The sequence below is a fragment of the Thalia democratica genome, chromosome 6 (genome assembly GCF_965202585.1).
Source record: "Thalia democratica chromosome 6, ktThaDemo2.hap1.1, whole genome shotgun sequence".
In the NCBI taxonomy this organism is placed as follows: domain Eukaryota; kingdom Metazoa; phylum Chordata; class Thaliacea; order Salpida; family Salpidae; genus Thalia; species Thalia democratica.
This window is the reverse complement of record NC_139170.1, coordinates 32182510-32254598: the sequence shown is the minus strand read 5'-3', so window position 1 is coordinate 32254598 and position 72089 is coordinate 32182510. Positions and strand designations below refer to the sequence as shown.

The 72089-nt window shown below is 25.6% G+C and overlaps 1 protein-coding gene across 1 annotated transcript; it reads left to right on the top strand.

Annotated features, from left to right (window-relative positions):
• The first annotated feature begins 37720 nt into the window (after positions 1–37720).
• Positions 37721–56312, top strand: LOC145838149 (uncharacterized). Its single transcript, XM_082945696.1, has 14 exons — positions 37721–37783; positions 38926–38999; positions 40869–40906; positions 41209–41306; positions 43849–46382; positions 46674–46773; positions 47156–47303; positions 49424–49522; positions 50960–51092; positions 53581–53729; positions 54373–54488; positions 54948–55078; positions 55542–55649; positions 55813–56312. Exons 1-14 carry the CDS (start codon positions 37730–37732, stop codon positions 55922–55924), a joined length of 3894 nt encoding a protein of 1297 aa, XP_082801822.1. The 5' UTR covers positions 37721–37729; the 3' UTR covers positions 55925–56312.
• Positions 56313–72089: the final 15777 nt, after the last annotated feature.

Below are 72089 nucleotides of genomic sequence, written 5' to 3'. Positions count from 1 at the left end.
CATCTATATAAAACTAATTTAAAAAAAAATTTATAGGAACTATTTTTAACAACAAGTTTTAAAAAGAGTTTAAGTTTTTTCAATAATAAAAACAAAAGTCCTTGCAAATGTTAGAAACTATTTAAAATAAATTCTCAAATGTTTGAACAAGTTATTCATTGAAGATCTCTTAAAAATTGCTATAATATATTAGATGGTCAAATATTTGTGAGTTTATTTTAAATTAAAAGTTTAAATTATTTTATAGAGCAAAATCATATAGTTATATGTTGTAGACAATTTTATCAAGTTTGTAGCTGTGTATCAAAGGATGTTGCCTACTTGTCAAAAAGCCAATGAAGTAAAGATGAATATTGGTTATATATTCTACAAACATTAAAAACAAATAAAAAAATTTGACCAAATTAAACAAAAATCATCAAAAACACAAACTATTAAAGACTTCTACTAAAAAAAACTGACCTGATTTAACTGACCAAACAGAAACCATGTTTTAATTATTATGTAACAATCATAGAATAAAATCCTCACCTTTTTACTTTAAAATATTTAAGTACTTACTGGAGGTTGGTTCAAACTCTCAGTTTCATTGTTTCTACTAGGTTCGGCAGTTTCATTTAGTTTTATAGTTTTAGCTGCAGGGCCGTTGTTATCTTGAGCTGAAATTTAAACTAGTCATATTGAAGTAGTTCTAAAAGTAAATTATAAACAATAAAAAAATAATAGTTTTGATTTTTTAAAAGGTTTTTTAAAATTCTTAGTTTGGTTCATATAAACTTTAAATGTATTGTTTTAAACACCTAAAAATGTTATATATCTTTAATAATTATTAAATGAAAATTCACTTCCTTTTTTAGAATAGAAAAAAACAGTAAAAATGTTATTTACAATTAACTACTAAAAGTTTCATAAAAATTTTTCTTTTATGTCTATCTTAAAGAAAACAATATAAAATTAATTTTACTAACTTAAGTTAAAACGTTATCTTTATTGTTTCGAAATAAAACTAGTCTATTTATATGAAGCTATAACAAAAACAAAAAATTATTTTAGTTAATAACTAAGAATATCTTTAACCAACCTAAAACATTTTCTGAGCAATTTCTCAGCATAAATTCTCTGAATAAAAATAAGGTAGTTATTAATTTTGTTTGTGAAAGAATTTATAAAACTTAGTCAGTTCAAAGAACAAACTAAGTAAATTAAATAAAGTGAATTGTAAAATTGAATAAGATGAGGCTTGCAAATGCTATATAGCTTCAAATAAATAAGTTTTTCATAATTTTATTCAGGGTTGCCACTCGTTTTTTCAAAATTTTTTCCAGGTTTTCTAAATTTCTTCCAGGTTTTTAAAAGTACACATTTTTGGGTCTATTTTTAGTTTTAAGTTGAGTTTAATGTAAGAAACTGTGTTAAATAGTATAAAAACATTGAAAAGATACTGAAAGTTACTTTAAATGTGTTTTTTAATAGAAAAATTTTTGATAATGACAAAAAAATCTTATTAATATGATAGATTTTTTGTATCAAACTGAAATTTTACTACTGAAATTGTTAAAATTGTTAAAAATTCCAGGTTTTTCCAGGTTTTTTGTTCAAAATTCCAGGTTTTTTTCAAAATTTCTCAAATTCCAGGTATTTCTAGGTTATTTTAGCCTAAATTGTCAAATTCCAGGTTTCCAGGTAAAGTGGCAACCCTGTTTATTTTAAAAATCACTAACAAATTTTATCAGCCATAAAATAAAATTTAAAAACCTGTACTTTTGAAAAAATTAACAGCTAGTAGTTTGAACTTTATATAATACTATAATTTAATATAAGGGCCATTGGGAGTCCAAAATTTCTTAAAATTAAAATAAACATTTACTATTAAATGAAACCTCAAGTGTGAACTGTCAGTCAGTAGATAAAATTAGATAAAATTTTAATTTATGTAAATATACATATATATAATTATTTACTTATTTAATTTAATTTATTGAAATTTATTGGCGATTTTAAAAATTCTGGTACATATGTTTCATAAAGCTTTAATTTTTCATAAAGCTTTAATCATCAGCCAGTTAAATTCAAAATAAAAAGCACTGTACTAAACAAAGATACAAAAGTTATGCAAAAAAACAAAAAACAGTATGACGTAATATTGTACATGACAAATATTCAGTACAAAAATCGATCTACCATCTAACTAATCAAACAACTAAAATTAACGAAAACAACAGTTAATTGACTATAAAATACGATTTTTAAAATTGCCATTTCAATAAATTATTTAAAAGCCCTTCAAGTGGGCTCAGTAAGGTGTTTAAGTTTGAACAATAACCTTATTTTATATATATTTATTTATATATAGGCTGTTTGTAGGCTGTGCTTAAAAGAATCAACAGCCGTTATGTATTTGTTAAAAAAGGAAGGTTGCTTAAATAAAAGGAGTGAATTCATATTGTCTTGTCGGCATATGAAAAAGCTCCTCTTAAAATACAACAAATTTCAAAGTATTTTATAGTCACTTAACTGTTGTTTTTGTTAGTTTTAGTTGTTTAATTAGTTAGATGGTAGATCAATTTTTGTGCTGAATATTTGTAATGTACAATGTTCAATTCTTACGTCATACTGTTTTTGTTTTTTTGTAAACTTTTGCATCTTTGTTTACCAAAGTGCTTTTTATTTTAAACTTAAACTGGCTGAAGATTAAAGACAATCTTTTTTGTCTTACTGAAACATATGTTCCAGTATTTTTAAAATCGTACATTTCAATAAATTATTTAAAAGCCCTTCAAGTGGGCTCAGTAGAAGATGTTCAAGTTTGAACAATAAACTTCAGGGTTCGTGCGCGAATTTTTTTTCATTTAGCCTGACTGAGACCAATTTAGCCTGACATTTTTTCAAAGTAAGGAAAATCCCCTTTGGTAGTTATTTTAGATATTGGGGGGTCTTGATTAGTACTATTGTAGTTTCCGACTTCAACTAGCTTTATTTCAAAAATATTTTGAGCTTTAAAAATAAGCAAAAAGCGACTCATAGCTTAGTTACAACTCAAGAAAATAAGACTAAGTGGTGAAAAAGGTGATTGACCCCTCTCCCCTATGCCCAAAACATAACAAATTCAGTGATAAGTGTTAAAACAAGTGTTATATCTAATCTATTACTAGTGTAAAAATTTAATATATATTAGTAAACACAATTGCTCAATTTAACTAAGCACTAAATAAAAACATTATAATCAGAATTTTTATAATAAAACGACGTGCATTGTTGTGTTTTATTAAAATTTAAAATGAAACGCCTTAAACGCGTATTAAAATAAGTAAAAAAAAAATTATTATAGTACTTTGACTAACACTTAAGATTGATACATAATTTTAAATCCTAAACTCTAAATATATACAGTGATTGTTGATTTCATATCAGATTTAAAAAGCTTACACTTAAATTGAAAAAAATAAAATAAATAGTTCTTGTAAGGAAAAATTAATTGTACCTAAAATTTGTAATTCCACAAAACTTAGTACTTATATCTTAAAGCTAAATTTTAGTGTTGTGAAATATCTCTAATAACTTTAAACAAACAGCAAAATATATGAAAAACTGGTAAGAGTTTTAATTTAAAAACTATTTGGTATAAAGCCTTTACATTAGAATTTAAAACAGTTCAACCAACTAAGCTCTGAAAAACATAGCTGATGTAAACAAACTCAAACAAACAGCTAAGTTGTTGAACCAAATAGTAATGTTTAAACTGTTTTAATGAGTTTTCATAATTATGACGCATAAAATCTACTGAAAACAAAATAATGAAGATTCTTAAACATTTTTTAGAGATTCAACAAAAGGATTCACGCATTTATTTTTACAAACGCTGACTGATTTTGTCATTGATCACTAAATCTTTATTTTAAAATAAATTCACATCTCAATTTGATCTTAAAGAGCTTTGTCAATTTTTTTTTAATTAAAATTTTCAAGCATTTGAACTGAGATAAACTAAGATTCTCAAATTTTTAAACAAAAAACTGATTTAGCCTGACGCGCACGAACCCTGAAACTTATTATATATTTATATATAGGTTTTCCACATTTTATAAAAACTCTTATGAGAAAGTTTGACAATAATTGCTTCAAAAATGTAGGAGATAAATGTTTAGTAAAACGGTCTTTTTTTTTGTATCTTTTATAAGGAGCAATTGAAACTATCAAAATTTGATTGCTTATATTGAAAAAGAAACATTAAAATTTAAAAAACTGTAAAATTCAACTGGTAGCATATATATATATAACTATATGAAAAAAAAAAACTAAACAATTGTTCACCTCCTATGGTCTTAAAAATAATCTTTATACTTGTTTTTTTTTAATGTATAAGAAGACTAATGTTTGCAACTTTTTAAAATCTAAAAAACTGAAAATTGGCTTAAGTTTTATAGACTACAATGTACACTGTACAAGGATGTAACACTTGTTGTCAAAAAAAGTTGCTAATAAGTCTTAAAAGATGAAAAAATACTAACTGAATTATAGTCTTTGGATTATTTATTGACTTAAATAACTTAGTGGCAACTTGACAAAAGTTTTTTCTTGATGATAAGGACTTTCAATAGAAAAAAATATTGAACTTATTACAAAAAATATATAAATCTTTAATCAATAAAAAAATTGTAATCTATTAAGGGCATAGGGACGTGGTTCTTTTTTTACATTTTGATCGTATTTCAAAGACCTTCATTTTAGCTAATAGTTGCTTTTACGTTTCATATGATGAAAATAAGTTTTTGAGATATGAGGGAGAAGGTCAGATCAATAGGATCCTTATGAAAGTGTGAATTTAATAAGCCAAAAAAGACTATTTCGTTGAAATCTATTCTCCTACAGTGTTTTAGCAAACTTTTTCAAACTTGTTAAGTTTGATTTAAACTTAATAATAAACAATTAAACTGTTGTAATATTCAAAATCTTGAATGTAAACTTTTTTTTATTTGTTATATAAATAAATAAAAAATATTAATTTTTATCTTCTTTATGTCATAAAATTTATATATATTTTTATAATTAGTATTTTAGGGTTTTTCTCATAGTGCAAGTAACATTTTTTTAAAACTTTAGGTCAGTATCTTTAAAAATGAAGATGGAAATAAATTTTTAGAGAATAAATAAAAATTTTGAAAAATTATCTTTGAATTATTTTTGATTCTATAAGGTTACATAATTTTTTTACAAAACTGGGTATAAATCATAAAAGGTAATTGATATTTCAGGGTAGTCACTTGTTTTTAAGGAATTTCTTCAAGGATTTTGAAAACACACATTGTTTGTCTAATTTTAGTTTAATGTTTTAAGTTTAAGGTAATTAAATTTAATAGTAAAGTAACCTCTCGGATCTTTACGCACTCGTGACGTTACGCACTCTCGTTTAGTTACGCATTTCAGAATTCTATAAAATTCAGAAAATATTTTTTTTTTTTAATATTGCACAAATACGTTTAATGTATATTTTTAAATTAAAATACGTTTTTGAATGCTAACGCACCTCTCTTTATCTTTAGACTTTGTAAATTTATGTTCCTTGACTAATTGATAAACATTTAGTTAAACCTCAGTATATCAGAAATTTTGTTAACAATAAGAGATTAAATCAAAATTCTGAAATAAACATGACAGTGTTTAATAATGAAAGTATAATGAAATAATTAGAGTTTAAAACACAAAGAAATAATACAGCAGTCTTGCCCTATGTATTAATAAACACCATTTTATAATTGTAAAGAAATGCTTAATTATAAATTTAATTTGCTAAGTAGAATAGAATATAAATGTTACATATAAATAAAGATTAAGATAATTTCCACTTATTATTAAAATAGTAAAATTATTTCTACTCGTATTATTATTTTTTTAGAGAAATTCAAACTCTTTTTTTAATATATGTATAGTTCGATCTGTTGTTTTCATATTTGTAAATGAAAATGCCCAGTCTACTTTTAACTAGAAGCAATATTAAAAACACCCATTATAGTTAGTATATTTGGTACCTCTCGTTTCTTTACGATCTCTCATATCTTTACGCACTTTTTCTGTGGACACAATGTGCGTAAATAAGCGAGAGGTTATTGTATAACAATATTGGTAAGAAAATTGTAAAGCTACTTAAAATGTGGTTATAAATAAATAAAAAATTGATGCTGACAAAAAAATTCTTATCAGTACAATAGATTTTTTGTATCAAATCAAAGTTTAACAACTTAACATGTAATTAATTGTTTTAATTCTAAGTTTTTAGTAATTTTTGTTCAAAATTCAAGGTTTTTACAGTTTTTTTCGAACTTTTTCAAATTCCAGATTTTCTAAAGCTAAATTTTCGAATTCCAGGTTTATCTAGGATTTTAGGTTTAGTGACCAATTTGTTTTTTTTTTTATTTCATTAAAAGTATCTTATAGTATACACTCTAACCTTTCAAGTAAGAAACAGAGTTAATTTTTGTATAAAAAAATAACCCCCTTCCCCCCAATGCCCTCATTTATAAGCTGCAACTATAGTTTTTAGTTACATTGTTACTACTTATAAATGAAGAAGGTTTCAGAAATCTAACATTATAAGTAGTATTTTTATTTTATAGAAATACAACTTCCTTACTTGACTTCATTTATGTTGTCTTCAGGAACCAAGCTCATTTGCTCTCTATAAAATTCTTTACTTGTATCATCCACCTAATTAGGTATAATATTTTTAATTAACTAAAAATTTTAACCTATAAGACATATACTTAGTTTTGTCTAATTCAACTCAATTCTCTTAAAGGTAAGGTATACAGTAAACTATCAAAGAATGTAAATTTATTTTATTTCCATATAGATTTATTTCCACAACAAAAATAACTTTAAATTTTTGTAAAAATATTAAAACAACTTAAAAAGTGAATAAAAACTTAGTATCATTTAGTATACTTTTGGCTACATAGGGAAACTTGATACATGAGATTTTTTTTTTGTTATTAATTACTAAGCATTAAAACTTCAGTTTTAAATTTAACAAAACTTTATTGTTAATGTTAGGGAGAAATTTAGGGTAATGATTTTTTTTTGATATAATAGTTTTAAAAATAGCTATTTTTAATAACCTTAAAAAATGACAATAACTTATAACAATAAAATATTTTGTTATGACCAATAACAACTATCAACAGAATCACTTTTAGAAAATTTTTACCGTGATATAATGTGACTTTAATTTAAAATATGCATAAAAACTTTATAGTACTAATCTTTAAAACAATTAGATTGAATTTTTTGGAGCTGGTAGTGTCATAGCATTTAGAGATTAAGATTATATGTTATGTATATCAATGTAATGCTATTTATGAGCAACTTTACAGATAGATTAATGAAAAAAAACTCTGTTTCAGTCTATAGTTATTTTTATATAACCAATATAATGAACTCCAAAATTTGGTTCGTACTTAAAAATTATTGTTTTAGTTAAAAACATTTTTGCAAAAATTAAGTAAAAGCTTTTAAATAAATCTCTTAAAACTGAATTTCAATGGATAACTAGCTACTTTATACTTAGTATATATACTATTATTACAAACCAATAATCGTCTTCTTTTTCTTTTAGCTCCTTTTCCAGTTCCAGTAGAACTCATTATTTAATTTGTACTATTTATATTTGTACTAGTTTTTTTATAAAATGAATTAAGTGTATAATGTTCAATATGCATTAGATTTAAATCTTGAATGTGATAGTAGAAAACAAGTCTACATTTTTATAACAATTGCATTAGAAATACATACATTCTCTGTTATTAAATATTGAAATGATAACCTGTAATAAAAAGTAATTTGAGGGCATAGGGGAGTGTTTATTTTTTTTTATATGTTTTTCTTATATACTTGTAACTTATCTAAAAGTTGCTTTTTACTGATTCTGATAATAAAAGTCAGTTTTTGAGATAATAATAGACAAGTTCAGGAGTTATAGAATCCTTATAGTCAGGGTAACTTAAAAATTTAAAAAAATAGTTTTTTATTGAATATCTACATTCTTCCACATTTTTTAGGTAATCTTTGTACAACTTTTCTAGTTTAATCTTATTAGTTCTTTAATTATAAACAATCCTATAGTAGGATTGTAATAATTTTCAGTACTTTTCTTCAGAAAAAAAATATAAAATAGTTAGTTTATTCTTCTTTTGATCTAAAGTTTTTGTTTTTTAGTTTTTAAATTTGTGTTGGTTTTTGTCAAAAGCAAAGAAAAGTTACAATAAATTTTAAATCAAAAACTTAGAAATAAAGAAAAAGATAAAACTTTTGTGAATTTTTAAATTTCAAAGTAAATTGACATTAAAAAAATGCAATCCATACAGTTGTATCCGAATTATAAAATCAAATTCCTCATAAATTAATAAAAATTTTATTTTTTTATAAAAACTGACTCTAAAATTCTATAAAAACAGTTTTGTTTTAAAACTGAAGGTTTTATTTTAAGTTTTTATATGAAATCCAATATTGTTTTTAAAGCCTTTACCCATCCTTGACCTTGTATTAAACTATAAAAGCTAAGTAAATCACAATACATAGCATCTATGGGTCAGTAGTATGAATTGTTAGATTTAGATTTGTTTTGAAAACAACAAACATTTAATACATCTGATAATAATTACTTTTAACTAAATTTTGATTGTGCTTTTTTTTTATCATTGGCTTTTAAGTTAACCCTTAATTATAAATAATAAGTAATTTTTTAAACAACATAAAACCTTAGATTTTAAGATGAAGCTAAATTTGAAAAAGTTACACATATTACTTCTCTGGACTTTAAAAAATTATCAGAAATGCTTTTATAGTTTTTTGAGCTAGAGATCTCATATTTAAAAGAAAAATTACTTAATATAGTTTTAAAAAAATAAAAGTGACATTTAGATTAATTTAGTCATAGAATATATAAGAAAAAAAATGTTAAGAAAAGTTGTTTATTATTTTTAATAAAAACTTATTAGAAATGAACTTAAAACTCATTTAATGGACTATCTACATTCACAGGTTGGCCACTGGTTTTTGAGAAATCTCTTCAAGATTTCTTAATTTTTAGGTCTATTTTTAGTTTCAAGTTAAGTTAAAGGTTAAAAAGTGAATTAAGTAGTATAATAACATTGAAAAGATACTGTAAAGCTACCTAAATTGTTTTTTTATAAATAAAATGTTTAATGATGACAAAAAAAATATATGTATGATATAAATTTTTGTGTTAAATCAAAACTTTACTACAAGTAAAAACTGTTTCAAAATCCAGTTTTTTTTTTCAAATTCTAGGTTTTTTAGCATAAATTGTCAAACTCAAGGTTTAGTGGTCACTCGGTCTCTATAAAAATCTACTTATTGGTTATTAAACTAAGAATGGTAGTATACGAAATCGTATAAATTTACCTTTATTAGTTTGCACCTTCCATAAGGAATCTACTGAACTCAACAACCTTGATTTTTTTTAAATTTAAACCAGGGTTTCCCAGAGTAGGCGATATCGCCCCCTGGAGGCGATTTTAGTAAGTCGGGGGACGAATTTTGTATAGGGACGAAAGAGGGGGCGATTACTAGTAAGTAGGCGAATGGGGGCGATTTTATAATTTTGGGCAGTCATAAAATCTTTAGTTTCTATCTTGTTATTTTACTAATTTTAGCTTACAATTAAAAGTTTGACATTGAGGTAAAACTTTAACAAAAAAAGTCCATTTTGTTAACGTAAAGTATAGATTTTATTCCGAACATGTAGATAAGAATGTAGAGTTTTTCTAAAAACGTCGAGATGAGAAAACAATACAGTGTAAAATCACAAAAATGTTCAAGAAATCTTCACAAAGTATTAAATGTGGTCAATTAGCTTCTTGTTATCTATCTCTCATAGTTGCTAAACAAGAACTGCCTCACACCATTGGAAAAAAATGTTTATTCCTGTCTTAAAAACAGTTCTGGAAAAAGTCATTTATTATAAAAACACCAGTAATGTTTTACGTTCTTTTCCTTTAAGCAACAATACTGTGAAAAGACGTATAAATGAAATGTTAGAATGTGTTTAACAAAAGTTAGTTCGAATGATGTGTAATAATTTTTTTTTCGATGCAGGTTGACGAGTCCTTTTTGCCAGAAAATAAATGTCTTTTTCTTATTTGCGTGCGTTTAACAGTTAATGATACAACATACGAAGAACTAGCGTTCTCCCAACTAATTGAAACGCATAGCACATGAAGGTTTGTGCTTGAAAAAAAAAAAAAAATTTGAAGTAAATAAAATACCTTCAAAACATCTTATAGGAATAGCAACAGATGGTACTCCGTTTATGATAAAAAAGTATCCTAAAATTATCACATATTAGAAAAAATTAAATCCTGATATATTTACTGTTCATTGCGATATACATCGCCAACATTTAGTTGCAAAAAAGTTTGAACGTCTGTTTAAATGACTCATTAAACTTTATGATAAAAGCTGTCAACAAAATAAAAAGGCATGGTTTACAAAGTCGTGTGTTTAAACAGCTGTGTAATGACAATGATGAGGTTTTTTAATAAGTTGATAATGTATACAGAAGTGAAATGGTTATCAAAAGAAAATTTTTTAGAAAGTTTTTGGCTGTTTTTAATTTAGTTGTTGATTTTTTTTCTGAAAAGGATAAGGTATTAGCAGACAATCTTGTTAAAAGAAAAATAGATATGCTTACATTTCAGACTTATATGGCAAAATCAACAATCTGAACAAAATTTCAGAAGGTTTAAACTTGAGTCTTGTAAAAGTCAAAAGTAAGATAACCAGTTTTAGAAACCAATTTGAACTGTTGAAAAAAAATATATATAAATATTCAGTTTTCGTAGTTTGCAATTTTTGAAAACTTAAAGTTTCAAATAAGTGAAGGTGAAGTAGAAGTATTTTCATCTCATTTGGAACAGCTTAAATGTGATATTAATAAACGGTTTACTGACGTTTTTAAATTAAACGTCCCGAAGTGGTTAATGGATCCCTTTGAAATAGGTTTTTTTGAAGTAAACGTTGACTTACAGCAAGCTTTCTCAGACTTACAAACTGAATTTGAACTTAAAGTAAATTTTTCCAAAGAACGATATGAAAGCTTTTGGAGTTATCAAAAACTAAGGCAAAAGTATCCAATCATTTGGGATAAAGTTAGATTGTTGTTTGTAGAATTGCCTTCTAGCTATGTTGTTGAGAAAGCTTTCAGTTCAGTTATCAACATCTTGAGCAAAAGATATAATCTAGACATTTGTAAAGGAGATGACTTGAGGCTTTATTTGACTGATTTAGAACCAGATATAAAAAAACTTGCAAGCAGTCATGAAGCTCATCTTTCTTAGATTAGACTTCAGTTGCAGACATTCTTTCTGTAAGGTCTTCAATTTTAGTTGATTTTTTTTTTAAGATTTCCTTTTTAAGCTGGTTTATATTGTATTTAAGTAGTCTTTTTATAAAGACAATTTTATTAAGTTATGTATTCTACAACAGGTTTGCTTAAATCCTAAAAATACTAATTACGGTAGACTTCATCTTGAGTTCGCACTTTTTACCCAAAAAAAAGTGCAAATTTATAGTTTCTTAAATTTAACTTAAAATCTTAAATAAAGTATATAACTAATTATTAATAAATTAAAAAAATTATTATACTTTATAGCTTATATAGATCAATTTTTTTCAATACACTGTTATTTTATGTTTTAGTGGATTTTACGTTTATTCATAAAATTATTGCATTATAACATATTAAAATTTTCCATTTTGTAAAAAAATGATAATGCATTTTTGAGTTCGCACTTTCTGATTTTGTTCAAAGTGCAAATTTCAGCGGAAGTATACTGTATTTATTGAGTAGTTTATGTTTTAAAGTTACTAATAGTTATATTTTGACTTGGTTAATTCTGAAGTTTATATTTGTCGTTTTACATTACACTAAAAGTTTTTATAACATAGTGAATAAAGTATTTGTTTAAAAGATATTTGTTTGACAGATTTTTTTTATTACTTGTTTAATCTGTATAAGTAAAAAAATCTTTTAAACCATTGAATTTTTTATTTCAAAAAAGATTTAATGACTTTAAAAGAGTAAAGATTTGAGGTCTATATTAAAAGCTAGGACTTAAACTAATTCACTAAAATGATTCTTAAAGTCAGTTTCTTTTTGTACTTGATTTATGATTGTTAAAAAATCTGTAATTTAAAGAACTTTAATATATCAGTATAACTGGTTTTTGTTTTATCTTAAGTCAAAATATTATGACTTTTAAAATGTGTTGTTTACTTTAATATTTTAACCCCAGCTTTTAATTTTCCACTATTTTTCTCTGTTAAATAATTATAGGTTAATAGCTAGTAAACAAATTCATTTTTGAACGGAATCAAATAAGCCAGCGAAAAGACTGCTACAGTTACAAAACTTTAATCTAATATTTTATCTTTAAATTGATTGCTTTCTGTTCACAAAATTAAGTGTAAAACCTTTAATTTTTATTTTTGAAATTTAAATAAAGAAAATAAAGTATTGTTAGGATTAAGGTTTAGTTTTTAAAAGGTTAATCCAAGTCAATTACTGTTTTATGGTATTCTACTACGAAACATAGAGTTTAAAAAGTTATAAATTATTTTTTTTAGTTTACAACTAACACCTTATACTATCTTTTTGTATTTAAATTAATAATTTTTCTGCATTAACAGAAGCTATTGATAAAACCACTTTTCATGTGAGATAGTCAACCAGTCGGCCTAAGTTCCTAAAACTAGATCAGCAATGATGTTTTGATATTTATTTCATTTTGTGTACAATAAGCTGTTAATTATTTTGTAGTTTTATTATATGGTAAATTAATTTTAGAATATGCCTACTTATAAAACATTTTAAGTATATTGTGCGACTTAAATGAATTGCTTAGCAATTAGCATTCACTTTTTAATATCCGAAATTCGTTATACAAGAATTTATTATAATGTCAGATTTCAGTTAAGATTTCAGATGGATAACGTACGGTCCACATCCAGTCAAACTTCGGCCCGCTAAGTAACTTGAAAACTAATTTTGAAAAACTAATAAAATTTAGCTTTTTGATACTTAATACTTTAAAATACGCTTTCAATTTGGTTTTCAGTTCACAATAGTACTTCCTAGATCACAATAAAAGAAAATAAATATATTACAATTTTACTTGAGTTTTTTTAATTTTCTTATATGTTAGCTTTTTAAGTGGTGCAGCCCGCAAGTACATTTTCTTAACAAGTCGACACCAGAAAGAATTTTTAATAAAAATGACTTGCTGACTACAAAAGTTGTCCACAACTAACCTAAAGGTTTCATTAATTTCAAAACAATTCATATTTAAACGGAAATGATTACAGATTACAAAAGGCCTTTTAATATCTAAGTATTTTAATACACTTTACTGGGCTTATAAGAAAATAACTGTAAGTTATTTTTTCAAGCCCTGTAAATTACTTTGAACACAGCCCAAAAGTGCGTGCATAAAAAGTTCCAGACTAATTTACATTTCGAATACAACTTTTTGGTCTCAAAAGTGCGTACTCAAGAAGAAAAAAACTTTATAAAATCATGGTTGAGATTTTTTTTAAATTTCTGAAAAGAGGGCGATTTAGTAAATGAGGTTGGGAAACCTTGATTTAAACAGTGGTAAAACATTTTTCATAGCAAAGATAAAACTTTACAAAATAAGATCAACTTATAAAAAATAAGGCTAACCACAATGACTAATGCATACAACTTATGTAAGTGTGTTCTTTTTATAAATATTTGTAAAACTGATTATGCTTAAGTTTGATATACTACTTATAGTTTGTAAACTTCCAATTTTCCCATTTTTATTAAGTTGTTTTTCAAACTTTACTATTGTTCCAGTGCAAGGTTTCCAAAATTATTTTTTGAATCGTCCCTTTGGCAGTAATCTTAAAAAAATGACCTTTACTTAAATATCGCATTGTTAGTTAGTTTTCTATTTATTTCATCTCAACCTTACTTTTTACATACTCCTGATAGCTAAAAATGTTCTAAAAGTGTATTACTGCCCAAATTTAGAACTTCTACTATAGTGACATAAAAATAAAACTTTCGGGTGTGATCAAAAAAATCGAAAAGTTTTTAAAAATTCCCTTAATGCTAAGTTATGCTGACTAAGAAATACTTAAAAACTAATGTTCACCTTGAATATTGTATATGTTTTAGAACAGAATTTAAAAAATCTTTAAAACCTCTACAAAACAGATAATAAATCCTCTTTTAAATCTTGTATATTAGTGTATATACATGTTTCGAGTAAAATATAGTCTTATTTTCTATTGTTCTATATAAAGACAGCAATTTATTTCTTTTTGTTAGTAAAAATATCTTTAATGTTAAATTTAGAATAAGTTAATTTGTTGTTAAAAATGAATGAAACTCAAGCCTTCTTACATTTCTGTTCACCTTTAAAAGAGAAATCAGAAAAGATATCTCACCAAAAAATTTTGAGGTTGAATTAACTAAAAACAACAAAAGTTTAATTTATATAAAAATATTGTTTTCAATATAAACTGTAATAACTATTATTTTCAAAATCATAACTCAACAGAAAGTGGTTTGACACAAACCCCCATTGCTACTATGATCTTGTCTACCTAGGTGCCTTGGTAGCCTATCCACAAGTCTAAGTGTTTTTTCTTCTTATGATTGTATTCCTATAAGTAGTTTGAACCTATCTTCTGTTAAATTTTTTGTATTTGGGTATACTAGTAAATTTTCTAAGGCCTTTTCTAGTAGTGTCTTTTTACCATCTACTGCAATTTTTGCTAAAGGCCTTGGTAGCTCATCTTCTACTATTATTTTAGATAAAATAAAAATTAAACTTTTTAAGTGTTACTTATGTTGGTCAAGACTTAAATAAAAACTGTAGTGGGTTTAATGAGGAAGTTATGATGTCATCTATGAATAAAAAAGGAGAGAAGGATGCATTTTCATTACAGAGGTAAAAAAACGTTTTGGTTTTCTTTGAAACTACACTAAATTTTGATGAAAATTGCATGCTTTAGAATTTAGATACACATGTTTTGCTATTAGATATTACCACCTGTAGTTTGTTTTACAAACGTTATGCTTCGTCTGACTAGACTTTACTTTTTATTTTTAACATTAACATTGAAAAAAAGTTATAAGCTGTTTTATATAAAAAATGTTCGCTTTTAGATATTAATAACTTTGTTACAGTTTTCTAAGTTACTTTCAATAGAATATTTTTTAAATATAAAAGTTGTTGTTTTTACTATCTCTTTAAATATAAGTTTGTTTTTTGTTTTTTTATTCTTGTTCTTGTTATGTTTATCTTTGTTGTCATTAAGTCTTGCGTTAAAAAACTTGCTAGTCAATTATTTTCTATTATGTCTTGTGTTTTAAATTTGTCATTTAATTTGATACTTTTTTGACGACTTTTGATTTGTATGTAATTAGTATTCAAAAATATGCAATAAGTTTAACTTTATCATGCTCTAACTCTCATATATTTAATTTGTTTTTTTAACATTAATTCCTCCTAATTTTCATTATATATGAAAGTATTATATATACTTTTACTCAAAAATAATTTTGGGTATATATATAATATGCATTGAGGTGCTGTTGTCATTATTTTATTGTATTTTGAAAAGATTGATATTTTGTCGTCGAAACAATTATCGTTAACAAAGCAGATATTTTTTTTTTATATTTGTTGTTATATATATATCATTTATTGTAATTAAAAAAAAAAAGAAAAAATTTTAAAATTTATATTTTTACAAGTACATAAAATTCTAATGATTTTTATGTTCCTAAAAAGTAAGAATAAATGTTAAAAAATGGTTAGGTTTTAAAATAATTAAGTATTTTTTAGATCAGCAACTTCATAATTATTTTATATAATAAAATAAATTCAATTGAATTACTTAGAAAAAGATCTTTTAATTGCTTATTACAAAAGTTTTCAGACAGAAAATTAAAAAAAAAATTTGAGCATTCCATAAAAAAAAATACCACGCTACGCCCCTGGTCAATACATAGAATGTTAGAAAACTACAACTTTAGTAAATGTTTACAAATTTTTTAATGAGACTAAAATAAGTTTCTGTTAAAAAGTTTTTTTTATTTAAGTTAGAACTTGTTTTTTTTTAAGTTATACGCTATTAACATTAAGTTATTTTTGGTAAGTAAATAAGGCTTTTTTTAAGTTTTTGGACAATCGTCAGTCCAATACTTTTATTTTACTCTATGTTATAAAAAATAGTTTAAATAACCCCGACAATTCAAGAATGATTTTAATAGATTTAGTTGTATACATACCTAAAATTTTTTATACTTTTACGAATTTCAATTTATAATGTTGAAAAATTCTAGCCCTTTATTAAATTTTAAATTCATGTACTTTATTTATAAATTATTTATAACATAAGCAAAATATGAAAACAAAAACTTTAAGTATATTTTGATAGTTTTAACGTTATTATTCAAAAACTTTAATTTTGTTTTTAGGTGTTTTAAATGACTTTATTATAGTGGTGGGCAACATACGGCACATGGGCCGGATATAACTCTCACAGTAAAAATGACCGGCCTGGCATGCGTTCAAAATTTAAGTGGAACCCAACCCGCTAAAGGTAAAAATGCGGTGTGTAAATTAAGCCCGCATAATCAAAATTTCAGACTTACACTAGGTTTAACGGGATTATAAATAAAAGTATTAAAAAGAGTTTTAGGTACAACTTACTTAACGTTTAAAGCTTATGCTAGATTGTGTAAAAAAAGTGATGCAGAAGTGTTATTTTTTCAAAATTAATTGAATAGTTGGGTAATTTGCGTGAGTTTAAAGTAATTTTAATGCACCGGCCTGCTAGTGACTAAAAATATATATCTGGCCCGCCGACTAAAAACGTTGCCCAACTACTCCTTCCTACCTTATAACAGAAATGCGCGGGTAATAGTCTTTTTTCATCGATTAGCCTTGGATGGAATTTTATTTATATAATATTTACTGAAATCAAAACTAAATATAAGAACTATAAATTATTAAAGTTTTTGTTTCCTTTTGAATAAAAAAAATTATGTTAATTTTTGCTTAATTATTTAAAGTTTTTCTGTTCTTCGTATATTTTACAAATATTCTCTGATTTACAAACTAAGTACAAAATAGCCATATTTTTTTTAAACAATGTTTTGGTTCTTCCCTCTACAACTTAAATGCTAAATTAAAAATGTTTGTTTTTGTTTATCAAGTTATATATTTATTTTATTAACTTTAAAACTAATCAATTTACTTTGAAGTAAAGTGCTCGTTTAATTCTAAAAGTAAATAAAATTTATGTGGCCTGATGCTGAAGAAGTCTTAATGTCAGCTCTGAAAATTCCTCAATTGAATTGCAACATTAAAAGCCATGGTAGACACATATACATCAATAAATCATAAAATAAACCAAATTCAAAAGTATTTTGTCTAGTTTTATGATTTTTAAAGATTAATTAATAATTTTTGTTACAACTTCATAGTTTGTAGTTTTTAATTTCATTAACTTGTTTATTATGTCTTGCTTAAAGTTCAAACAAAAATTAAGTACAGTTGTCAAGCAAACTGATAAATATCAAAAATATATACCTTGACAAAGTCCCTAGTATTTATTTATTTCGGATCTGCCACTTTCTCAGCCTAGTTTAAAATTTTAGTAGAACTCAAACCAACACAGCTAGCATTAGCGTCTTTTTGGATCACATTTTTGTTGAAAACAATTTTCTAGACAACATTTTTTAAGTGTTCCGTGATTGGCTTACTAAAAGGTTACTAAAGGTTAAAGTTAAATTTATTTTATACTTACAAACAAATATATGATATGTAAGCAAGTTAAAATAAACATTACGATTTTAACGTTAATAGAAAAGTAAACAAAACAAAATTTAGATAATCAGCAAAATATATTTTATTAAATAAAAATTACAAAAAAAAAATTAAAAATGAGAATAATAAATAAAAAAAACAAATAAATAAATTAAAATACACCTTCAGAAAAGAAAAAAAAATCAATAGAAAATATTGAAACATAAGTTTTATAAAAACCTGAAAAATATTTTAATAAAATAGTAACAAGTTTAAGAATAGTTATTAAAACCAAAATACTAAATAATAAAAAATTATGTTAACGATATAAAAGTTTAAAACCATTCTTTTATAAGTTTAGGTAATAAACCAATTTATATCAATCTAAAAATTTATTAACAAATAAAAAGAAAATATAATCATATTAAAATTTTATGCCATTTAATAAAAAAACTATATATATCTACATAAAAAAAAATTATTCGTGTAATGTATAGAAGTTATGTTTAAAACGTAACGTGTATCATTTACTAATCGACCGTTTGAAACTTATCATCGAAAACATTCATTTGGTTGTAATAAACAGTCTAGTGCCAGTACAAATCTGACTGACTCATTTCTCAATATAAATAACTGAAACTTTGCAAATATGTAATTTAGGGGTATTTCTTGGTACCGCTATATTTTTATGCATCTAGCTTAAATATTTTTGAAGCAGTGACCGCCTGAAATTTACCTTAAATAAACACAGTCGGTTGACTTTTAAAAAGACAACTTAGTACTGCTGGACCTCTAACTCCTTTATTTGTCAATAAAAACATATTAAACCTTGCCAATATGTTCTCTTATGTTTTCACTTGGTTGAAATTAATTATCTCATTTCTAACATGTTCGGTTTTGAAAATATGATTTGACCAAATAAATCAGCAAAATTGTTGTAAATTCCGTATAAAAACACGTTCATTTTATTAAAAACAAAACAACGTTGTACCAGTACAAATCTGACTGACTCATTTCTCAATATAAATAACTGAAACTTTGCAAATATGTAATTTAGGGGTATCTCTTGGTACCGCTATAATTTTATGCATCTAGCTTAAATATTTTTGAAGCTGTGACCGCCTAAAATTTACCTTAAATAAACACAGTCGGTTGACTTTTAAAAAAACAACTTAGTACTGCTGGACCTCTAACTCCTTTATTTGTCAATAAAAACATATTAAACTTTGCTAATATGTTCTCTTATGTTTTCACTTGGTTGAAATTAATTATCTCATTTCTAACATGTTCGGTTTTGAAAATATGATTTGACCAAATAAATCAGCAAAATTGTTGTAAATTCCGTATAAAAACACGTTCATTTTATTAAAAACAAAACAACGTTGTACCAGTACAAATCTGACTGACTCATTTCTCAATATAAATAACTGAAACTTTGCAAATATGTAATTTAGGGGTATTTCTTGGTACCGCTATAATTTTATGCATCTAGCTTAAATATTTTTGAAGCTGTGACCGCCTAAAATTTACCTTAAATAAACACAGTCGGTTGACTTTTAAAAAGACAACTTAGTACTGCTGGACCTCTAACTCCTTTATTTGTCAATAAAAACATATTAAACCTTGCCAATATGTTCTCTTATGTTTTCACTTGGTTGAAATTAATTATCTCATTTCTAACATGTTCGGTTTTGAAAATATGATTTGACCAAATAAATCAGCAAAATCGTTGTAAATTCCGTATAAAAACACGTTCATTTTATTAAAAACAAAACAACGTAGTACCAGTACAAATCTGACTGACTCATTTCTCAATATAAATAACTGAAACTTTGCAAATATGTAATTTAGGGGTATCTCTTGGTACCGCTATATTTTTATGCATCTAGCTTAAATATTTTTGAAGCAGTGATCGCCTAAAATTTACCTTAAATAAACACAGTCGGTTGACTTTAAAAAAGACAACTTAGTACTGCTGGACCTCTAACTCCTTTATTTGTCAATAAAAACATATTAAACCTCGCCAATATGTTCTCTTATGTTTTCACTTGGTTGAAATTAATTATCTCATTTCTAACATGTTCGGTTTTGAAAATATGATTTGACCAAATAAATCAGCAAAATTGTTGTAAATTCCGTATAAAAACACGTTCATTTTATTAAAAACAAAACAACGTTGTACCAGTACAAATCTGACTGACTCATTTCTCAATATAAATAACTGAAACTTTGCAAATATGTAATTTAGGGGTATCTCTTGGTACCGCTATATTTTTATGCATCTAGCTTAAATATTTTTGAAGCAGTGATCGCCTAAAATTTACCTTAAATAAACACAGTCGGTTGACTTTAAAAAAGACAACTTAGTACTGCTGGACCTCTAACTCCTTTATTTGTCAATAAAAACATATTAAACCTTGCCAATATGTTCTCTTATGTTTTCACTTGGTTGAAATTAATTATCTCATTTCTAACATGTTCGGTTTTGAAAATATGATTTGACCAAATAAATCAGCAAAATCGTTGTAAATTCCGTATAAAAACACGTTCATTTTATTAAAAACAAAACAACGTAGTACCAGTACAAATCTGACTGACTCATTTCTCAATATAAATAACTGAAACTTTGCAAATATGTAATTTAGGGGTATCTCTTGGTACCGCTATAATTTTATGCATCTAGCTTAAATATTTTTGAAGCTGTGACCGCCTGAAATTTACCTAAAATAAACACAGTCGGTTGACTTTTAAAAAGACAACTTAGTACTGCTGGACCTCTAACTCCTTTATTTGTCAATAAAAACATATTAAACCTTGCCAATATGTTCTCTTATGTTTTCACTTGGTTAAAATCAATTATCTCATTTCTAACATGTTCTAATCAGTTCAAATAAAAGATAAAATATTGTTTTAGAGACAGCAACAATTTTTATTGACGAAAAAAGTCTAGACGATCTTGATTTTGAAACAGTTATTACAGACGAGGAGTTAACCAGTTTAAAACATTTAAAAAAAGTTTTTTTTGTTTTTAAAGGAAAAGTTACAAAGTTTTTGGTAAGCAAATAAATAGTATTTTTTTGTAAATTTTTGATTGTTAAAAAATAAATCAGTAATTTATTTGTAGCTTGTTTGACATACAATATAAAGCTAACTTATTTGTTTTAGTTTATAAACATGGACGAAAAAACATGGACAAAAATTGAAATTCAACTATCTGAAAATGAAAACCAACGTCTTGAGAATTACCTTTGTCAATTAATGAAAGAAACGTTAAACTACATTCAGACTACGCATGATTCCCTTGAAACGATAGAGACCATAAATTCAAAAGTTGTTATGCTACAGGTTAGTTACGCATACAGATAATTAATAGTTATTTATTATACTTATTTATTAAAGAAATATGCATATTAATAGTTAGCAACACATTTATTGGCAAATGAAGCGGTGAGACATATTAAGGTTAAGCCATCTGATGTTATTCGCAAGGATATAGCAAACAAGCTTCTAGAAGTAGGAGGTTTGTTCGTAAAGATCTTAAAGATTATATAAAAATTTATACAATATAACAAGCAAATATAACAATTAAGGGCCTCCTAGTGAATGTTGTTACATATGCGGAAAAAAACTGGTCGAAGAAACTGGACATTGTAGGAGAAAAAACGATGTATGGGTATGTTTAGCTTAAACACTATGTAAAAATAATAAATTATTTCTTATTTTATATTCTTTAACTTTTCTGCTTTTACAGACGGGATGCGAAGAAGAAAAATGTGGAAGATGGTTCCATGATAGGTGTCTAAAAATATCCAGAAGGCTTAAGAAAACTGAATCATTCTTTTGTTCTATGTGTGTAGGGAAATTAAATCATTAATTAAGCATATGTTATATAATCAATCATTTATATAACTTTCATTAAAGTATTGCAATTTTTTATATTGTTCTTAAAATTTTGTCCTTTTATCGTTCTAAAGGTTATTTTTAAGTAGCTCAAAAAGTTCAAAAGAGTTTGATTCAATTAATCGTGTTTTTCAACGGTTTGTACAGCTTTTTTACTCATTTTTTAAGTAAAAAAAAAAACATAAAAATTACTCTAAAATAAGCATTGTTTGATAATTTACTTTGACATAATGCAACTTTTTAAATTGTTCTTAAAATACTGTTCTTTTGATATGTTTTAAAGGTAGTTGTAACAAAGCTCAGAAAAAAATCAAAGAGTTAAAAGTCAATTAAACGTGTTTTAAAATGGTTTTTAAACCTTTTTTACTCATTTATTAAGTGAAAAATCATAATAACTTCTTTTAAATAAGCCATTTTTAGTTATATTCTTTGAAAAATTGCAATATTTAATATAAATTTTTTGAAATACTGTTCTTTTGTTGTTCTAAATTCAATTTTAATGTAGCTCGAAAATGTCAAGAAGTTATAGATCAACTAAGCAAGTTTTTGAATGGTCTTTAAACTTTTTTTTACTGATTTAATAAGTAAACAAGTTGTAATAATCCATTTTTAATTAAGCTATTTGAAAAATTGCAATATTTTGTATTTTTCTTTGAAATACTGTTCTTTTATTGTTCTAAAGGCAATTGTAATATAACTCGAAAATTTCAGGAGTTATAAATCAACTAAGCGTGTTGTTAAAAAGCTTTTAAACTTTATGTTTTGTTCGTTTTTTAAATAAAAATCATAATAAATACTTAAAAATAAACAATTTTTAGTAATATTCTTTGACAAATAGCAACTTTTTATAATGGTCCTAAAAATATTTTTCTTATTATAAAGATAAATTATATACCATTAACTAAATTTAAAAAAAAAGTTGTTATCAACTTGTATTAACATGATTTTTCGTATGGTAATATATTATATGATAATATTTTCAAAACCGAACATGTTAGAAATGAGATAATTAATTTTAACCAAGTGAAAACATAAGAGAACATATTGGCAAGGTTTAATATGTTTTTATTGACAAATAAAGGAGTTAGAGGTCCAGCAGTACTAAGTTGTCTTTTTAAAAGTCAACCGACTGTGTTTATTTTAGGTAAATTTTAGGCGGTCACAGCTTCAAAAATATTTAAGCTAGATGCATAAAATTATAGCGGTACCAAGAGATACCCCTAAATTACATATTTGCAAAGTTTCAGTTATTTATATTGAGAAATGAGTCAGTCAGATTTGTACTGGTACTACGTTGTTTTGTTTTTAATAAAATGAACGTGTTTTTATACGGAATTTACAACGATTTTGCTGATTTATTTGGTCAAATCATATTTTCAAAACCGAACATGTTAGAAATGAGATAATTAATTTCAACCAAGTGAAAACATAAGAGAACATATTGGCAAGGTTTAATATGTTTTTATTGACAAATAAAGGAGTTAGAGGTCCAGCAGTACTAAGTTGTCTTTTTTAAAGTCAACCGACTGTGTTTATTTAAGGTAAATTTTAGGCGATCACTGCTTCAAAAATATTTAAGCTAGATGCATAAAATTATAGCGGTACCAAGAGATACCCCTAAATTACATATTTGCAAAGTTTCAGTTATTTATATTGAGAAATGAGTCAGTCAGATTTGTACTGGTACAACGTTGTTTTGTTTTTAATAAAATGAACGTGTTTTTATACGGAATTTACAACATTTTTGCTGATTTATTTGGTCAAATCATATTTTCAAAACCGAACATGTTAGAAATGAGATAATTAATTTCAACCAAGTGAAAACATAAGAGAACATATTGGCAAGGTTTAATATGTTTTTATTGACAAATAAAGGAGTTAGAGGTCCAGCAGTACTAAGTTGTCTTTTTTAAAGTCAACCGACTGTGTTTATTTAAGGTAAATTTCAGGCGGTCACAGCTTCAAAAATATTTAAGCTAGATGCATAAAATTATAGCGGTACCAAGAGATACCCCTAAATTACATATTTGCAAAGTTTCAGTTATTTATATTGAGAAATGAGTCAGTCAGATTTGTACTGGTACAACGTTGTTTTGTTTTTAATAAAATGAACGTGTTTTTATACGGAATTTACAACAATTTTGCTGATTTATTTGGTCAAATCATATTTTCAAAACCGAACATGTTAGAAATGAGATAATTAATTTCAACCAAGTGAAAACATAAGAGAACATATTGGCAAGGTTTAATATGTTTTTATTGACAAATAAAGGAGTTAGAGGTCCAGCAGTACTAAGTTGTCTTTTTTAAAGTCAACCGACTGTGTTTATTTAAGGTAAATTTCAGGCGGTCACTGCTTCAAAAATATTTAAGCTAGATGCATAAAAATATAGCGGTACCAAGAAATACCCCTAAATTACATATTTGCAAAGTTTCAGTTATTTATATTGAGAAATGAGTCAGTCAGATTTGTACTGGTACTAGACTGTTTATTACAACCAAATGAATGTTTTTGATGATAAGTTTCAAACGGTCGATTAGTAAATGATACACGTTACGTTTTAAACATAACTTCTATACATTACACGAATAATTTTTTTTTATGTAGATATATATAGTTTTTTAATTAAATGGCATAAAATTTTAATATGATTATATTTTCTTTTTATTTGTTAATAAATTTTTAGATTGATATAAATTGGTTTTTACCTAAACTTATAAAAGAATGGTTTTAAACTTTTATATCATTAACATAATTTTTTATTATTTAGTATTTTGGTTTTAATAACTATTCTTAAACTTGTTACTATTTTATTAAAATATTTTTCAGGTTTTTATAAAACTTATGTTTCAATATTTTCTATTGATTTTTTTTCTTTTCTGAAGGTGTATTTTAATTTATTTATTTGTTTTTTTTTATTTATTATTCTCATTTTTAATTTTTTTTTTGTAATTTTTATTTAATAAAATATCTTTTGCTGATTATCTAAATTTTGTTTTGTTTACTTTTCTATTAACGTTAAAATCGTAATGTTTATTTTAACTTGCTTACATATCATATACACAGTTGCCAGAATTTTTCTGCTATTTTTGCCCTCATTCAACTTCTACAGGAAAACTGACATATATAAATTTTTAACCGTTAAGCATCGCCAAAGAGCTAAGTTTGGCTTTCTTTGAATTTCAGCAAATAAATTAGTCTACAAATAAAACACTATACTATAGTGCTATTCTCATAACTTTCAGTTTACTGAAATTAACTTCTTTATACTAAAATACTAAAAGAATAATTCTTGCAAACTGAAAGTACAAATTCCGGTATCATTTTTAGCTGATTTAAAAGTTGCTTGCAGTTTTTTATTCATACTTAAAATTTTCAAATGCAGAAGTGTATCAGTTAGGTTCGCGTTTTTTGAGTTCGCAACGTCGGTTAAATTTGCAAATATTGAGTTCGCACTGCTGTTTAAGTTTGGATTTAAAATTAAAAAAAATTGCTTAGTATGTAACTTTTTCAATTTTAAGTTAAGTGAATTTAGTTTTAATATTTGCTTCAAAATATTATTATCAAATGAGTAATTTTTTTCTAATTTATATAAATAAATATATAAAAACATTAGAAAATTAAAGAAAAACTTTTAAATGTATTAAATGTTCTAATCAAAGAAATCATTTCTTAATTGAGAACTTTAATTTTATATTTCTGTAAATTCAGTCTCAAAATAGCAGTAATAAACACTTTTTTTTGAAAAAAAGTAAATTATAAGATTGTTTTTCAACTTTTATTAAAAGAAGATTCTTTTAAAAATCTGTAAATGAAATTGTACTTAATGTTTAGACTATGATTTTTTTTTATAATTTACAGTAACTTCAAAGTATGTAACCTTTTTGTAATAAATGTTGGTTTAAATTTTAAGGATAATATTGGATAAAAGCTTTTTTTTATTATAAATAGAGTAATGTAAAAAATACATTAATTTAGTATTGAACTGTAATATTTATATAGTTTTAGACTTTTATTTCGAATACAAAGTGAAGTTTAGTAAGTGTATTTAATGAAAAGATTATTTATCAGTTTTATAATAAACTTTATAAACAAAAAACTCTTTAGTTTATTTAGTTTGTACATATTCCTACAGCGAACAGAATTTTTGGATAAACTTAATAAAAAAAGATATCTTTTCTAATAATTGCACGTATACAAATTCAGTACATTTACCTTTAGGATACAGAAAACTTTTAAATGTAAAAAATTTATTAGCTTAAAGTTTAATTTTTGTAGCTAATTTAAGTACTTTTTCCTATACTTAAAATATATTAAGTAACTTGTTGAAAAATTTGCGATAAACTAGCTAAAAAGAATATATTAAAAACTAAAGTTTTATCATAATTTACATATAAAAAATACAAATAATAAAAACAAATCAAAGTAATTGCAGAAATTGTAATAGTTCACTGTCTAAAATTCTGCAAAACTATTTACATAACTAAAAAACACATATTATAAACAGTAAAACTTATTTCACAATATAAAACACCTAGAAGAATTTATTTTAAATTTTAAGCTGGTCTTTTAATCTTTTTTGTTCATCATAATAATGAAAAACAAATGGATTAAAGCTATTAGAATTAAATTGCTTCTAGTGGTACTTCTTAAAACTAAACCATAAAAATAATAATTAATACTATTTAAGCTTCATAACTAAATGTTTTATGTCATTATTTTAGGTATTAATTTGAAAAATTAATAAGAAAAAGGTCAAAAAACATCAAATAATCTACTGTGTAAATAAAAAGACTAATCAAATAAATTTTAAAAAATTTCTACACTATTTTTTTCTAAAAGGTAGTTATCACATAAAAAGTAGAGCTTACATTTGTAGTTTCAAAATTTCATTTCTATAAAAGCTTTTGTGATAAAAAAATTATGAATAATTTTAAATTAAGTATGAAGAAAATTGAAAGAAAGATACAGCTTAAAGTGCATTTTAAGATAAAAAATAATAAATATCAAAATGTTCTATTAAAAACAAAACTTCCAAGGTACGAGGTAAAAATTTAACTTAGTTTTAAGCATTCAATTATTTTTAAACATCTGAACGAAAATAGAGGTTTATTAAAAATACAATATATATTTAAAAATATTTTAAAATGTTACATAAGCTTGGGTTACACAACTGATTTGTTTAAGCATTTCTAAAAAACTAGTAAATCAGAAATCAACAAGACAAATAAGTTTTAACAAAACCAACAATTCATAAGTTGAAACACTGAATAAAAAACTGTTTACTATTTTAAATTTTTTTTTAAAAGTTTGTATACTAAGTTAGTAAAATTTTACATTTAATGTAAAAAATAGTTTAGATAGACTAAAACTAAATAAACTCTTAACTAATAAAAATAAGTAGAAAAAACATCAGTAATAACATTGTAGATTGTAAAGTTGGCTTAAAACATAAAGAAACTCCAAAGCAATTAAAACAAATTGTTTTAAACAGTAACTGTTTTTTATTTTTAAGCCACTTAAGTAATTTTTCTGTCTAAAAAATAACACCAAAATGTAAAAGAACCATACAAGGAGGAATTTTTTATTGAAACTATTAATCTTTTAACATACATCATTTTAAAAAGTTAACTTCTACAGTATATAATTTTTAAAATGTTTGATCTTTTAATAAACATGACTATAAATAATAACCAGAAATTTATTTTTTTGTTCAAAACTAAATAAATTTGAAAGATCTAATAAAACAAAAAAAGATTTTTTTGAACACACTTTAATTAAAAAAGAAGTAGTTTATATAATTACTTAAGTTGTTTTACAAAACAGTTAGTAATAAAACTATTAGTTCTATAAGTTCAAACAGCACAAGAACAACATTTTGAACACAACTAAATTTACTTAAGTGCAAAATTTGTTACATAAAACTGTTAGTAATAAAATAATAAATATGTACTGAACTAATTAAAAATTAAAAAGGTTAAAAAAAATTATTTTTTTAAAGTTTATCTGAAAAACATTTAGAACAAATTACTTCAAGTTACCCTAGCAGTGAAGTATTTTATTTTTAATGTATTATAATAAAAATTGCAAACAATTAGGAAACTAAATACTTAATATATAACTAAGATTCATTTATTTTTAATTACAAAACATAAATAAAACCAAATTTTTTTTTCTTCTTGTTCAAATAATTATCTAAATCATTTTATTGTCTATCATCTTAAATTTAAAATTAGTTAAATATTTTAAAAATTAAATGTGCTTTCAACTTTAAACAGCTATATTTCATAATTTGTTAAATAATATAAATAAACAACATATAATTTAGTTTAAAATCTACAAAGTAAGATCAAGCTATACATTTTTTCAAAATTCATTAGCATCTTTTAAACTTAAATTCAACCAATACAGTATTCGTGAAGTAATACTAAAGTTAACTAAAAATAAAAATTACAGTTCTTTTGATCAGAAAGTTGTATTACATGCCACAAAGCAAGAGCAAATTATAACAGAAAATAGAGTATTTTGAGTATTTTCAATCTCTAATGTTTACTTAAACTTGGATTAGCATTCTAATAAAAATAAAAATCTTTATACAAAAATTTTAAAATTTGTTGATTTTTTTTTGCATTTTAGTAAAAATATATCTAAATTTAATTGATATATATTATGTTTTTTTTTAATTCAAGGTTCTTTGCTTAAGAACATAAGAAAAGTTGTGTAAATTAGTTAAAACTTTTAAAATATTACTACAAAAGCTTTGTTTTACATATTTTTGTCATTGAAACTTTTACAGAAAGCGTTGAATTTTAAAAACCTGTTTATCACTCAAAAATAATTTTTATAATATTTGAAAATCCATTGTGGTTAAATATAATATTATTAAACATTTTAAAACGAAGAGTTAGAAAAACAATATAAATATTATAAAGTGGAAAAATTGGAATACTACTTTTATTTAAGTTGTAAAATAAATAAAAAGTCTTGAAAGGTAAAATATTTTTTTTAACTAACTTAAAAACCAAAGTATCTATTTATTTAGGAAAGATGGTCTAAAAATAAATAAATAGATAACTTACAAACATTGCTGAGTTACTTAGAATAACTGAAATATTAAAACAAAAACTAACTAGAAGAGATGAGTGCTCCTGGGACAATAAAATCCTATTTATTTTGCAACTTTGAAAGGCACTATCAAACTGGAACATTTTCTTGAAATCTTAACTTACTTTTTGCGGTTGGCTTAACTGAAATCAGCGCTTTAAGTGATTTGAATTCCTGTTAATTCAAAAAGGTTTTTAAGATAGATTAAGTTGAACTAGAACATATACATTTAATACTAAACATAAAATATCATTAAAAGTAGAAAGCTATAAAATTTATTCAAGTATAAAACATTAAAAATTGATCATTTTGTACAAATACTTCAATTAAGAAGTTAAACAAAAAACAAATAAAAAACAACTTTGATACAAATACAAAATACATTTTAGCAAACTTAAAAGTTTACTAGAAATAATTGTGTATTCACTGATAATACTATTTTTAGAATTATAAAGAAATTCAGCACATGGGCTGGCAAATGGCTATTGAACATTTTAGTAACTTTAAAATCAAACCCAGAGATTTAGTTAGTTATTTATAGCTAGGCTTCCTTTTTTTAAATTTGCATTAATTCTATTCTGCTTGAAGTTTAATAAAAGTTTTGTAAGCTTAAATAAAGCAAATTTTTAATTTTTTAAAATAGAAAAATAAGTTGAAAAAACCTCAAATTTTTGTCAAAATTAAGGCCAACAGCAACTACTAAAAATACTTTAAAAGCTTTTATATAGAATTTTTTTTTAGATTTTTTGTTTTCTTTGGTTTAGTGTTAAAAAATGTCTGAATTCTTTGAAAATTTGAAAAAAAAGGTATATTTTCTCAGCAAAAAAATTGATTTTCTTTTGAAAATTTCATTGATGTATCTATGGTAATATACTACAAAGTATTTCTAAAAGAGAATATTTCAACTGCTTGGTGCTGAAATATCTTCATTTTTTTATGTTTTAGCATATATGATAAGAATTCTATATACAATTTTACAAAATAAAACAATCATTAGGATTTAACTAATTTCAGTTTTTTTTTTTTTAATATCAAATAAAAAATTAAGTTAAAAATTTTAAGTTTTTAGATAATTTATTGTATCCAACACCATTTCAACAAAGTTTAAGAAAAATGCTAAAAAAGTTTCTCTAAATCAGTCTTACAGAAACTTTTCTCTAACATTCTGCAAGAAAATTTTGTCAAAACTATGAAGAATTTGGAGTAGTTTTCAAACTGTATAGGCAAAAACTAGTTGAATTTAAACTTACATAATTTCTTAAATACTAAAAGCAGAAAAACAACAAGACAAATTTTAAAACAAAGAAATCAAACTTTGTTAAACTATGTTTAACTTATTGTACAATTTTTTTTCAGCAAGATTATTTTATCATACTTAATGGACGCTTTAACCGGTTTTCAGCTTACTGTGTTCAGGTAAGGTTTACACAAAATGATAAGATTTTTGAAAACAAGCATGCTTAATTAGGCCCATTTATGAAAAAAATTAATGAATTAAACTGTTACTGAAGTTTTAATCATGAATATCTATAAAAACTACATGCAAATAGTAGAGCAGTATGAAAATTAACTTTGTTATTTTTAAAATCAAGAAATGCTAACAAATTTTAATAAAAGTATCAAGGGCATAGGGGGGTTAAACACTTTTTTCACATTTTGATCTTATTTTATTGAGTTTTTAAGCTACAAGATGGTTTTTACCGATTTTAACAATAAAAAACAATTTTTAAGATATATCAGGTCAAAGTGGGAGGCAACAATAGGTTCCTTTTGGGAGGGGTAAACTAAAATAGCAAAAAAAGACTACTTCACTAAAAATCTGTCTTCTCCTACATTTTTTGAGATAAATACCTCAAACTTTCAGGATATGTTGTTTAAAGTACTTTTAAAACTTTGTCAGAAACAATGTTTTAAAATTAAAAAATAAAGTTATAAAAAAATAAACAAAAAACAAACAGTTTTTTTTTTTGTTTTTTTGTCACAAATTATTTATTTTTACTTGTTTAAATTCTGTTCTGACACCTTTTTTTTAAAATTGTAAGGAGCATATTCTGAAAGTTTGTGGCATTTATCTCGAAAAACGTAGAAGAAAATAGATTTTTAGTGAAGTAGTCTTTTTTTGCTGTTTTAGTTTGCCCCTTCCAAAAGGAACCTATTGTTGCCGTCCAATTTGACCTGCTCTATCTCAAAAAGTAATTTGATTTTTTTTAATTTGTAAAAAGCAACTTGTAGCTTAGTTAAAATTCAATATTATAAGACTAAATTGTAAAACAGTGATCTACATCACTATGCCCTTAACATGTTTTTAATTGTTATTCAAAATTTTTGGTAGGATGATTAGTTAAAACTAACTTTTTTCAAATGTTGGCTAGTATTAGCATGGTATTTAAGACTTAAGCATTTTGCTTGTAATCTCTTCTTACAATATCTACACCTTACGTGGTATGAACTAGAAACATCAGGCATAGTCTAGTCTATTAGTAAAATCATATTCTGTATTTAATAGATAAATCTTATTTATGTAAAGCAATAATCAACTAATTTACCTTTAAACTCAGGAACAGATTTCCATTTAGAGTATATTTTTGTTTATTCTTCCTAGTAGGTGCTTCAATTTCCACAGTTATCATTTTTAACCAGCTGTGACAAATAAATGTTTTAGTTCCTATATTAAATAGGCTGTTATAAAGATAACTATCATAAAATAACAAATAATATTTTTTTAGTATTTTGGATTAAATAAATCTTGGGAATCATAATTGTACATACTTTTTACTAATATTGTTACTTTTTTTAAATTAATCAATTTAAAGTTCTTGACTTAAATGCCTATTTCAATATTTTGTTTTTAATTTTATTTTACTTCCATTTATTTATTCAAATTTTTTTTTCAGATTTGTTAACAACAACTGAGGATCTCCTATATGCAAATATAGCAGTAAAACATTGTTTTGTTAGTAATAAGCTATTAAAATAAATATTAAATATTTTTTTTTACTTAATACTTGATAAAAATTCATTACTTAGTTAGTTAGATGTTTTCCCTACTTTTTAAACAACTTACAAATGTGTACTTTGCTTTTAACTATTCTTAACTACTAAGTTGAAGTAATTATAATTTAGCTGAGTTAATAATAATCAGAATTGCCACTCTTTGAGGCAAAATAGTCAGCCTGTGTTACCTGAGACTAGTTAGAGTTTATAATAAAATAGAAACAAAACGTTTTTGTTAGCAAATTTTTGAATAAAAATAGTATTAATTAATCTTAAATACAAAAAGATACCTAAATAAATACAGAAGAAATTTAAAAATAAATATTTGTAAGAAATAAGAAATAATTAAGGCATAAAAACTGGTATGAGATACTTTAAAATCAACACTAGCATGAGATTTCAAAAAAAGTTCATACTAGCCTAAGAGTGCCACACACAGTATGTATCTGAAACTTTTTTTAACTGAATATATCTTAAAAGTTAATTTAAACTGTTTTTGGTTGTATAAAAAATCTTACTATAGACTTTATGGATGATACTATAAAAAAAATTATCTACTGATGTGAAATTTCTACATGATACAAACAAATTTTAAAACTGAAACATTAATTTTTAGCACAATCATTTTATCTAAAGTCCACCACAAAAATTAATGTACATTTTCATTGACTATTTGAATGCTTTAAAAGACATAATTTTATTTTTTGCTCATATATTGTAGGATATGGGAAATGTGAGCTGAAAACTTTTTAATGAAGCAAATCCATCAAATTTTTATGGGAAATTTTTTTAATGAATATTTTATTAAACTGTTCTTAATGATTCCTTTTTATAACAATTAGATGATTAAGATCAACTATTTAACTACCAATTTAATATACTTATTACACAAAACTTATTTTTTAAATTTTTTAGGATTATTTTACTTAATACTTTGTTAATTTTTTAGTGAATCAAAGACATTGTTTAGATTTTGATTTAAACACAGCTGTTTTTTGTAAAAATTTGTACACTTTTAAACTTAAGCTATAAAATCATAACTTCTAGAATTCTTGAAAAACATGATTTATCAAAACCAAAATTGAAACAAAAATATTTATCAAATAACAGAAGAACTTATTTAAGAAATCAAAGAAGAGCTAAACAGAGTAAATAAAGTGTTAAATACTAAAAAGAAAACATTATATAACTGTTAAGTTCTAAAATAATACATAAAATGTTTTTACTAGTCTAAAGTCATTTAGCTAATTCTTGAATAATTAATAAGTATACAGTTAAAATATTTAGTTGTTACAAAAGGAGAGTCTTTAAAGATATTTTCAACAAGAGTTACCTTATAAAACTGGACTAACTTAATAACACAGGTAAATCAATTTTATTATTTTAATGGTTAACACAATTATGCACATTTGTAGGCTACTTTGTATATGGCTACTATAGAAAGAGTCCTAGACTTTAAAAATGCGTGGCATTATTAAATTAAATTTTGCAGATAGGTTCTTTCAAGAAATCTTATTTACCCATTTCATTAAGACTCAATCTGTTGTTTTTTTTTTTTTTTTGAGTAAATAGTGACCAGCAAAAATGTGCAAAAGTTAAGTCAAAGAGACATTTCTAAAAACTAAAAAAAATTTAAACCTTATTTTTGTTTTTGAAAAAAAGATAAACTTATGTTTGAATAAATAGTAATTTGAAATTTAATCAAGTCATTTAAAAATTCATTATAACATTCAAATATATAAAATAGAATACAAAAATTGAACTAAAAAGAAAACTTTTTGATAAAAATCTTTGAGTATTTTAAGACTTTAATCACAATTTATTATTTTATTTCTAGGATATTTTAATTTTTATGGTAGACAATCATCAGATTTACTTCACCCTCTATTTTGCTTCTTAACATTAAATTGAACACTTTGTAAATTAAAAAAATTGTATTTTCAGTGTAATTAAGGATTTGGCAATGTTTCATAAACAACTTACTAAGCTTAATATTTTGCTGAAAGTATTTCGTCTTATTTTCGTTAAACAAAATAAAAAAGTTTAAGTAAGTTTAAATTAACATTTAAATACATTATTTAATTTTCTATCTGAAAAAATGAAAAATATATATAACTAATTGAAATTTTAAAACATACTAAAAATTGGATTTTTAATACTGATGATTTTTTTTATAAAAGTTATGAGCATTTTTTAAATATTTCCAAATTTAATTTATTTGAAGAGCAGTGTTCCTTTAGAACTTTTTATAATGTTTTAACTTGTCACAGTTTAAACTTATTATTTTAAACCTTACAACTTGTAGTTACAAGCATTGTTACTACAGTTTATAAACTTTGATAAATTATTTTTCAAAATGTTTTGTACAACGGGATTCCCCTTACTGTTTACGTGACGCACCTTAAGGCCGTTCTGCTATAAAAATCAAAATTTAGGTTAAAAGAGGTTTATGCTAAGCTAAAAGCTATTGTGGAAAATAGCTCATTTTTTAACAAATTTTCTGCGTTTCAGCTACATTTGGCTTCTTTGATCATATATTTGTTTGTAAGTATAAAATAAATTTAACTTTAACCTTTAGTAACCTTTTAGTAAGCCAATCACGGAACACTTGAAAAATGTTGTCTAGAAAATTGTTTTCAACAAAAATGTGATCTCGAAAAATGTGATCCAAAAAGAAGCTAATCACAGCTAGCTCTAGGGGTAGGTAGTACTTGGGTAATGTTTGCTGGACTTATGAGTCCATATTATGTGTTTTTGCTTCATGAAGAACAATCTTTAAATAAAATAAAAAAATTTAAAAAAAGGCATGTAGCCAAAAAAATTAATTTCAACCCAAAAAATCACATGTTTTCTGATTTTTTGACTTAAACAGTAATAAAATCATATATACATGTCCTAGGCTTATAATTTATATTTTAAATGAAAGCTTATGCTTATTGACATAGATTTAAAGACATATAAACTGCTTTTGATGTATTATGACATCATAATCACCCTAAATATGCAAATTTTGTCTGAAAAATTGTACTTTTGGGAAAGTTGAAAAGCATAGCTTGTTAGTGTTTTTTATAAAAAACTTATTGGAAAACAAAACTTTTTAGGTATACTTATTTTTAAAATTTACGTTATATGGTTTGTACATTAGCAGGATATTTGATGTCATAGTTCATTTAGATTTAAGTGTTTAAAAAACCCTTAATTAATTATTCAATCAGCATTACAACAAGTTAACAAAATATTAAAAAGTAGTGATTTATTATAGGCAAGATGTTGTATGGTATTAAACATAAAGTTAATGATTGTAAAAAAAGACTTCTACAAAGAAATAAAGAACATTTCAAAATAAAACTAACATTATACTGTATAATTAAGTATTAACACTTAACATTACTCAGGGTTGCCACACACTCACGGAATTCAGGGAAACTTAGGGAGTTTTGATTCTTTTTAAAAGCTCAGGGAATCTCAGGGCAGTTTTGGTTTTTTCTAAAAATTTCAGGGAAATTTTAAGATTTAAAAAAAAATATCATGAAAATGGTTTTTTTTAGATCTAGAATGAGATTTAGTTGAACCAGTTTCAATATGTTGTTCAAAAAAAATAATTTATTTATTTTTAAGTGCTTATTTAGAAATTTTTAGCCTTGCGGCTAGTTCTTCAACATTCTTAGAATTTACATTGTAATTTTTTTTTAAATAATAAAATTTTCAAGGATTTGAAAAAAAAACTCAGGGAAGTTTAAGGTTTCTCAGGGGATTTTCTGGTCACTCAGGGAAGATTTTTTGACTCAAAAAGTGGGAACCCTGATTACTGCAAAATGACTATTACTTTAAAGAAAATTTAGTATAAAAAAACTGTCACATGATTGATAAAATCAAATGGACTATCAGTTTGAAATAATTAGGTAAACATAATACTCTTAAAGATTTAAGAAACTATCATTCAACTTTCTGTAAAAGACATCTGTTCTACTAAAAAATCTATTTGGATATGTTTTCTTAGTAAAAAAGATCTTTTATTAGAAACATTCCATTCCCCTTCAATTTTAAAATCAAAAATAGAATCTATATGAAAGTTCAGCAAATCATGTTTAGGTGGGTGGTTACAATTCAAATTATTTCCATCTCGAACTCTCATGATCTGGTCCATCTGGTAAGTCCCATCATCATTTTTACCTTCACAAGTAGCAATATACCATGTGTCTGATAATCCTTCACTAATTAATATGGCATAATAATGCTCTACCAAGTATCTTTATTTTTTTCTTTCTGTATATTGAGGGAAGAAGCCCTTACAGTTAATGCTGCATCAGCGTTTGTTGGTAATAAACACTGAGACTGAGAGCACTCATCATCTTCTGCAACAAGAGCACATAAGTTTAAGAGTCTTTCCTTATGGGTATTACCATTTACTTGATCTAAATTTTACATCAAATTTTCAGAAAAAAATCATTAAATAGTTTAAAAGAAGATACATGTTAAATATAAGATATTAATTAAAAAAATTAAAGTTAAAACTTTAACACTTATATTAAGGCCATAGGGGGGAGTAAGCCATGTTTTTTACAAGTTGATCTTATTTTATAGAGTTTTTACTAATCTTCAACTTGATTTTTACTTTTTAAAAAATTTAAATTATTTTTTGAGATATGACACGCCAAAGTTGGGCCGTATAATAGGTTCCCTATGGGAAGGGTAAACTAAACAGCAAAAAATGACTATTTAATTTAAAATCTATGTTCTCCTACACCTTTTTAAGCAATCTTCTTCAAACTTTCACAGTCTAATCTTTATACAATAACAAATAACGGTACCTTTAACTTTATAAATTTAATGTAAAATAATTTTTTTTTGAAATAAAAGACTTTTTTTTTAATTTTGGCATTCAATTTATATTTTTATCATAAGTAACGTTTTTTTCTTATTATATAAGGAACATTTCCTGAAAATTTGAAGAAGGTTGCTTGAAAAACGAAGGAGGAGATATATTTTTAGTGACTTATAAAATTTCTGAGAAAATTGACCTAAAAAAAATTGCATTCCATACATTTGTATTGGAAACTTTTTACATAAATTAAAATATCTCAAAAGTTAAATGTATTTTTAAATTCTATAAAAACTGGCTTGTAGTTTGTACTTAAAGCTTTCATACAAAAGCCTAAGTTAATTTTTGTAAAAAAAAAAGTGTTGGACCCCCCTATGGCCTTAAACGAATTGTTTGATTACTGGTGGTGGACTAGCTGAAAAAAATGTTCAAAAATGAAGGAAAAGATATAATTTTAGTGAAAAAGTATTTTGTTTGCTGTTTTGATTTAGAAGAGTTATAGAAAATTTGTTTGCTGTACAAATTTTAATAAAACATTGATACATAATCTTAAATCGCATAATGAAACTTGTTTGATAATATTTTTAGTTTTACTGGTTATTTTTCAAGTTAATTTTACTGGTTACATGAATGTTTAAAAATTATATGTACTAGGTATTGTTTTTATAACCAACTTAAATTTTCTGTTTCAAAAGTTTTTAGTTAAACAATTTTTCTAAATTTATTTCTTTGGAAAAAAGTCTAGTTTGACCAAGCAAAATTTATAACATATTTTCTTTTGAGTTTAGTATCTGCTATAAATTTATATATTATGATTATTTTCTTAGATAAATAAGGTAAGCTGTTTATTAAAATTACCAGGATTCATTATCAATTAATTTTTTATGCTTATTAATTAACTATAAAATAACAGTAATTGTGTATACCTTTAGTATGGAAAAGTATGCAACTTATAGTTTATTATCACGGTCAAAGTATAAACTAATGATTGTTAGACAGTATGTTAGTCTAGTTAAACTTAGTTTTTTAAACAGCACATATAATATAATGAGTTCTACTGGAGCTGGAAAAAGTGTTAAAAGAAAAAGAAGATCATCATTGGTTAGTAATTATAGTGTCAAATATTAGTTGTTATGTAGTTTATTAATTCTTGAAAAATAACTAGTTAACATAAACTCTTGTAACAGTATTAAGGATTAGGTACTTGAAAAGTATTTAAAACTGGTATAACTGTTCAAAATATAGGTTTAATTGTTTGCTAACAAAAGATCCTAGTGAAATAACTTCACTGGAATATAAATAAAAACAAATTCTACAGTAATCTTCCTTTATTGTACCAACATATGTTTCTGTGTGTTAACAAATCAATACACTTCAACTGAGTTCTGTAAAAAAATAATTACTGTAATGAAAGAATAGAAGCATAAAATAAAGTTATAAATATAGAAGCATAGAAATAAATAAAATAGAAGCATAGAATAAATAATAGTTAATAATACGTAAAATACTTAATATTAAATCCGACTGTTTTAAAAACTATATAATAACAGTCGGATTTAATATTAAGTATTTTACCTATTATTAACTATTATCTGTAGTAATTTTTTTATTTTAATAAAAAACATGTATACACCCACTTTATTCTATGCTTTTAAACTGGTATATATATATTTTTTTAAATTGTATATACTTGAAATAATTTTACAAAAACTCTGAAAAAAAAAATATTAAAACTGTTAAACTTTCTCTTCAAATAAGATTTTTTTTCCAGTATATTAACAAACAATTTAAACATTATCATAATTATATGCCCTTTTGTTGTTTTAATTTTCATGTAAACATTAAGATTTTTAAAATTCTAAAGTCACATAACTTAAATGACTAAAATACTGATGTATCAGTTTTTATCTATCTACCCGAAAGTACACTATTAAAGCTACTGTTTCAAAGTTTAATTCATATTCTTACTCATAAAAATATGTTTTTGTTGCACCTACCATATTTTAAACTCATGCAAATAAGGTAAAATTTAGTAAATTAAAGATATTCTAAGATATATCTGAAATATTTTTTAAAATTTAACAAAGTCTAAGAATCACATTTATGTTTTAAAATTTTAACTTTTCTTTTTAAAGTACTTTTAATGGCTTACTATCAAGAGAACTAGATGGAATTTTACAAAATTAAGTAATTTTCTTATTGGAGATAAATTCTTTTAAAAAAATAATAAAACTTAATTTTAGGTGCTCGATAAAAATAAAGGATTTTCCAGAAAGCGGGTTAGCTGGGCACCAGAAGACAACATAAACCAAGTCAAGTGAGCAAATTGCATTTTTTTTTTGTAAACTGGTAAACTATCTACTTAGTTACGTTTGACAAAACTCTCTTGTATAAATAAAATAAAAATGGAACTAAAAATTATAATTTCACCTTATTATTATCATTCAGTAGTTTTTTTTTTGTAAATTACAAGCTTAAGAAATAACAAAATTTATATACATCACAGACCATAAAATAAAATGATAAAGCATTAATTTTTGTTAAAGTCCTTAAAATTAAGGAAATTACTTTTTATACAATTTGGTTTTATTTTTTCAAAGCTTTTATAATCTGAAAGTTGCTTTTTCATTTATGTTGTTTAGTTGCTCAAGTTAATTGTTAATGATTATAATTTTAGAAAGTTGTAAGCATCTAAAAAATTAATGTGTGACTGCATGACTTTGTGTAATTTTGCACATGGTGCTGTATAGTTTGGTATAGCAACTAAATTGCTTTCAAAAGTTCTTAAAACATTAATATATTTGATCTATTGTACCTCTCAAAGCAGAAATAAGTTAAGATTTTTAAAACTTTTTTTTTTATTCAGATTTTATGATGGTGTTTCTTATATAAAAAAGACAAAACTTCACTAAGATAGTAATATCCAAACGGTCACTACTAGTTTTATTATTAAACAAGACCTGTTTTACAATTTTCAAAATAATATGCTTAGAATTTTCTGTTATGTTTTAAGTATGAGTGCTAATGGGCCAGAAAATTGTTTAAATTTCAGCATTTTTTACTCACAAGAAAATATAAAACACTTTAAAATAGTTTCGTAATGAAAGTAGGTAGTTTTTATATATAACTTTTAGATAAACCTTTTTGTTTTGTTCCAAAAAAAACTTTGTTTGCATTTGGTAACACAACTTAAAAGCATTTGGTAACACAACTTAAAACTAGTAGTAATTTGTTGTTAACATTTATTGATATAACACGGCTTAAGTATCAAAGCACATAATTAACTGTCGACTGCAAACTATTAGTAGTAATTTTTTTTATTATAAAATTTATCTAATATTGTAACCCTAGACTTTATCAAGAATAAGCTTCAACTGAATAAAAAATCCTTCTAGAACTAAAGCTATCAGACTTTTTTTTACTTTTTTTGTTCAAAGACAAAAAACTGTGAAGGGTTGTTTTGACTAATTTTTACTACTTAAATTTGTTACGTTGACAGCTTTAACTTAAATCTCCTATGAATTAAAAACAAGTGTTGTGTAAATAGCTTTATGTTGTAGCTTTATGTTTTAGTTTGTTAAAATACTTTAATTAAAAAGCATAAACACCCATAAGCAGAACTGTATCTATTGTTTGGTTTCGTGATGCGTTATATTTACTAAGCATTTGCAGTAATTCAGAACACTAAATATATTAAAAACTCAATTTGCTTCTACTAGAACAAAATTTAATTTGAAATTTAAAAAATGTCTTCTTTTGTGAATGTAGCAAAAGCATGTTTAATTGCTATTTTTATTTATTTGAAGTCTGATAACTAAAGTTCTAGAAAGAATTTTTATTCAGTTAAAGCATTTCTCTAATAGAATCTGGATCAAATTAAAAAAAAACAATTTTGAAAGGGTTTTAGAGTATATACTTTGTACTGTTCATAAACTAGGATTTTAGTTGTTAATGCAATGTCTGATAAAGTTACTTTTTTAAGGATTTTGTTTTGTTAGAATTTACATCCATCACAAAATAAGAGCTTTAAAGTTTAAAATTTATTTTAAAATATCACAGCTTATATCTAGTTTAATTGTAAAATTTATTTTTATTGTTTAGATTAATCTATTTTGAAAAAACTATATTACAAACTAAAAAAATAATCTCTAAATTTAAATTTTTTAATTAAATTTTTAATTTTCAGAGTATTTACTCTCAGCAATTCCTCAGAAAATCTTTCAGGTAAATTAGTAGTTATTTTCAATTTTAAACTAAGATTCTTTGGATTTATTTCACATTTAAAAGTTTTGGTAGTTTAAAAATTTCTTATTTTAAAGAATGTTTAGTAGATTTGAATAAAACTTTAAGTTGATTTGAATAGTGTTTCGAATTTTTCTAATGAAATTTTTTTTTGTATGACGAACCAAAAGTAATATATCTTGATTACGTGAAATTGAAATTGTTATAAATTTTTTACAAATTTCAAAAAACATTTATTAGCTGATTTCGAACTAGTTTCAATATAAACACTTTTACACTTTTAGCTCAAGATAACAACGGCCCTGCAGCTAAAACAATAAAACTAAATGAAACTGCCGAACCTACTAGAAACAATGAAACTGTGATTTTCAATAAAAATCCAGTAAGCTTTAATTTGATGATACTTTTCAACAAAAAATTTAATAAACTAATAATAAACCAAGAACTAATAATATAATTTTTTTTTAGCTTGTAAAATGGTTGTTGTTGTTTAGTAAAATCAATATTTTTCATCATTAGAATAGAAATTTTGAAATATTTATATTTTCAATAGAAATGTTAGTGTTTTTTCACTTGTGTTTTTGTGTTTGTTATTTGTAGGAAATAACAGGGTTGCCACACACTCAGGGAATCTCAGGGAATTTTCAAACTGTAGAAAATCTCAGGGAAACTCAGGAAATTTCAGGGAAATTCAGGGAATTTTGGCATTTCTTTTAACTCAGGGAAACTCAGGGAAGTTTTGATTTTTTCTCTAAATTTCAGGGAAGTTTTTGAAAATCTCAGGGAAATTTTTTTCTAGATCTAGAATGAGGTTTAGTTATTCCAGTTTCAATATTTTGTTCAAAAGTAGTAATTTTTATTATTTAAGTGGTTATTTAGAATTTTTTTTAGCCTTGCGGCTAGTTCTTCAATATTCTTAGTATTAACATTGTAGTTTTTTTAAGTTTAAAATTTATATTTACTTAAGTAAAATCAAACAGTTTAGAGAAATGAAAGTTTTTGTTAACTATTCATTGAAAAGTTCTAATAAATTTTTTATTTTTAGTTACTTATGTAGTTTAAAAAACACTTTATTGTACTATTAGTTCTTATTTTTTAAATAATAAAGTTATTTGTTATTTGTTTACAACTACTTGTTTTCAGTAAAAAAAATTAAAATGAATACAGATTAGTGTTGTATTACTTTTGTTAAAAAAATAGAGGTTAAATTTTTGTTTATAAATAATAATTTCAAAAGTAGTAGCAGTAATGGTAATTAATTTTTTAGTGTGAATGTTTTAATATACTTCACAACTTTTTTGCAGATTTAATTAAAAAGCTTTTTTAAGTATTATGAGTAAAGTACAGTTTAAAACCTTGTTTAATTTTTTTTTAAGATTTGAAAAATACTCAGGGAAACTCAGGGAAATTTAAGGTAACTCAGGGAAATTTTTGGTCACTCAGGGAAGATTTTTTGGCTCAAAGAGTGGCAACCCTGAAATAAGTTATATTTTTTTTGAAGTTATTTGACAAGTAAGCAACAACCTTTGATACATAGCGACAAATTAAGTTGTATAAATTTATTTGCGACATATGTTATATATATAAAATACTTTTGTTCGGTTTTTTAATAAAATAAATGTCTTTTTATACCTTTTTAAATCTTGCTTGACATACAAAATTATGTATATATAGTTTTATAGTTCATTTTAATAATTATAAAAGACTATTATCGTTGGTTATTGTTTTTAAGCACTAAGAAAATTATTTCTACAATAAAAAAATCTTGTTTTATTTCATTTTTGATAATGACTCTTCTAAAAAGCACATAAGTATTAATAAAAATTTCGTAGACGACTTTTTGTAGTTTTCCATAAATTGTTAACAAATTAATTTACCTAAAGTATTAGAAATTAAAAACAATTAAAAAGCTTATGAACTGTTTTAATTTAATTTTTATAATTTTTTAACAGCAACCATCTTATATAAATTTTGAATAAAACTTATGTTTTGAATTTTACGAAAAGCTTAACAAAATGTTAGATAAATTCATTTTCATGCTGTAGATATCAAACTTGAAAATTTACTATTTCAATGTTTTACAAAATACCTGCTAACTTACCTAAAAAATTAAAATCTGTAAAACAATGTGACTAAAATTTACATTAAAAAATGCTATAAATAATGTTTATTAGTCAAGTAGATTGTATTTGTTTAAAAATGTTGGTGTCTGTATTTTTTTAACCTATAATCTTTTGAGAAAAAGTTATGAAAAATAGTTGGAAAATACTTAAAGAGTTATTTTTGTAAATTTTATAATGAAAAAAAAGCTTAATATTTCTATATAATAAATTCTTTAAAGTAGTTCAATATTTAGTTTTAAAATAAGTGTTCCTTAAGTTGAAATTTACTTATGAATTTATTCTAAATACAATTATGATTAAATAATTACATTGTGTTAAAATATGTTTGGTTATCAATCGGTTTTTATCGTTATTTAACTTTAATGCCAATACTATAGTTCCATACCTAAAAATAATAACCACTAAGTTTTACTTATTTTAAAGCAATTAATTAGTTTAAATACATCTAACTGATTCTTTTATTATGACAGCCAACCGATTATTAAATTTTGATTTTTTGTTAAAATTATTTTGACTCCATATTTATTTAACTGATAAAGAAAATACTTTTATCGTTATACTCTTTTTGTAATGATGTTGAACGTATAATCTTGTACGAGCGTTTTCATTTGGTATGATAGCACTGACTGCTACGTTGAAGTAGAAAACAAATATCTATTAAATAAACTCTTTGTGAATAAATGTAACATTTTATTTTAAACTTTAATTTTAAACTTTAACACATATTACTGTTTTAATGTTTAGAAGTGTGCAAATATAAAAGTTATGTTGATAACTAGACAGATGCAACATTTTTAACAGAACGCTGAAATGACTCACCAACTTCAAGACGAATCGATGGACATCACCTACGTGAACGAGATCACACTAACTTCAAACTTCAAATCCGGCATTGACTACAACGATGACAAAAACAAGTCGTCAGACGGAATGGACATGACGTGCAACTTGACATCCAACTTGAACTTTCTCGACGAAACCGGCACTTCGGTCGAATCCGCCCAGCTTCAAAACTGCGGTGTGAAACATCAGGAAAAGCTGGACCTCACAGCAAATTTGAACGACACTGAGTTTTTCAACATGTTCACGACGACAGAGCCGCTGGTGAAAAACGCGAAAAGTGGTGTGCAATCAACCGTAACTAAAAACAAGGCGCTGATGAAGAAGAAGCATGATGATATGGATGCAAGTTTGACTCTTAAAGCTTGCCATGATATAAACAATACTGTTGATAATGACAAAACAAGGTCGTTAAATCTTGATGCCAGTCAAAGAGTGAAAGTGAGTAAAAAGCAGCAAGACACGAACAAAAGCCTCTCAGAGCTGGCAGAGAAAGTATCACCTGCAAAGTGTATTGATCAGCCAAATAATATCAGTAAAAGCTTTGCCGCAACCAAAAAAACAAAAAGTAATGATGAGCTCACGCCCAAAGGTGGTTTTAATCAAGATGATCTTGATAAGACTGATGTGAACAACGTTTCAAAAAGCTCAACAGTCAGGAGGTCTTCACGCAGTTCTAAGAAAAAAGAAAGTGTCCCCATAGCAGTAAAAAGTTCACATTCGAGATCCTTGGAAAAGACGGTTGAAGATTTAGACAGATCAAATTCAACGGATTTTAAAACTACAACATCAAGAAAGACTATGGATTTTACATGCGCCCCAACTGCAAATACTACCATATCTAATAATTTAACAGATTTCAAAACTACAACGTCTAGAAAAACTATAAATTTTACATGTCTACCAACTACTACAACCGAAGCTAAACATCAAAAAAACGAAGATGATGTTGAAGTAGTGTTAACCATAGATGAAAGTTTGAACACTGTTAAATCTAGACCTGTTACGAATAGTGCCTCTGATAATAGTAATGACAATTTACTAAAAGTTGATGTTGTTCAAGCGACTGTGGTAAATAAAAAGCACAAAAAACAAATCAAAAACATGAACATTTCTAGTCAGGCGATAAAAGACCAGGACAGTAATCTTGATAAAACTAATTTAAGTAATGCTTCAAAAAGTTCAAGGGTTTTGAGATCTTCATTGAGTTCTGGTAAAAAAGATAAGAGTTATAAGAAAAAACCAAAAGAAAGTCCAAAACCGTTAGAGAAGACAGTTGTAGAAGCTAACAAAAGTTCCAACTCAACAAGCAACAAGACATCGTTGTCCAGCAAAACCATGGATTTTACTTGCTATCCTTCTACATCAGCCATGGAAGTTGACAAGCCTAAACTTGACCAAAATGCTGAAACGGAGTTGAACTTTTTGGAAGACGTTGTCGGCGTTCTCTCTGAAGAAAAAAGCATTTCGGATAATTACAATGACAATGGTTTTAAGAACTGTACTTCAGAAAATAATGACTCAGCGAATACAGTGGTACCAGCTGTCAGTAGTAAGTTACACAGCCCAGCAGTGAATTCATCAGCTATAAACGCTTCTGATAAAGTTCTTCTAGCCAAAAAAACTTCACAGGGCAAAAGTGTGTCCAAAAGCTTGAATTTAAAGGATGAAGAAAAAATGTCTACTGAAAGCTCCTTAAACAAAAGTGGTGCAAGTCGTGGTGAAAATTTAGAAAATTCTCAAGTTCGTGCTCAGTCAGAAGCTAACTTTGAGCAAACAAGTGTTTTAGAAAAAACGTGTATAAAGAATACTAGAAATATAAGTTTAAAGGCAGAAAGCATAAATAAAACACAAGAACCAGATAGAAGCCTGAATATAAAGTCCAACACAACAACTCCTGTCGTTGAAAAATCTCAATCAGAAGATAATTTAACCCAAAAAAGTCTTACAGAAAAAGCAGAGGTGAACACCAGCAAAGACAAAAGCTTCCAGCACACTGACAAGGAAAAAAGCGTATTCATAATGTCCAGTACCATGATGCCAGTTAATGAGGCCACAGTCAGCATGGAACAGTCGCTCAACATCTCGGAAATTGTGGCGCCCATGAGCAAGGAAAACACTTTGACGAATTCGAAGCTATTTGTGAACAACTCAATGGATTGTTCAGCTGAAAACAGAACTTTGGAACCTTCTTCCAACAATAGTAAGCCACTTATAGTAGAAGCTGAGAAGTCAGTTAATTTAGAGCCACAAAACAATGTGAAGTCAATGGAGTGCTCAGCTGAAAACAAAACTTTAGAATTTAGACCTTCCGACAATGAGCAACATTCAGTAGATGAAGAGAATCAAACAAAATTAGAGTCACAAAATAGTGTGAAACTTCAAACAGAAAATTTAGAATCAGTGGAGTCTGGATCACAAAAAAGCATTAGAGCTGTAAACTGCCCAGAAGCTAGTATTTGCAAAAACCAAGGGCAACAAAGTATGGTTTCAAGGTTTGTTGAAAGTTTTTATATGTATAACACTTTATTGCAAGTCACTAAAACTAATTTGTGCACACTAGGTGGTAGTTTAGTAAAACTTTTTTTATACGAAGTATAATTTTTTATGGTTTTAGTATCTTTAACACAAAATATGTTATAAGTTTCTATGAACTATCAAAAGAACGCTTTTTATAGTGACATAATATAAAATATTTTATTTTTAGAAAATTTTTACTTTACATAAAAAATTATTCATTTAATAATCATGTAAAAACGATTTTAAGATTTAAATATACTTTACAGTTGTGGACTGTTAGCGGACAATTCAAAGTTTTTTTCAATTGAGGTTGATGACACAGTAGTTGAAAATGATGAGGTTGAAATGAAGCAAGATACACCACAAGTTATTTTGTCTATATATATTTATTATATATTTAATATTATAATCTTGTTATTAATAAAAAATAGTAGCAATATTTTCGCTATATTTGGCAAAGCTGAACATTTATCTAACAATAATCACTAGACCACTCTGATTTTCTAGTGCCTATAAAATTTTAGAAAGTTTTTATTTTTACAATAAAAACTAAGTTGATTTAAAAGTTTGATGTCATATTTAAACTTTAAGTAAATGGTGTTTTAGAATCATATTTTGGATAAATGAAGATTTTCAAAGTTTTAATAGTCTTTAAAAACTAGATCATGGGTATGAATTTTTTAAAGATTATAAGTTAAGTTATTTTAACAAGTTTTCTGACCTGTTTCACATAATTTTTTTCTTTCAGAACACTTCAAAAGTAAACGTGTCAAACGAAAAACCTTCTAATGTATATGACATAATAGACAGTTTGAAGCAGAAAATCGCACTGGCTAATTCTGTTTGCCCTCAGCCCAAACTTCTGTGTGCTGAACTCAACAAGAAGCTTGAAAACTGTGAGTTTATTTAAAACCATTATATTAATTTTTTTTTTTCATTTTATTTTTTTGATTTTGGAGGTAGTATTGTTTAACATTTTCTTTTATTTTATAATACTAAAAAAAGGTATATACTAGGGTGGTAGTTTAACCTAGAATACTGTATAAGCTGGAATTTTGAACAAAGATCATTAAAAAAACTTGAACTTTGAATAATTTATTTTAAAAACTTTGAAATTCCAAGAATTTCTGACTAAATTTATTAAAGTTGATTAAATTGTTATTTATATTTGTGAGTTAAGACTTCAATAATAAGATGAGTAAACATAAACACCTATCTTTAAACAGAAACATGCATTTTTCATAATAAAAATATTTAAGATTACCAAATACTTTTTTTTCTCATAATTTACATCTTTACAAAAGTTTAATTGTTTAATTTGATATTGCAATGAGCCAAAATGTTTTATCAAATAAAGAATTAGTGCATTATTATTTCAAAAATTTTAAAAACCAATGATAATACACTTTGGGAAACTCTGATCTAGTGAGCCTCTTTTTGTTATTAATTAAACAGAAATTTTAGCATTAACTTTCAGTTGTAACTAGTTATTAAGACTATTTATGTTCATCAGTAATATGGCTTCAAAACAATCTTATGGCAAGGAATTATAATTACCTAGTTTAAAATAATAATACTGTTTGCAATCGAATAAAAAACTTCTGAAGTAAAAATACAATATATTTGCAGTAATTTACGTTGAAGAAAAAAAATCTTAATTTTAATCATCTACTAAACTTGTACTTTTGGTAAAAGGCCTGGAATAAAATCAAAAATCCTGAAATAATATTTCAAAAATCCAGTTGCCAACCTGATATATGCGCTGTGTAGTAGCATTGACTTGATATTTTATGTTTTTAAATTAGAAATAGTAAAAACTAGGCTGAATTATTTTTTGTTTATTTGGTAAGCAAAAACTTATTTTTTAATTATTTTAGTACAATTTAGTTGCTATCACCTGTACTATAACGCAAGTTTTTAGCGTCATATGTAATTTTTAGTTTCGTTAAAAACATTTTTCGATTCCAGCATTCTCTGAGCACAATCTTTTTTTATTTTTGTATATACGGATGTATGATAATATCTGCATATATATTTTTTTCTTTATGCCTTTTGTGATTTAGTGACTATTAAAGTATTGCTGTATACTCTTTAGTCATCAATAAAAAATAGACTCTTTCATATCGTTACCATAATTTTAAAAAGTATCAACCTAAGCTTTGCTAAGTTTTTTTATGATAAGGTAGAGTTTTCATGACACATACTATTTGTCCAGTTTATTTTAACTTATGCATATGGCTTAGAACCCTAACAACTTTGGTGAAATTTCTTGTAAAAAATTAAAAATTTCTTAAACTATAAACCTTTTTTCTATTTGTTTATTTACTGATTTAAATATTAATAAACTTAATTCTAGTTTACTGAGTTTTTGATAATTTATAAAAAAAAAAAGTTATTATGACTTTGTAATATTAATAAATCTTTATAACTATAATAAATTTTTAATAATATTTTTAATTCTATTAGGAATTATTGCTTGTGACTGGCAGGTCAAAATATAATACATATAAAACCATTTTTACTAAAATGAAGTTGAAAAAAAAATTAAGTTCAAGCAGATATTGACTATTTGCTAAACTTTATTTTAGTAAAACTAGTTTTATATGTATTATATTTTGGCCTGCCAGTCACAAGCAATAATTCCTAACAGAATTTAAAATATTATCAAAAATTTATTATAGTTGTAAAGATTTATTAATATTACTTAGGTTCTTTTTTTTTGAAGTTAATCTTTATCAGTAGAAACATTTAAAATAAATACTAATACTTCAATTTCTTGATCAATTATCATAATTAAGCATATACATATATATATATATATATATATAGAAAATAATATGGTTAAATAAACTTAAACACTTCCAACAGAGCCCACTTGAAGGGATTTTAAATAATTTATTTAGAAAAAAAATTATAAACTTACCCATTTACAATTAGAATACTACTTTAAGTGATGTTACATACAATAACTTTTTACTGTAGTCCCAATTCAAAACTGAATTATTTTATTTTTCAGATAATAGAACTCTTCAAGATCAGTTGTCCAAATATTCACCTCTTGAAGAAATAAAAACCAAAATTGAACAGTTGCAGTCTTACACTGAAAATAAAAAAAGTTAGTGTTTTACTTATTGAAGAATGAACGCAAAAGTATTACTTTGGTTTTAAAGTTTACTAAAATAATATAAACAATTATGTGTAAAGTAAAGCAAAATGAAATGTTAAGTTTTTATCTTTTTGTTTTCAACCATCTTTATAAATTTTTTACTAACCAATAAAAGCAATTTGTAATAAAATATTGAAACAATTTTAGCATAATATTTAATTAATATTAAAACAGCATGCATATTTTTAAGTCTAAAAATCTATTCTAAGCAATATTACAAATTTATTTGAATATTTTGGTATTGAGCACATTACGCTTTCACAAGTAACTTCAGGTTAATGGTTTATACGACTAGCAAAATTCCTTATGCCTAATGTATTGTATAGACTGTTATAATTAATTTAATGACTCATTATATTTTTAAAATCTGAATTAAAGTAAACGGCTATTAGTAATCAGTATCAATTAAACCAAAGGACTGTTAGCTTTTTACAACTCATTTAGATTGCTTTTATGAAGTAAGTTTTAATTTGGTTTTGCCTCTGTGTTTTTTATACGCTATAAAATACTATTTTACTTTTTTAAATATCAATAAAAATTTTTATATAGATTTCATAAAAAATATTTTTTCAAATAAATTGCATACTTCCTTTATATTTTTGTAAGCAAAGGTGCTTCAAAAATTTAATAACTTTTTTACACGTTTTAGTTTATCAATATCTTATATTTTATAAGATGTTAATTTCAATTAAAATAGTTGATATGTTGTCAGTTCTTGGCATAATGTTTTAAATGATCTTCAAAACATTCTCAGACATTCTGATTATGACTTCTTTTAAACTCGTTATCAATTTATTCTTTAATTATTTTAAACTCTAAGCTTTGTTTTTGAGTTAAAGACTTATCTAAAACAATAGAAAGTAATTATAAAAGTACCATAAGATATACAAGACACACATATTCAATAAAACTAAATATATTATGAGCAATGCTCATCATTAGAGTACAAAGCTAACCAGAGATACAAACGTATGTAGTAACCAAGTAAACAAAAGAGCAATAACTGTATGATTATTTGGTTACTTTATAAGTTTGTAAAATCTTATCTCTTGTTTGTTTTGTACTCTACTGATGATAATTGCTCGAAATATATTTAGTTTTATTGAATATTTGTATCTCGTCTATCTTATTGTATAATAACTAGTTACTTATACTCAAATAAATATATAACTAAATACCTTTTTAAAATTCAAAAATATTCATTAGTTATTTGTTGACCCTTCAATGTTTTTTACTATAAATAAAAAATAAAACATTTAAATGATTTTTGAAACAAAGTATAGAGATATGTTTTTGCTGTTTTATTTAAAAAAAAATAATTGTAAACAATAGTCTACCGCTAAATATGAGCATATATTCAATATTGTTTTAATTTTTTTGTTTCAGAATACGATAATTACATGGAATTAAAGGAAAAATACTTGACGGCTATAGAAGAAAATTTAGAACAGATGAAAAATAGTATGAAAGAAAAACCAGTCCACAAGAAACCTTCTCTCGCCAATTACAATAAAAACAAGTTTGTCTTTAATTGCATAAAGTTTTTAAGTATATATATTAAAGTGTTTTATATTAAAGAGTTAAATTTTAACATTAAATTTGTAACAAACGTTTCTCTGTAAAGATGGTATACTATCAAAATCCACCCGCGTTCAAAATCAACCCGACTTTTTTATTTATTAATTTATTTTATTAGTTTTTTGCATTAAATTTATTTTTTATCTATTTTTCACCATCACTGTTACCCCTAACCCTCGATCGGTAAGCGGTTCTTGAATTTGACTGGGTGGATTTTGATCGCGGGTGGATTTTGATCGCGGGTGGATTTTGATCGCTGGTGGATTTTGAACGTGTCCTGTAAAGACACAGGTGAACCATCAAGCATAAAAAGATTCACAGGATTAGATACTTAAACAATCTTAAGTTTATGGATAAAGTTAATGTACATACATATTTATAACCTTTTCTTGTTGCTATCGAAGTGTATATGTTCAACTTACACTTTATTGGCGTATGTTTTCCTAAATTAGAACATTAAAATCATGTCGGTTTACTGATTCCTAGTAATTTCTTCCTTTTTTTTTCGTGACATAATATTTTTTTAATGCAGTACTGTTTTAATAGTTTTTCTTACGTCAATTTACCTTTATACGCTTAATTAAATGTTCTATAGAAAGTAGTTCAACTTCTCTATTTCAGATGTGGCAGCCCTTTGTAGACATCGTGTCGAATCTATTAGACATATACTTTTGCAGGTCGCTTTTGTAAAACTATACAAAAATTATTTCTCAATTTTTTTAAGCACCTAACTATGTAATAACTGCCAAACTATACTCTAAATTTATTTCACATCATATTTCTAGACTGTTGTTCAATTTTTTTATTCCAATTTGTTGTCACCGGCTATTTTTTTTTTTTGTAAAACGAAATTATTTAATTGAAAATTGATAAACAAGAAGTTTTTTATATAATTTATTATTAACTCGAACATAATTATAGTATAGATAGGTAATACACAAAAAAAATCGAAATTAACTTAACATGAATGATTTCAAGTTGTAAATTATTTAAATCCAGTTTCAGCCGTATCATATATTTTAAAAAAATCGGATTTGGCTTGTTAGCTGTTGTAATTTTAGTTATAAAAGAGTTTCAGCCCGAAAAAAACACTGGATCACCGTAGTTGTACTTAGCTTATATCAATAAACAATCATTAAGAAGTATCAACATTTAAAAATAAAATAATAAAAAGAGAAAAATTTTAACGCTTTCTCAACTAAGTAACATTAAACTTACTGAGCTAAGTTTATTATTGACTAAAACAAGTTTAAATATTGGTGAATAACCAAAGTTTTTATAAGATGTTCACATTTATTTTAACTCAAAAATAAATCAGTTGAAAAGTTTTTGTTTACTTATGTAATTTTGTAATTTGATACAAGTAAATGTCCAATTTGGCAATTCATTATAAAATATAAATCTAACAACTTTATGAACATTTTTTGAAATGTTTTATTTATCAATTTTTTTGTTAAAATTACTCTGATAGAATCAAAGTGAAGCTATTAGCACATGTGTCTTGTTGCTCCAGAGAGGCACCAATACATGCCATTTCAGGCCCTCTGATAGCTTGATTATAGGAGCCTGCCAATGTCCAAAGTGTTAATTCAACTTCAAGTGAAATCAAATAGTTTGACATTTACTCTAATTTATGGAAGCTTTTTTTGGTTTTCTGTACTTTATTATCATTTTTCGTTTTTTTTTTAAGTTTTTATAACAAAATCAAGAAGTTCCTCCGTGAAACTTTCTTCAAATCGTCTTGAAACGCGTAGAGTATATTTTTGTGATGATTGCAAGATATAAAAAATTTGCAGCTAAAAATTTAAAAATTGAATTTTGAAGGTCACATAATATTTACATAGGATTTTTTTTTAGAAAAATTTAAAGTGCGCCATGGTGGTAAGAGCTATGAAGCTAATACTTTTTGTGCTGTCTATTTATGTGAAAAACCACATACAAAAATAACCTAAGTAAAGTAACAAAATCTTATTTTTGAGGGACAACAGATTGTACACTACATTATAACCTTATAAGCTTACTATTTATGTAACCCACATTACTATGTCGGTTATACAACTAAATATTTTGAGAAAAATTTCTATAGTTAGAATCTTGAAACTCACTCCTAAAATCATTGATGTCTTTAACAATGGTCTTTTTACAACCTCAACATAACTTCAAAATTAAAACAATTAATCAATTTTTGTCTTTCTGTTGTTCACAAATTTCTTATACATTACAATCTCCTACTATGATTAAAGTTATAAGTTTACAGTCTTTTAACAACGTAACCACTGCAAATGTCTAAATAGACTTTTTAAATATAAAAATTAAAAACATACATTAATTAAAGGATTAAAAGTGCTTATATTGTGCTCACATAAAATTCTTATCAGTTCCAATAATACCTTGAATACTTATTTTGATAGACTTTTATAACTCCGCAGGTACCAGTTGTACTGTGTGGAGGAACGAACGCCGGCGAAGTGGGTTTATTCTTACATGCGATTTTCTCTATACTTTGTAGCGGATTTCAGCGTGGACAACCACATCACTTACGTGAAAAATTACAAACTGGAAAGCAGAGTAGACAGTAGTTAGTGGTGTTTTTGTAGTTTGTAAACAATAAAACAATACTGTATTTTGTAAATGAAGTTATATTTTTAGTGAAGCACAATGCTAAATTTGATATAAGTGCAGTTTGCAAAAACTAGTGTGTTAGATACAAGTTTTTTTTTTAATGAACTTTTAGGTGTTTTACAGCCCACTATAAAATGCTATTTAATTTTCTGTTCTATTTACAATTTAGAGGCAGATGAAAAGCAATTTATATTGTAAAAAATTAAATAATAATAGAAATTTGTAGCTTTAAGATTCTACTGAAGTTTAGTGGCATAAGTAAAGTTTTAAACTATTAATATCAAAGAGACCTTTTAAGACTTTACAATATTTACCTTTTTACCATTTAAAATGTTTACTGAAGAAAAATTTTAATAATTTTTAAAATAGTATTATGTCCAAATTACGTTGAAGAATTTAAATATTTAATAATAGATAAAAGCTAATAAAACTGTAGTGTTTGGTTGCTTTAGGTAGAATAAATTCATAAGATATGATTCGTGGTTTAGTTCCTAATTATTATTCATAATAAATGAAAGTTTTAATTCGTTAAAAAATTCACAGTTTTCTTTCATTTTGTAAAGTTTGTTATTTAAATGCAAACTGTAATTAATTCACAGACAAATGCGTACCGAAAAGTTCGCAGAATATGTACAAGTTTGTCCACAATTTAATAAAAACAAACGTTGATTTGACAATACCCAAGTATGCGGTCACACAACGAGAAAAATTAAAGGTGATAATTATTTAAAATAACTCGGTTTTTTTTTAAATCAAAATATATGTATGAACTAATACTTTTTTTTCAAGAATTCAATTTTAGAATCTTCGTTTAAAAACAGCAAATAAAATTAGAAAAAAAAACTATTTTATAGTGCTGTCTTCCTTAGCTTATAGGTGTATGATTTTGATTGAAGTAACCTCATTTATAATTTCGATTTATAGTTTTGTGTTTAATAATATTAAACTCCAAATTACCAAGATTTGTTATTTAAGCTGAAAACGATGTTAAAAATACCAGGTGCAAAGTTTAATTTTCATTGAAAATTTGTTTACTCTTACTAATGTTCAAAAATATAAAAAAGTCTGAAACTTTGTCTGATATTTTTCAAGATAGTGTAATGTAAACCTTGTAAATAGCTTAGTTTTAATAAACCATCCAACATAGAAATTAGTCTTGTAATTTATGATAAAGATAGTGGCGGAAATAGATGTGAATGTATCGCGGGCAACTCTGCTGATCAGGTGCTTGGAACAACTGATGATGTTCTCCAGAGTGACTTTTCACAATGAACAAGAAGTGCTAATTTCTATGTTGAACGGAAAGTTTGTTTATCTAATATTCACTTGTGAAATTAATTTATTTAGTAATAAGAATTACATACTCATTCAACATAATTCAGAACTATAACTATATCATCTTTTATTTAATTATTTTTTCTTATGTTTACCTATGTAAGTGATTGAATTTAGTTTGAACAGTTATATTCCTTAATTTATTTGCAAGTAAAACTTAATTAGATTTTATTTAGAGATTTCTAGTTTAAACTTTTTATTTAAAGTTTTCAAATTATTTTATATAAATATTTTAGACTTTTAATAAAATACAACATAAACAGAGTTTTTTTTTATGCTAAATTTGAATGATAGTAAATCTTAATTTAATTAAAAGTTATGTTTACGAATAGGTATAATATTTCTAGTCTAGTACTTAAGTACAAATTCAAACGCAGTAATTTTTTCATCGACAAATTAAATGTAGATGAAAAATAGAATATACTTATTTTAGGTTATTGCTAAAGCTTGAATTTATCAAAACAAACAATGAAACCGGAATAAAATCTACAAATTTTAAACCCACGTCTGTTGTTATACTAAAAAATTCAACAAACAAAAAGTAAGTTTTACTTTTTAAGTTTCTTGTGTAAATTTATAACATAAAACTTTTGATGATTTTTTATTTAGCAGTCTATAAATATAAATAATACATTTTAGTTTTAAAACTAGTTTTTTAAAAACTAATTTAGTATAATTTTTTTAATATTTTGATATATTTTCAGAACTCCAACTTTATATGAACTTCTTCGATTGGAAAAATTTGAAAGTTCGACAAATCTCTTCGGTATTTGTGAATGTGTTAAAAATTTAAAACAAACAATTCTCCAAAATTAAAACATGTTTATTTTAGACACATTTTACTTTTATTTACATCTATCTTCTTTGACTGTTCTTTTTTGATTATTTTTATATCAATTTTATGTTTCTTTAGCATTTTTTTACTTTTGTAGCACAAACAGTTTTTAAACTTGTAATAATATTTAACTAAATTAAAACTGGTTACATTAAAATGTTTGTGTTTATTTTTTTTGTAGTAAATACAAAAAGCAATAAGTTATAAAACAGCCAACATTTTGTGTATTTTTTGGTTTCTAATAGAAAATCTTATTAAGTTGATCACTTTATGATACTGAATTGTTTTTTAAGCCTTATGTTTTATAAATAAGAATTTGTATATGTAAATAAAACATATTAGTAATAATCTATTTTGACATTTATTAAATTCTGCATTATTTGAACATTTTAAAGTATAAATTCATAAAACCTTGTTATTAAATAGTTTATCTGGCCATAAGTATATTATTGTGCATTTAAATTTAAAACGTTTAAGTTAACTACTGATGATTAAAATATTTTTAACAAAAAAAAAAGTTGTTTGGTATTTGGAAAATAAAATAAGACAAAAAAGTTTTACTACTAACTCAAATAACAAAGAGTTGATCGTGCCAATTCGATCATCAGACCACAAGCTTTCGGTAGACTGAGACCGGTTTCGTCCTTATTAGGACTCAACAGTCAGTCGAAACCGAAAAACTTCGGTCATTAATCTACAAACGATGTTTCATGCTTTCACATGAAGCAACCATTTGCTGGCAATGATCAGTGATGTCTGGTGATCGAATTGGCATGATCAACCCTTTGTTAAACTTGAGCTTGTCTCACGGCAAACGAAAGTCCAGGCTTCTGCTCTGCAGACTTTCGCCGATGTTTTTGTTGACTAACTAAAATATTTTCAAATATGAACTAAAAATGCAATGTCAGATTGTTTAACGAACGATTTTACATATCATGTATAATCTTTTAGTATTTAAACTTTTTTTTACCTTTTTTTCACTTTGTTACTTGATTGTCAATCGATATGTTTCTAACCCATAGAATTTACACTTAAAATGTTCTAAATTTAAACCTGAATGTTATAAGCGAAATTTTGATAAAATAGCACTTAAAAAAATTAGTAAAGAAGATTTAAAATTGTACTTAAATATCTTCAAAGTTTAATTATAACCAGTGAAATTAGGCCTGGGTTGAAAATTATGGCCTATGAGTAGGACCCGGCTCGCGACTTAGTTTTTAGCTATAAAAGTTGGTATTATAAGTAATTTTAGAAATACTTATAAGTATGAAAGAAATTTAGACTAAACTGGTGATAATTTAATGGTTTTATTGTTGAATATAAGGCCTGCGATAGTCTATGTCGAACAAATACAGCCCTGAAAGTACTGTCGATAATCTATGTCGAACAAATACAGCCCTGAAAGTACTGTCGATAGTCTATGTCGAACAGATATAGCCCACACAGTACTGTCGATAGTCTATGTCGAACAAATACAGCCCTGAAAGTACTGTCGATAGTCTATGTCGAACAAATACAGCCCACACAGTACTGTCGATAGTCTATGTCGAACAAATACAGCCCTGAAAGTACTGTCGATAGTCTATGTCGAACAAATATAGCCCACACAGTACTGTCGATAGTCTATGTCGAACAAATATAGCCCACACAGTACTGTCGATAGTCTATGTCGAACAAATACAGCCCTGAAAGTACTGTCGATAGTCTATGTCGAACAAATATAGCCCACACAGTACTGTCGATAGTCTATGTCGAACAAATATAGCCCACACAGTACTGTCGATAGTCTATGTCGAACAAATACAGCCCTGAAAGTACTGTCGATAGTCTATGTCGAACAAATATAGCCCACACAGTACTGTCGATAGTCTATGTCGAACAAATATAGCCCACACAGTACTGTCGATAGTCTATGTCGAACAAATACAGCCCTGAAAGTACTGTCGATAGTCTATGTCGAACAAATACAGCCCACACAGTACTGTCGATAGTCTATGTCGAACAAATACAGCCCTGAAAGTACTGTCGATAGTCTATGTCGAACAAATATAGCCCACACAGTACTGTCGATAGTCTATGTCGAACAAATATAGCCCACACAGTACTGTCGAAAGTCTATGTCGAACAAATACAGCCCTGAAAGTACTGTCGATAGTCTATGTCGAACAAATGTAGCCCACACAGTACTGTCGATAGTCTATGTCGAACAAATATAGCCCACACAGTACTGTCGATAGTCTATGTCGAACAAATACAGCCCTGAAAGTACTGTCGATAGTCTATGTCGAACAAATATAGCCCACACAGTACTGTCGATAGTCTATGTCGAACAAATATAGCCCACACAGTACTGTCGATAGTCTATGTCGAACAAATATAGCCCACACAGTACTGTCGATAGTCTATGTCGAACAAATATAGCCCACACAGTACTGTCGATAGTCTATGTCGAACAAATACAGCCCTGAAAGTACTGTCGATAGTCTATGTCGAACAAATACAGCCCACACAGTACTGTCGATAGTGTATGTCGAACAAAGCTGTCACGTCTAGCTCTACGACTAGTGAAATTGACTAACCTTATTATATAATATATAAAACAAACTTATCAAATTTAGAAAAAAGAAATCATTAAAGTTTAAAACACTATGGAAAAGAATATTGATGTGTCATAAATAGAGGGAAATAAAATGAATTTTAATCAATCATGACGCTTTTGTTGATTCAATAGAAAACTATATTTATAAAATCTTTTAACGTAACACATTTTTACTAAAAAACTTTTTTTTTCTGCTATAAAAGAATCGTAAGGTGGAGCTAAAATGTTTTCAACAAAAATCCTTTTACTTTAAGAAACATATTCAAGATATTATTTTTTGGAAACCAATTTTTAATAATAACGTTTTTTCTTCGAAGCTCGTTTAATAATTACATTACTTTTGAACTTAGTTTTAACTAATATTTACTCATAGATTTTCTGATTAAGTAATTGATCTTTTCTTGTATCAATGGGATCGATCAATAAACTTTATAAACTATGGTTTTAAAAAAAATGTATTAATTAACTTTTTTTTTAGTATAAAAAGAAGACTTGGTTAAAATAAGTCTGTTTTACCAAAATATTTATACAACTTGTTGTGTAAAATTTTTATACTATCTTTTATTGTTTCTTATTATGTATGAAAAAAAAAAAATCATAAACACATTAACCATCTTAATCTTGAAAAAACTTAATAAGTTTGGTTTGTTTAAAGACTATTTAGTAAAGTTTTTTGTAATCATTATAGTCAAATTTTAACAGCATATAAAAAAAATGTTTACTTTTTATTTTGCACAACAAAGGGGATAAAAAATATCAATTTTAAATCTTATTAAGAAATCCAAAATTCACTTAATGGTAGTTTAAATAACAACAAGTACAATTGTTTTAATTTTTTTTTTAAAGGCATAATATAAATGTGCAAAACACAAACTTAATATGAGCATTTTAATAATTGAAATACGACTTACAAAAATGTTTGAAACGAATATATCTTCTGAAATTGAGATCTAATCTATAAGCAACAATTACCATCGTTGTCTTTTAAAAACAAGATCTAAAAATATAAACAAAGGGATCACAGTTATTTTCAAATTAAATTTTTTTTAAATGATTTGTTATAACAAACTTTAGTAAATTTGGTTTATTCAATTAATTGAAGTTTTTTAGACAAAGCTTAACGAACAAATGTTTAAATTTCTCGAACTTTTAAATATTTTTACAGTTATTACTACCTATATGTTTTCAGAAGATTTTAAGTAATAAAAAGTTAGTTGTGTGAATAAACCTTAAAATAAAACACAAAGTAGATTAAAATAAACAATTTTAAATGCTTTTATTACTCAATGTTTGTTGAGTTTTAAGCATAGTTTATAAGTCTTAACTTAAATATTTTAGTTTTCTTTAATACAAACACACATTGTTAAAGTTTTAAAATTTCTGTAGCCAATACAGTTAACTTGAATAAGTAAGTTATTAACGAGGTAACTTCGTGTTGATTACTATCGAATACTTTTGAAACTAAAACAATTTGACTAAACGTAAAAAATATCATCAAAAAGTGCTTTGAGGAATTTATTAGGAATGGTATACAAAATAAAATGCATTGTATATGAAGTAAAACATTATTTTATGTTAAATAAATCTTACAACTTGTAAACAAAACAATTTATATATGAATCGAAGTAATGCAAAAACTAAGCTAAACATTGTTTTAAGTTGGTCAAAATATTTACTCAAAGTTTAATAACTATGTAAGGTTTTATTTTTGCAGACTTTCAAAAACAATTTGATTCTCTTTTAGTAAACTGTAACAGATCTTCAAAAAACTAATTCGTAAAAAACTAAATTATAATAACTAATTGGTAATTTATTACAATCTTAAACCATCTTTTTTACAATAAAATTAATTAATTTTTATGCGTCATAATACAAAACGAAACTTTGAAAAGATATCAAACTTTATTTTTGTATAAAAAAAAAAGTCTTAAGAGCAATCTTGAGAGTTGATTGAACTTTATATTTGTAAAGTTGGTAAGAAGTATGGAAAACTACATGATTAATCCGTCAACATGCGTTGAATTCCAAGTAAGTTGTTGTCAATTCTTAAGTAAGTAAGTATATTGAACCAAAAAAAAAACGAAAAGATGCTTAGAGTTAGAATACACTTTAATCCAAGCACCAAAAAAAGACCTCTCGGTCATCGGGCGCACACCCAACTTAAATAAAAACTGTGATGAATGAGCTAAATAAGAAATGAATAAAAAAAAAACTTAAGTCAATAATTTGAAATCTAAAATTGAAAACTATGAAAAATTTAACTTTGAAATTTTAATGAACTTCCAAATAAGAAATGTCCATAAAATAAATATATAAAATATTTTGACAATAAAGACACATAAATTATATATTGAACTATATGTTAAAAGATACAAACTAAGTAATCTAAAATGTTTTTTTGCTTTAAACTTTGTCGTAAGCAAATAATTTAAGCTTTTATTAATTTTTTTTTTAAACTAAATAATAAAAAGAATAAAATTTAAGTTGTAAAAAACTAAGTTTTTAACTAAGATTTTACTATCAGTTTATGTTAACTTATAAAAAATAAGTAAAGCTATAAAGTTTAAAGAAGAGAAAAATAAATTTATAGCTGTAATTTAAAAACATAATAATTCACCAATGCTGTACTTTTTTTTAAACATTGCTTAAAATTAAATAAAAAAGAATAAAATAAGTATAACTACTCAAAATATAAATTTATGCGTTTGTTAATAAACATCCAAGTATAACAAGTTCACTGGAATATATAATAAAATAAATATATTACGTGATCTTTATAACTTTTTTACATAAAATTTATTTTAAGTTAGTTATCTAACAAATATGAGTTTAGCTAATCTAATATATCAAGCTTAGTGTAAGTTTCTTATTAGCAGATGTTGTTGTTACGAATTAATGTTTAGTCTCTTTCAAATACAAATTTGAGTGCTAAAACAAACAAATGCTTTAAAAGGCTGGAAACTTCGATACGCGGTACGAAATGGAAAATTTCTACAGAGGCCAACTTCAGAAGGTGCAGGAGGAAAACGCCGAAATTAAAACGGAAAATTTGGAGTTAAGAAGCGAGAAGGAGGGGGTCACGAGTCAGCTGGTGTCGTACATTCTTCGTGATGGTCACATGGTGGCTAAAGTGGAAGAACTGACCTCCACCATCCAAGAGTTGACCTCCACAAACAAGGAGTTGATCTCTAGCAAACAGGAGTTGACCGCCACAAACAAGGAGTTGACCTCCACAAACGAGGTGTTGACCGCCACAAACCAGGAGTTGACCGCCACAAAGGAGGAGTTGACCGCCACAAACCTGGACTTGACCTCCACAAACCAGGAGTTGACCGCCACAATCAATGAGTTGACCGCCACCAACCTTGACTTGACCTCCACAAACAAAGAGTTGACCTCCAGCAAACAGGAGTTGACCGCCACAATCCAGGAGTTGACCGCCACAAACCTGGACTTGACCGCCACAAACAAGGAGTTGACCTCCACAAACATGGAGTTGACCTCCACAAACAAGGACTTGACCTCCACAAACAATGAGTTGACCGCCACAAACAAGGACTTGACCTCCACAAACCTGGAGTTGATCTCTAGTAACCTGGAGTTGACCTCCACAAACAATGAGTTGACCGCCACAAACAAGGAGTTGACCTCCACAAACCTGGAGTTGATCTCTAGTAACCTGGAGTTGACCTCCACAAACAAAGAGTTGACCGCCACAAACCAGAAGTTGACCTCCACAAACCAGGAGTTGACCGCCACAAACCAGGACTTGACCGCCAGCAAACAGGAGTTGACCTCCACAAACAAGGAGTTGACCTCCACAAACAAGGAGTTGACCGCCAGCAAACAGGAGTTGACCGCCACAAACATGGAGTTGACCTCCACAAACAAGGACTTGACCTCCACAAACAAGGAGTTGACACCCACCAATCTGGACTTGACCTCTACAAACCTGGACTTGACCTCCACAAACAAAGAGTTGACCGCCAGCAAACAGGAGTTGACCGCCACAAACCTGGACTTGACCTCCACAAACAAAGAGTTGACCGCCAGCAAACAGGAGTTGACCGCCACAAACCTGGACTTGACCTCCACAAACAAAGAGTTGACCGCCACAAACAAGGACTTGACCTCCACAAACAAGAGGCTGACCTCCACAAACCAGGAGTTGATCTCCACAAACAAGGAGTTGACCTCCAGCAAACTGGAGTTGACCGCCACAATCCAGGAGTTGACCTCCACAAACCAGGAGTTGACCGCCACAAACCTGGACTTGACCGCCACAAACAAGGAGTTGACCTCCACAAACATGGAGTTGACCTCCACAAACAAGGACTTGACCTCCACAAACAATGAGTTGACCGCCACAAACAAGGACTTGACCTCCACAAACCTGGACTTGACCTCCACAAACAAGGAGTTGACCTCCACAAACAAGGACTTGAGTTTAGATGTTACCAACTTAAAGTGAGCATTATGTATTTGCTGGTTTTTTTTTTTAGATATTAAAAACAGGTTTTAAAAGTTTATTTAAACTTTGCAAACTTTTATTGACACTGCTCAAAAATATTTGTCATTTCAAACTTTTTTTATAATATACAGTAGGTAGTTTTAAATTTATTTAATTACTTTCAATTATTAAACATTTGAAAATTATTTAAAAAAAAACGTAAGAAATTAGTATTGCAGCTTTATAACTATTTTTTTTGTATACAAAGACTAGTGACAACATTTTTATTTTTGATAACTAAGTCTTAAAAAGTCGGAATACACTAAAATGATTAAATGTAAACTTTACAGAGAGCAAACACTTTATGCTGAGGAACAACTGAAGAAAGAATTATTAAGTTTTAACAAAGAATTTGAACAAATAAAAAAGCAACTAATTAACGAAAAAAATGCCAAAAATAGGTAAGTTAAGAGGAATATTTAACGATGTGAACTTCTTTGATTTAAATTTTTATTAGTAAACGTTTTTGCTAAAGCCAAATAAAGCACAGTTAGTTTAAGTATTATTTATTGAACGATAAAAAAAGCGCTAAAAAAGTTTGGTCTGAGGACCTGGTGTACAAAGGAACCTTTCGTTTATCGAGTCGTACACCACATGCTTATAAAGTTTCTTACGAACTATTACACACTATTTTTTTTATCATTTAAATATTCAAATCTTAAGTAATAAAACAATCAGTTAAAAGAAAAGAAAAATGAAAGAAAATAAAACGAAACAAAAATTAACAGAATTTGTGTTTAATAATGTACTATGTATCTTGTTTAATAACATAAAAACTAAAAAGTATATATATAACTTTAAATTAACTTTTAAAAGAAGAACAACACTAATAACAGACGTGTGAATACTTGAATTATAGGTTAGAACTTCTTTAAAGAAAGTAAAATTTAATACGCTGTAATGTTTTTACGAAAAAGTTTTTATAAGTATTTTGTGCTAAAAAAGTAGTTTTTATATTGTTTAATATTTCAACTTGAACAGTAAAAAAATTTTACATTTGAATACTTAAATAAACTATTGTAAAAAAAAATTAAGAATTTTAAAGAAGTGATTTTTACATTAACTGAACTTCACTTTTATAAATGAAAATATGAAGATAAGTATTGTAAAATTTATGGTTTTAATAAGAAAATAACAACAATAATAAATTTAACAATAATGATGTTAACAAAAACTAATTTTTTTCTACTTCAATTTTTTTTTTGATGTTCAAGTCTAAAACTGTAATAATAGAAAGCAAGCAACATTTGCAAACATAAAATAGAAGAATATTTTCTTTGATCTCCTAAAAAAAAGATTTTTTAACTTAAGTTTGCTTGAAACAGTTACCTTAGCTTACTATATAAATACTTTATTTTCTGCTAAAGTAAAAACATCTATAACTATTTTTTTTACATTTGCACGCTAAAAAAATACAATTGATTTTTTAGAACGCTTGACGAACTCAAGTCGGTTAAAAAAGTTAAAGTTCGAACAGAAGAATCTTTGGTGGAAAAAACAAACAAAATGGTACAGATAGAAAAAGACATTTTGCTATTGAAGTTAGTTCTTTTTTATTTGAAACATTTCAATAATAAATAAGCATTTGTGCACGCAGCACAAACGCTTTAAAATAGTGAAATTAGAAATACTTTAATACAAAAAGTTCGAACTTGTCTGCTACATAACAGCTAACAAACTTGTTTATTTTAGAAAAGAAAGTGAAAAAAACGCATTAAAGCTAAAGGAGATAATTGTCGAAAAAGACTCAGTAATAGAGTGTAAGCATTTGGAAAATACCAAGTCAGTTAAATGTAAAACAACAAGTATTTTAAATTCTAGCATAAGAACACAAGCACTGTATTATCCATGCATAATGACTTTTAATTTGTTAAAAAACATTAGAATTTTACAATTTAATGTTAATTATGTTATATTTTTATAATATAATATTATATTTTTATATTATATTATTGTATTTTTTTAATTATGCATACAGATAGTGTTAATAAAAATAAATTTATAGGTTGTCGGAAGATGTAGATACTATAAAGCTTGAAAGAAACGAGCTTGAAGCTAAAGCATCTGCAGAAAAAAAGATACTTGAAGGAAGTATTTTGGACTTGAAGTAAATTTTGTTCAGTTTTCAACTTTTATTTCAAAAAAACAATACTATTCTACTTTTCATGTGCTTTCTTATTCTGTTTTCACAGTGAATTGTTCTTGTTCATTGGCAAATATTAAAAAAACACCATTGTTTTAACTTAAAGTTATTACTTTCAGTAAAAAAAGATCTATCGTATATTTATAATTTTTTTATCAATTAACTAATTACTCTAAATACAAAATAATTCGACAAAAACAAGTTTTAAAACTGTAATTATTCAGTTAAAAAACTTGAAAAGCTTTTTTATATGTAGTTATTAACTGGTAAAGTGTGTACAAGTTATAAGTACTATTTTTTTATTATGAATTTTCAGAGTTTAGATTACTATGATATATAATATCTTAAAGTATAATTAAATTAAAGGGCAAAACATAAGTTTGCTTCAGAAGAGCAAAAAACTAAAATACTTAAATTGATAGAAGAAAATGAAAATAATAAAATCTTACTAGAAACTGAGAAAAAAAATAATGAAATGTAAGTAAACGGTTGTTTTTATTTTTTTTAATTGTGTAGTTTATGCAAATCAATAAACTTGTGTTCTATTAAATTGAAATTCTTATCTAAAGTATAGTGTTAATTGAACATTGTTACACAAATGATATAGTTATAAATAATCGATTTCAGTTTTGTTATTTATTTAAAACTTGTTTGGTCTTTCTAAGGAAACTTTCAATAAAAACCTTTTTCAAAAGTCACATAAAGCACTTTTAAAATATAAGAATATTTTAGAATATCGGAAGAACTAAATTCCGTGAAAAAAGTAAAAACTAAGGTAGAAGAATCCTTGCTGGAAAAAACAAACGAAATGGAGCTTCTAGAAAAACAATTTTTGCTGTTGAAGTTGGTTTTTCTTCTTCGTTCGGAAATAAATATTTTTCTCACAAGCTAAAAAATATTTCTTGCATATTATGGTTTCTTTTCTCCTAACTTTAAACGTGTCTACAAATTATCAAACACTTAAAAATAAAACTTTATTAGTATAAAATAAAGTATCTTTTTGTCTATAATTATTATAACAGAAAAATATAGTCTGCCTACAACTTGTTAGTTTTTATAAAATCACTTGTTATCAAAATAAAATATTAGTCAAAACAATAATTTAACAGTGAGCAAAACCATAACGATGCTGAAAACTTTAAGACAATGTCGATTACTTTGAATGAAGACATAAGCAAATACAAAGAGCTTTTTGAAAATGAAATAAGTGCCAATAATAGGTAAGTAAAGAGTATTGTAAGTTAAAATACTCCCATATATTGGTAAACTTTTCAACTAACAAAATCAAACTTAGCTAGTAATTTTGTTAAAGTTACTAAGTTAATTAAAAGTAAACATAACTTAAGAGTATTTTTATGAATAAAAAATGAATAAGTACTGTGTATGTAAACACTAGAAACTTCAATTCAAAACAATTATTTAACATGAATGGAAAGTGCTGTTCTTTGTTGATAGTATTTTTTCAACTTTATACATAAATAGTGTAGTTTAGGTTTAGGTCATACATCAATTTAAAACAATTTGCAGATTGTCGGAAAAGTTAGAAAATGTAATATCTCAAAAAATTAAACTTGAACTTAAAGCATCAGAAGATAGAAATAATCTTGAAGGAAACATTTCAGATTTAAAGTAATTTACTTAAGTTTTTTTTTTTCTTACTTTCAACTTATAGTATGACTCAACATTTAATGTGCTTTCTTATTTTGTTTTTACTGTGAACTATTTTTGTTCATCTTGAAATATTTATAGCTATACACTTTTATTTAAATTATACTTTATTATATAGTATTAAATTGTCGCTATATATTTTTATCAACTAAGTACTCTAGATACTTACTAGTTGACAAAAAATATTTCACTAAAACTTTTTTTTAAGTCTAGCATACATAATTATAAGTTAATGAAATAAATACCGCGGTATATATTGATTTTGAATATTTTTTATAACTAGCCTTTTAATCCTAAATTTCGGTTTTAAATAATATGTAACAAGTTTAAATAAAATAAAAGGACACTACATCAATCAAAAATAGACAAACAGACAGAAGAAATTGAAGAAAGTAAAATCCTGTTAGAAACTGAGAAAAAAAATAATGAAAAGTAAGTAATCGGTAGTTTTTATTTAAAAAAAAACGATTTTGTTTATCTGAGCCAAAAAACATACCACTTTTTCAATTAAAATGATTTCTTGAATAAAAATTAAATAAAATACTGTTATACAAATTTATATTTGAAGAAAAACTTTTTTAGCTTGCATTGTTAATTAGGAATTGTTTGTTTAAAATTTAGGCTAGTGGTGACCTTAGATAGTTTGAGGTCAAAAGAACTAGAACAAGCAGACAAAGTAGAAGAACTTAATGTTCAGTTGAATGATTTTAAAGCAGATGAAAAGTTGTATAAACTTGAGAACATTGCACTGAGACAACAATTGGTATGTATTTTAGTTATTTAAAATAAATTAAAGTAGATTTAGCTTATATATATATAGTAACTGTTTTATTCTTACTATGTCGAAAATTGTAATAAAAACAAATTTATATAAAACCTGTATATTGTGTGCTAGTAAAAACCATTTTTTATTACTTATTAACAACTAGCCAGTATTTATTTCAGCCATCATCAACAAAGCTGTTGTTGTTGATCTTGCGGTAAAGTTCATTGTTTATTATTAACAACTAGTAATAATTGATTGATTTTTGTTAATGAAAAAAAACTTATTACAATCAAAAAAAAAACTTAAAGCAAATTGTATTGATACAGCAAATGTAAAACTTTACAACTTTAAATATAATATATTTACTGAAATTAGTTTAGCTACATATATAACTAACATGCTAATTTTTACAGGAGGATAGGAAGCATACTGGTTGTTTCAGTATAAGTAAGTATTTTTCAACAAGTTACATAGAAATTTGATCGTTAACTCTTTAATTGGAATCAAGACAATTTTAAAGCAGTGAACTTTTATATTTAATATGCTAGTAATGTTTGAAGCTATCGTGTTTTTAACACTTTTAAATTTTCAGGACGTCTTTTCAGAAGAAGATAGTGGTGTCACTATTTCATGTTGTATGTATTTTTGTGAAGCTTACAAAGTTAAGTTCGTTGTTTGTACACACTTATGCCTTCACTACTCCATTTGTTTGTTTTACAGTTTGATCTCATGGACTCAGGTTTGTTTCTTTTTAATAAAGTAGATATTTAGTATTTTTATTTTTTCGTAGTTATTACATATTAACAGGTTATTCTAGTATTTAAGCAGCGGGGTTATGTTTTTGTATAATTATTTCTCTTTTTTGTTTTATTTATTTATTTTAATCCTAACACAAAATCCTAATCCTTACAACTTAAATGTTATTGTTACGCAGATGACAGAACTTCATGCAGAAAACCGTAAAATGACAAATTTGTAGCAAGAAGTTCAAGCAAAAAGGGTATGTGCACAAAAAAAATGTCGCCGAATAAAGACTTTAATCAGTGTTTTATTTGCTACAATAAAGTGTCTGTCTAAATCACTTGTTTATATATATAACAATCTTAATTATGTTAAGCTCAATTAAGCCCGTAATTTGATTGGTATTAAGTTTAACAAAAATACACAGTTATTAATTTAATTACAAGGAAGGCTGTGTACTTTAGAGGCGTGTGATTACAATAACAGTAGAAAATAAAACTAATGTTGGACACTTATGCAAAATTTTATTTTCCCTTATGTGTCCAAATTTTGATAATTTTAAGAAATTAATGTTTTTCACTTGATATTATGTTTTTCGTTTAAAAAACAACAAATAAATATATTAAAACTAATTCCCAAAAAAACTATATTCTCAAACAAAATAAGTGTTAATTTAGAATGAGTGTGTTTCTGATTTCTTGATTGAACTGGAAATAACTTGTTCGCTAAGGGAAAATGAGAGAATCAAATGAGAGAGCGCGTGATCTACAGTCCAAAGTCCATCGGAAATTCTAAAAAAAGAATCGAAAAACTATAAATACGCCCAATCAGAGCGTGAAGCAGGTCATTTACCTCGAAACAAGCACGAAGCGACACTCTGCTGCTTGCAAATTTGAGCGTTAGCCGCCATCTTGGAAAAACTAGCTGATCTTTGGGAAAACCTTTTCTTGGCGCTCTGAACATAAGTCGCCATCTTGGAAAAGCTAGATGACATCCGAGAAAACCTTCTTATTCAACAACGTCGACGGGGCGAACAACTCGATTTGAGTTGTTAACGTGCCATACTCATAAGCCTACGCATACTGTAGCAGACAATTTCTTTTGATCAATTTGAACACTGAATTCAACGATTGAGTCCTCAGCGTTCAATGTAGCAAACTTGAACATTCATCTTATCGAGTAAGCCCACACAGACTGTGGCGTCAACCTTAGCTACACTTCTACGAACAAGTTGTTTTCGTACATTTAATTAATTCTGTCGTAATATTTATACATATTTATATTATCGTATCTACTTAATATTGTACTTGTATTGTAATATTTATACATATTTATATCATCCTGCCTATTTAATATTGTATTTTATCGCCACGCTCCGATTACGGAAAGGAACCGAAAGAAGACCAAGCAAACGTTCATCAAGATTCTATACACGAGACGGACCAACGTCGAGTGCTAGAAACTGAGCGACCGGAGACCAGTGACACGTCAAGGAGGGAATCCAGAGCACGTTTCCCTTCTAATTATTAACTTTAAGTGTTTAGTTAGACTTATTGTAAGCTGTCATTGCGTTTATTTGTACATAATAAAACAATATTACTTAGTTTTATTATATTTATTTATATAAATTATATAGTTATGTCCTTAAGACCCCTAAAAAAGGTATTAATCTTAAAAGTGCCACGCACACGTTTGCGAACCGAAATGAGTTGTTCCGAGACTACTGCTAACCTGGAATCTGATGAGATTGTCGAGCCTGAGACCGAGGAAATTTCAAAGGAAATCAGTGAGGCTCCTAGTCTGGGTAACAATACTAATATAACAAACTTACTTACATAAAATTTGGATCTGTACGTTCATCTACAAAAGTTGTAAAATTATCAAAAAAAAATTTATTTTAAGATATTTTAACTTAATAGTATAAGAATTAAATGTTTATACTTAGCTCAAATGACAGACCAGTATGTAATATTATAACATTAAATTAGTTTATAAGCATATGTGATTTTTTTTAGTAAAGTTAGCAAAAAGATATTCAAAAAACGTTAAAGTTGTTATTATAAAAATTTGGTCAAAAGCTAATTATTTTTCTTTAATACCTTTATTGTTATTAATATTTTCCGATTGAATTCATTTCAATTACAATGCTGAAAAATGAAGTTTTTGAAGCAGCTGATAAATCTTGTACTATTTAGTTTTTTTCCTCGGCTTACTACAAAAACAACTGACAATTTTAAAATTTTGTCTTCAACTTTACAGTGATTAGCGCTTATCTCGAGTTTTCGACTCAACGTAAAAATTTTTCTTTAAAACATTCTTTGATGGTAATCACTGATGGACTTATCGTTTATTAGTTTTTTTTCAGTATTAATTTTTAATGCTTAAAAACCAAATTTTTACACTTTTTCATTTAAAAAATGCGTTTTTTGCTACATTATACTTAATGCTCATGAAATCAACTAAACTAAAAAGTTTTATATTTTTTAAAGGCGCGCTGTAGTTGTAAAAACTTTTTAATGTCGTCCTAAAATTTTGTATATGACATTAGTTTAGAATTGACCGAAAAGTCAACTTAATTGATCAAAATGTTTAAAAACAAAGAAAAACTTGAAATAGAACAATATATAAATAGTAGTAAGTTAGGTTTTGTTGTATTTATGTTGTTTTGTTCTATTATTTTTTCATAAGTTTTTTTTTTTTGTATTTATCCTGAACAATACTTTTTTAGTAAATAAAGTCTCTCCAACTTTGTTTGTTTGTATATGTTTAAGTTGTTTGTATTAAACTTCTTTAAATACAGTGTTGTATATTCCTGTTTACAAAAGTTTTACACTGAAAACTTCGTAGTAAGCCATTTGACAGCTTTTTTAACTGCAGTACGAATTGCGCATTGTTGTGAAAGAATTTAATTTAAAAAAAATCTTGGCTTGGGTTAATAGTTTTAGAATGTTAAAGTAAACTTTTTTTATAACAAACGAACTACCCGCAAAGTTAAAAATATGACCACTTTACATTATAAAAGATAAACTTCTTTACTAAAACTAAATTTACTACAATCGGCCTAATAAAGATTTTAAGTATTTCTTTAGAAAGCAAACCATCAAAAAAACACCGTCTTATAAAAAGAAAAGTTTAAAAGACTATTTGAAACGTCTCTTCTGAGAAAAAATTAACGAAACAGGTTCAACTAGATATTGTTTTAACTGTATTTTTACTGTATTCTAAGTTTGTTACTGTATTGTTTACATAATAATCTTTCAAATTTAAGAATTCTTTAAAACAACTTTTTCTTTTTTATGATCTAAGAATATTCTTATTTTTAAAGTTAACATTTACAATCAAAATTAGTTACCTAAATATAAAATGACAATTTTATTTTGATTACTAGGACTTGGTAATATTAACGTAGTTTATTTTAACGTCAGTTTGTATTTCATATCAAGTTAACACTATGGTTTTTAGTTGGTTGAAACGAAATTGACTTCTTTTAAAGTTATAGAATCTATATAGATACTTAAAGTTATATTGTTATAAATTATTGAAATAAATTTTGTTTATTGTTAATATATTTTATTTGTTTTTAATTTTGTTATTGTGTTAGGTTTAAGATAGTTCATTTCATTTATTAATTTGTTATTTATATACATTTTTTTTTAGAAATTATAGGTAAAAGTTTAAATTTAGTACAAAATGTTTATTTTTTTATATTTAGTTTGTTT

Excerpts from the sequence above, each read along its gene's own strand:
- LOC145838149 (XM_082945696.1), top strand. The coding sequence starts at position 37,730 with ATGAGTTCTACTGGAGCTGGAAAAAGTGTTAAAAGAAAAAGAAGATCA. Across the intron at positions 51,093-53,580 it reads GCCAATTACAATAAAAACAA|GTACCAGTTGTACTGTGTGG; the intron begins GTTTGTCTTTAA and ends ATAACTCCGCAG. Across the intron at positions 53,730-54,372 it reads GGAAAGCAGAGTAGACAGTA|ACAAATGCGTACCGAAAAGT; the intron begins GTTAGTGGTGTT and ends ATTAATTCACAG.